The 72,089-nt window shown below is 45.3% G+C and overlaps 1 protein-coding gene and 1 long non-coding RNA gene across 2 annotated transcripts; both read left to right on the top strand.

The window, feature by feature from the left end:
• Nucleotides 1–16,620: 16,620 nt before the first annotated feature.
• On the top strand, nt 16,621–25,819 carry LOC138770335 (uncharacterized). The gene is made up of 3 exons (XR_011359462.1): nt 16,621–16,842; nt 25,683–25,704; nt 25,800–25,819. It is a non-coding gene; the product is annotated as an uncharacterized lncRNA (long non-coding RNA).
• A 14,339-nt stretch (nt 25,820–40,158) lies between these two features.
• On the top strand, nt 40,159–45,930 carry LOC138771250 (protein rpi-1-like). Its single transcript, XM_069950831.1, has 12 exons — nt 40,159–40,209; nt 40,377–40,424; nt 40,690–40,728; nt 41,733–41,774; nt 43,288–43,326; nt 43,955–44,005; nt 44,390–44,437; nt 44,625–44,672; nt 44,852–44,899; nt 45,267–45,317; nt 45,575–45,607; nt 45,885–45,930. Exons 5-12 carry the CDS (start codon nt 43,295–43,297, stop codon nt 45,928–45,930), a joined length of 357 nt encoding a protein of 118 aa, XP_069806932.1. The 5' UTR covers nt 40,159–40,209; nt 40,377–40,424; nt 40,690–40,728; nt 41,733–41,774; nt 43,288–43,294.
• Nucleotides 45,931–72,089: the final 26,159 nt, after the last annotated feature.

The raw sequence follows: 72,089 nt of genomic DNA on the forward strand, positions 1-72,089 counted from the left end.
GCTCTTTTATAACATGGATCTATGTACCTGGTACTTCTGCTCTTTTATAACGTGGATCTATGTACCTGGTACTTCTGCTCTTTTATAACATGGATCTCTGTACCTGGTACTTCTGCTCTTTTATAACATGGATCTATGTACCTGGTACTTCTGCTCTTTTATAACGTGGATCTCTGTACCCGGTACATTTAATCACTTGCAAATAGCTTATTCAGTGTGAGAATGTGGGATAATGGACGGCATAGTGGGTCTATGTACTTGGTCCATTACTCACTTAGATTTAGCTGTCACACTAAGTCATCTATTTGCAACTGGGATAATGGACCTCATAGTGAGTAGATCCGAGTACAATAGCCCACTTGGAGTGAGAGTAATGGCCCTATTACACAGCCAACATTATTGCACGTTCACACAATGGAATCCGGGGCGGATAAGCTCCGGTGGATTCCATGTGCGCCCCCACTTGAACATCTGGGCGTCCCATAGATTTTATCCTATGCTACATTCCGCCATCTGCAATTCTTTTTGGGGCAGACATCGGAATCTGCCTACGCACAAAATCCGCAGGAGCTCATCCGTGCGGATTCCGTAGTGTGAACTAGCCCTTAAAGTGCAAGCGAGTGTTCCTTGCTCGCTGTCTGTGCTATTACACACAGACAGCGAGCAGGAAAGGGAAGGATGGTGCAGGGAGCGGATGTCTAGATGATCAGATTGTCCTGGCAGCCCATAGAAGATAGCAGCGGTCTGCTGCCACCACCCCTATTACATGGACCAACAGCCAGCAGACCATTGCTATCATTTCAATTTAGCCCGTTGAAAGACAATGATCAGCCGACATTATGTCAGCTGATCGGACAGTGGTGAGCAGGTAATGTATTAGCCGGGCATCTGGGGGTTACGTGGGCAGGTAATGTATTAGCCGGGCAGCTGGGGGTTACGTGGGCAGGTAATGTATTAGCCGGGCAGGGGTGGGTTACGTGGGCAGGTAATGTATTAGCCGGGCAGCGGTGGGGTACGTGGGCAGGTAATGTATTATCCGGGCAGCGGTGGGGTACGTGGGCAGGTAATGTATTAGACGGGCAGCGGTGGGGTACGTGGGCAGGTAATGTATTAGCCGGGCAGGGGTGGGTTACGTGGGCAGGTAATGTATTAGCCGGGCAGGGGTGGGTTACGTGGGCAGGTAATGTATTAGCCGGGCAGTGGGGAGTACGTGGGCAGGTAATGTATTAGCCGGGCAGCGGTGGGTTACCTGGGCAGGTAATGTATTAGCCGGGCAGCTGGGGGTTACGTGGGCAGGTAATGTATTAGCCGGGCAGCTGGGGGTTATGTGGGCAGGTAATGTATTAGCCGGGCAGTGGTGGGTTATGTGGCATGCATTCTCATTTAATCTCCTGGGGGCCACATTGTTCAGTCTGGCACACAAAGGGTTAAGTGTGAATGCTATGCATCCTAACTTAACCCCTTGTGTGGAATACTGTAAGCAGCATCTGCCAAAATGCTGCATACTGTAATGTGCGGAACACCTGTCACAATGATGGGTGTTCTGCTCCTGGCCTTTTTTTGTGTGTGTTTTATTTTTCAGTTATCAGTATACAGAGGACTGCCTTGGATTAGGTGGACTTTGGCTATGACCAGTATTGTTTTTTTGAAAAAGAAAATGGTCAACAATGGGGATGGGGGTGTTCTTTTTTGAATAATGGATGTTTCTCTATTGTATTGTTCTATTTTTTTTAATTTTATTTCAGGCTTAGTAGTGGAAGCTGTCTGATAGACGGCATCCATTTCTAAGTCAGTGCCTAGTGTCATTCGGTATAAAATGGCTAACACTACTCCCACCCAATATTACCCCTATACCCACTGGACACAGCCGGGTACCACTAATCCCACAGTGTCAAAATTGGCCTGCTACCACCCAGTCCAGGAGCGCCAAATTTGACGCTCTGGGACTACTGGTACCCGGCTCTTCCCAGTACCCCAATGCGTTGGGTATTTGGGTAATAATGGGGGGGAGGGAGGGTTTAGTGTTAGCCATTTTATACCGGCTAAAACTAGGCCCCGACTTAGCAATGGATGCCATCTATCAGAAAGCTTCCACTACTAAGCATAAAATAAAACACAATGCAATAGAGAAAAGTCTTTGATTAAACCCCCCCCCCCCCCCCAGACCCTTCTTTCACCATTTTATTAAAAACAAACAAACAAACAAAAAAAACGCTGGTCATCAATGTACCAAATCCAACATAATCATCTGGATATCAATATATGAAAAACAAAAGGGAAAAACACACAAAAAAAAAGGCGCCCAAGAGCAGAACACTCATAACGCAGCCTGTCCTAGATGACATATTATAAGACAGCTCATATTCCCCCATATTATTACATATACATGGCCCCAGCTGTGCTGCTCTTTTCCTGGGTAGGGGGGCTTCATAAACAACCAGCTGATGGGCCCTAACATCACAGAATAGGTTCCTGGCTACATCTATATACACTAACCGGTAACAATGTTGTCAGTGCTTTTCCCACGTACGTCATCCACTTTAACGCTAGGAGGATCTTTTGGCAGTGGGGTCAGCAAAGTCCCTTCTCGTGGGCCCTGAACTTCATCAGTTCATACATAGCATATGCAACGATGCAATCTGAAATACAAAATCACAGCAGTCTATAGATGCTCTATATACCTCACATAGTACTGACTATATACATGGCTGAAGATACCAATAGTAACAGCACATGCGGCAGATGTAGCAGCCTAAAACCTATACAGCATATACATTTCAGGAGTATGAAGAGAGTTGGCTTAATGTTGTTGCTGACATGACGGCCATGTTGGATGTTACTCAGGTAGGATAGAGCTATTAACCCCTTACGGACAGAGCCAATTTCGATTTTTGCATTTTAGTTTTTTCCTCCTTGTGCTGAAAAGGCCATAGCACTTGCAATTTTTCACCTAGAAACCCACATGAACCCTTATTTTTTGCGCCACTAATTGAACTTTGCAATGATAGGCTGACTTTTTTCAAAAAGTACACTGCAAAACCAGAAAAAAAATAAATGTGTGGTGAAATTGAAAAAAAAACAACGCATTTTGTTTATTCGGGGGGTATTTGTTTTTACGCCATTCACCCTGACTTGTTATATATATTTCTCAAGTCTTTACAATTACAATGATATGTAACATGTATAACTTTTATATTATGCGATGGCTTGTAAAAAATTCAAACCATTGTTAACAAATATATGTTCCTTAAAATCGCTCCATTCCCAGGCTTATAGCGCTTTTATCCTTTGGTCTATGGGGCTGTGTCAGGTGTCATTTTTTGTGCCATCTTATGTTCTTTCTATCGATACCTTGATTGCGCATATGCGACTTTTTGATTTCTTTTTGTTACAATTTTTCTGGTTTGGTTGCGGATAAGGAATATGATAAATTAATAGTTCGGCCGATTACGCACGCGGCGATAACAAACAAGTTTATTTATTTATTTTTATCTATAACATGGGAAAAGGGGGGTGATTCAAACTTTTATTAGGGGAGGGGGCTTTTTATTAACAACAACATTTTTTTTTTTTTTTTTTACACTTATACTAGAAGCCCCCCTGGGGTTAGGGTTACTTCTAGTATAAGTACACTGATCTCTCATTGAGATCTACACTGTATAGTTATACAGCATAGATCAATAAGATAGGCACTGGACTGCTTTCGGCTGCTGCAGCCGGAAGCAATCGAGTGCCGAGCCGGGATCAGCGTCATTACGTCTCAAACACCCGGCAGGTACAGACGTGTGGATTAACCCCACTAGACAACAGGGATCGGCTGCAACTAGTAATCAGATGCAGCTGTCAACTTTGCAGCGGGCATAGCGATCGGAGCGTGCCCGCTAATAGCCGTGGTCCTGAGCTACAGGCGGCACCCGGGACCGCGGCGGTTCAGAGCGAGGTCGCCGTGCGGCCCCACTGTGAACTCCCTTAACGACCACAAGGCTTAAATATATGCCCTGTGTCGTTAAGGGGTTAATACACAGAACGATAATTGTTAGTTACAATCGTTAATATGATCGTTATTGCGATCGTAACTATGATCGTTTATTCTGTCTGATCCCAGAAAAACTATGAACAATGTGCAATTACACTGAACGATTAGTGAAAAAATGAGGAACTTGAGCGAACGAATGTGGAATTACAGCGAACGATTAGCGAACAATTAACGATAATTTTAGGTTCAGATCTAAATCAATGATCAACGACATACGAACGATTTTTCGATTGTTGCCTGCAATTTCACAGAACGATTATTGTTTAAATTCGAACAATTTAACGATTTTTCGCACGATAATCGTCCCGTGTAATAGGGCTAAGGGCCCTTTTACACAGAAAGATTATCTGACAGATTATCTGCCAAAGATTTGAAGCCAAAACCAGGAACAGACTATTACCAGAGATCAGGTCATACAGGAAAGCCTGAGATTTCTCCTCTTTTCAAATCCAGTCTTGGCTTTAGCTTCAAATCTTTGACAGATAATCTGTCAGATAATCTTTCTGTGTAAAAGGGCCCTTTGAGGCTGAAAGCGGCCACAGCTGCTGACCCACATTCACCCATAACAGAGACTTGTATGCTCCAAGCAGAAGAGAGAACTTACATGTCATCTGTAGTGTCAAATGGGGCTAAACTGCAATACTAGGCTCAGCCTATGAACAAAGGTGTATTATGTTCCAGAGCTGCACTCACTATTCTGCTGGTGGGGTCACTGTGTACAGTACATACGTTACATTACTGATCCTGAGTAACATCCTGTATTAGGCTATGTTCACACAACGTATGTTTCTGTAAAAGTACGGCAGTTGATGAAATCGGCAACAACGGTTTGTACGGAAACATACGTTGCCTTTTCTTCTATGGGATCTCGACTGGAGCATATACACATAGTATACGATCCGGCTGAGATCCCTCGCGGCGCTGCAAAGAACTGACAGGTCAGTTTTCTGTGGCCACTATTCAGTGAGTAGCAGCCGTAGGAAACCATATCAGTTCACACAATGAAGTGACGGCCCTGGCCGCAAGCTTCATTATGTGCTGTGGGGAGTTCTGATGCAGGCGCGCATGGATGTGCCCGCATCAGAATGCTGCAGCCCCAAAGATCTTTTCAGAGACCGGCCGGGTCACTGAACGGCCGGTCTGTTCCAGGGTATGAACATGGCTTTATAGTGCAGAGTTGCACTCACTATTTTGCTGGTGAGGTAACTGTGTACTTACATTACTTATCCTGTACTGATCCCGAGTTATATCCTGTATTATACCCCAGAGCTGCACTCACTATTCTGCTGATGGGGTCACTGTGTATATAACACACAAAAACACAGAAAAATGCAACAGCTCACCGCAATACCAAGATATAGACCCACTACAGACATGGAAATAGTTAAAAGCAGCCCCCCCAAACTGCCAAAAAAAACTTCCACAAAAATAATCAGGCTCTTGGTTACCACTTGAAAGTGGTGTAAACTACCCCACCACGTTACGGTGGCCTCATACCGGGGCAGTCCTACATTGTGTACATACATTACATAACTGATCCTATACTCATCTTGAGTTGCATCCTGTATCATACCCCAGAGCTGCACTCCCTATTCTGCTGGTGGGGTCACTGTGTACATAAATTACATTACTTATCCTGAGTTACATCCTGTATTATAAAAATTATTCCTGCTGGCTATGGTGGAAAGGAGTCAGATCACACATGAGATGTATGGGGCCCTGCAGACCAGTCATACCCCAGTAGTCCCTGTCCACCCCAGTAGTGCCTGTAATAGAGAACTAAACATGGAGCAATAGAAGAAGGTGACTGGTCTGATGGGTCAGGTTCTACATTATGTGGACAGCCGGGTGTGTGCTCATCCCTTTCCTGGGGTATAGATGGCACCAGGATTCACTATGGGGAGAGGATAAAGCCTTTTAGGACCAGGGAGCGACCGGATATTTCCAGGTAGAAGGTATGCTGAGCCTTGTAGTACCTCCCGATAAGCCTGTAGTTATAAATCTCTGCTACTCTGCTTCTCTATAGGGATTCAGCACTTGGAGCTGTGCGGAGAGCTGGTGCTGAAATCAGGTCTTACTCACCTCTCAGGACTCTGCCGGATCACTGTCCTCCAGCCACCAAAACTATCGCTCTCTGTTCACATTTGTGCATTTTATTACATTAAAATTTAAAAATATTACCAAAAATGCAACATTTGATCACAGTTACATCCTGTATTATACTCCAGAGCTGCACTCACTATTGTCTCATATGACTGTATCTATGTGAATCGACCCCAACAGTAAGATTGTAGGTTTGTGAGCTCAGTGTATACAAATGTATGATCACTATTAATATCAGTCATGATGTGTCTTCAGTTAGTGCCCCCTAGTGGTGGGCGCAGATGATAAGAATTTTATTGTTGAAAAAAATTTAGAGCTGTAAGCCAAATAAAGGAAGATATGAGAAGTTATATGAATAGTAGGAGACTGCTCTGGATGTCTCATCTGTATTAACATTAAGAAATAAGTCAGAGGGGGATGATCCTGTCCCAGTGTAGAGGGCTGCAATCACATCAACCTGTCCTAGTAGGGACCACATTGTGTTCCCTTAGACACCCCCTTTAATATCAGAAGACTCGTCCTTGAATGTTGTTGCTAAGACAAGGTCACAGCATTGCTTTCTATGTGATGTAATGCGGGGTCCCTCTCTGTGTATTATCAGTGTGATGAGGGGGCCCCTCTCTATGTAGTATTAGTGTAATGCGGGGTCCCTCTCTGTGTATTATCAGTGTGATGCGGGGTCCCTCTCTGTGTATTATCAGTGATATGCGGGGTCCCTCTCTATATATTATCAGTGTGATACGGGGTCCCTCTATGTGTAGTATCAGTGTGATGCGGGGTCCCTCTCTGTATTATCGGTATGATGCGGGGTCCCTCTCTGTATTATCGGTATGATGCGGGGTCCCTCTCTGTGTAGTATTAGTGTGGTGCGGGGTCCCTCTCTGTGTATTATCAGTGTGATGCGGGGTCCCTCTCTGTGTATTATCAGTGTGATGTGGGGTCCCTCTCTGTGTAGTATTAGTGTGAAGCGGGGTCCCTCTCTGTGTATTATCAGTGTGATGCGGGGTCCCTCTCTGTGTATTATAAGTGTGATGTGATGTCCCTCTCTGTGTATTATCAGTGTGATACTGGGTCCCTCTATGTGTAGTATCAGTGTGATGCGGGGTCCCTCTCTGTGTATTATCAGTGTGATGCGGGGTCCCTCTCTGTGTATTATCAGTGTGATGTGGGGTCCCTCTCTGTGTATTATAAGTGTGATGCGATGTCCCTCTCTGTGTATTATCAGTGTGATACGGGGTCCCTCTATGTGTAGTATCAGTGTGATGCGGGGTCCCTCTCTGTGTATTATCAGTGTGATGCGGGGGCTCTCTCTGTGTAGTATCAGTGTGAGGCGGGGTCCCTCTCTGTGTAGTATCAGTGTGAGGCGGGGTCCCTCTCTGTGTATTATCAGTGTGATGCGGGGTCCCTCTCTGTGTATTAACAGTGTGATGCGGGGTCCGTCTCTGTGTATTATCAGTGTGATACGGGGTCCCTCTATGTGTAATATCAGTGTGATGTGGGGTCCCTCTCTGTGTAGTATTAGTGTGATGCGGGGTCCCTCTCTGTGTATTATCAGTGTGATGCGGGGTCCCTCTCTGTGTATTATCAGTGTGATGCGGGGTCCCTCTCTGTGTATTATCAGTGTGATGTGGGGTCCCTCTCTGTGTAGTATTAGTGTGATGCGGGGTCCCTCTCTGTGTATTATCAGTGTGATGCGGGGTCCCTCTCTGTGTATTATCAGTGATATGCGGGGTCCCTCTTTATGTATTATCAGTGTGATACGTGGTCCCTCTATGTGTAGTATCAGTGTGATGCGGGGTCCCTCTCTGTGTATTATCAGTGTGATGCGGGGGCCCTCTCTATTTATTATCAATGTGATGCGGGGTCCCTCTCTGTGTATTATCAGTGTGATGCGGGGTCCCTCTCTGTGTATTATCAGTGTGATGCGGGGGCCCTCTCTATTTATTATCATTGTGATGTGTGGTCCCTCTCTGTGTAGTATTAGTGTGATGCGGGGTCCCTCTCTGTGTATTATCATTGTGATGTGGGGTCCCTCTCTATTTATTATCAATGTGATGCGGGGTCCCTCTCTGTGTATTATCAGTGTGATGCGGGGTCCCTCTCTGTGTATTATCAGTGTGATGCAGGGTCCCTCTCTGTGTATTATCAGTGTGATGCGGGGTCCCTCTCTGTGTAGTATCAGTGATATGCGGGGTCCCTCTATGTGTAGTATCAGTGTGATGTGGGGTCCCTCTCTGTGTATTATCAGTGTGATGCGGGGTCCCTCTCTGTGTATTATCAGTGTGATGTGAGGTCCCTCTCTGTGTAGTATTAGTGTGATGCGGGGTCCCTCTCTGTGTATTATCAGTGTGATGCGGGGTCCCTCTCTGTGTATTATCAGTGTGATGCGGGGGCCCTCTCTGTGTATTATCAGTGTGATGCAGGGTCCCTCTCTCTGTATTATCAGTGTGATGCGGGGTCCCTCTCTGTGTATTATTAGTGTGATGCGGGGTCCCTCTCTGTGTATTATCAGTGTTATGCGGGGTCCCTCTCTGTGTATTATCAGTGATATGCGGGGTCCCTCTCTGTGTATTATCAGTGTGATACAGGGTCCCTCTCTGTGTATTATCAGTGTGATGCGGGGTCCCTCTCTATGTATTATCAGCATGATACGGGGTCCCTCTATGTGTAGTAACAGTGTGATGCAGGGTCCTTCTCTGTGTATTATCAGTGTGATGCGGGGTCCCTCTCTGTGTAGTATCAGTGTGATGCGGGGTCCCTCTCTGTGTATTATCAGTGTGATGCGGGGTCCCTCTCTGTGTAGTATCAGTGTGAGGCGGGGTCCCTCTATGTGTAGTATCAGTGTGATGCGGGGTCCCTCTCTGTGTATTATTAGTGTGATGCGGGGTTCCTCTCTGTGTAGTATCAGTGTGATGCGGGGTCCCTCTCTGTGTAGTATCAGTGTGATGCGGGGTCCCTCTCTGTGTAGTATCAATGTGATGCGGGGTCCCTCTCTGTGTAGTACCAGTGTGATGCGGGGTCCCTCTCTGTGTATTATCAGTGTGATGCGGGGGCTCTCTCTGTGTATTATCAGTGTGAGGCGGGGTCCCTCTCTGTTTATTATCAGTGTGAGGCGGGGTCCCTCTCTGTGTAGTATCAGAGTGAGGCGGGGTCCCTCTCTGTGTATTATCAGTGTGATGCGGGGTCCCTCTCTGTGTATTATCAGTGTGATGCGATGTCCCTCTCTGTGTATTATCAGTGTGATGCGGGGTCCCTCTCTGTGTATTATAAGTGTGATGCGATGTCCCTCTCTGTGTATTATCAGTGTGATACGGGGTCCCTCTCTCTGTAGTATCAGTTTGATGCGGGGTCCCTCTCTGTGTATTATCTGTGTGATGCGGGGTCCCTCTCTGTGTATAGTATCAGTGTGATGTGTGGTCCCTCTCTGTGTAGTATTAGTGTGATGCGGGGTCCCTCTCTGTGTATTATCAGTGTGATGCGGGGTCCCTCTCTGTGTATTATCAGTGATATGCGGGGTCCTTCTCTATGTATTATCAGTGTGATACGTGGTCCCTCTATGTGTATTATCAGTGTGATGCGGGGTCCCTCTCTGTGTATTATCAGTGTGATGCGGGGTCCCTCTCTGTGTATTATCAGTGTGATGCGGGGTCCCTCTCTCTGTATTATCAGTGTGATGCGGGGTCCCTCTCTGTGTATTATCAGTGTGATGCGGGGTCCCTCTCTGTGTATTATCAGTGTGATGCGGGGTCCCTCTCTGTGTATTATCAGTGTGATGCGGGGTCCCTCTCTCTGTATTATCAGTGATATGCGGGGTCCTTCTCTATGTATTGTCAGTGTGATACGTGGTCCCTCTATGTGTATTATCAGTGTGATGCGGGGTCCCTCTCTGTGTATTATCAGTGTGATGCGGGGTCCCTCTCTGTGTATTATCAGTGTGATGCGGGGTCCCTCTCTCTGTATTATCAGTGTGATGCGGGGTCCCTCTCTGTGTATTATCAGTGTGATGCGGGGTCCCTCTCTGTGTATTATCAGTGTGATGCGGGGTCTCTCTCTGTGTATTATCAGTGTGATGCGGGGTCTCTCTCTGTGTATTATCAGTGTGATGCGGGGTCCCTCTCTGTGTAGTATCAGTGATATGCGGGGTCCCTCTCTGTGTATTATCAGTGTGATGCGGGGTCCCTCTCTGTGTATTATCAGTGTGATGCGGGGTCCCTCTCTCTGTATTATCAGTGATATGCGGGGTCCCTCTCTGTGTATTATCAGTGTGATGCAGGGTCCCTCTCTGTGTACTATCAGTGTGATGCGGGGTCCCTCTCTATGTATTATCAGCATGATACGGGGTCCCTCTATGTGTAGTAACAGTGTGATGCAGGGTCCTTCTCTGTGTATTATCAGTGTGATGCGGGGTCCCTCTCTGTGTATTATCAGTGTGATGCGGGGTCCCTCTCTGTGTAGTATCAGTGTGATGCGGGGTCCCTCTCTGTGTAGTATCAGTGTGATGCGGGGTCCCTCTCTGTGTATTATCAATGTGATGCGGGGTCCCTCTCTGTGTAGTATCAGTGTGATGCGGGGTCCCTCTCTGTGTATTATCAGTGTGATGCGGGGTCCCTCTCTGTGTAGTATCAGTGTGAGGCGGGGTCCCTCTCTGTGTATTATCAGTGTGATGCGGGGTCCCTCTCTTTGTAGTATCAGTGTGATGCGGGGTCCCTCTCTGTGTAGTATCAGTGTGATGCGGGGTCCCTCTCTGTGTAGTACCAGTGTGATGCGGGGTCCCTCTCTGTGTATTATCAGTGTGATGCGGGGTCCCTCTCTGTGTAGTAACAGTGTGAGGCGGGGTCCCTCTCTGTGTATTATCAGTGTGAGGCAGGATCCTCTCTTTGTATTATCAGTGTGATGCGGGGTCCCTCTCTGTGTAGTATCAGTGTGATGCGGGGTTCCTCTCTGTGTATTATCACCGCTCTGTGTATTATCAGTGTTATATAGGGCATACTTCTCTGTGCATTATTGTGGTCTCCCACCAAGATGGTTCTTTTTTCTTTTTTTTCTACACCTGTCCAAAACGTTCTGTCGTCAGCTTAACCCCTTAAGTACTGGGCCTGATATGGCCTTAAGCGATGTCACGGAACGGCTGGTCTAATACGTTGTGTGAACATAGCCTAAGACGTTTCGAGCAATTAGTGATAAAGATCAAAATTGGGGTCACAGATTAAAATATTTTCAATTGAAATATGCCGACAAAACTGAAGATAAAAGACTATTTGAGGTTGCACAGAGTGACGGTATTATTAAAGTCCAAACAATACAAGGGGGAGACGGATTATATATGTTACATCTCTTCTGGGCATGTGCCCAACTGAGAAAATATTGGGAAGAAATTGTGTCTATTCTGGTGGGAGAAAATGTATTGCAGGGAGCTCTCACCTTTAAGAGGGCAATATTGGGGAAAGAAATGGTCCAGGGGGGGAGTAGTACACTGGGTGGGCCTGGGTGAACATTGTAAGAGTGGTTTATAATTATCTGAAGGGGTCTATGTAATTGTTGGAGCTGTGCTATGTAGCCCTCTAGTTCGGCCTAGGTGATTGTTGGAGCTGTGCTCTGTGATCATCTGGTTGGGCCTGGGGTCAGCCAATACAACCATCTAGGTGGGCCTAGGTGAGCATTACAAGTATATAGGTGGGCCCTCATGGCAGGCAGAATTGTGTGGCACAATCTCTAAAGGTTTAAGAGAATACTGGAACATCAGTAAAGAACCATGTAAGCAGATCCCGCTGAATACTTGTATTGAATGCTTAAGACGTTGGAGAAAAACTGAAATACAGCTACAGACTGTATAGTTTGAGATGACGCTAACACTTAAGGAGAATCCTTAAAGGGGTTATCCAGTTCTACAAAAACATGGCCACTTTTCCCCCTCTCTTGTCTCCAGTTCAGGTGTGGTTTGCAATTAAAAATTGGAATAGACAAAAGTAAAAAGGAATTTAGGCAGAAGGAAAGAGATGCAGAGGGTCAGGTATTAAAGAAGGAAGAAGAGTACCCCCAAGTGATAAGATTTACTCAATGAGACCCCCAAGGACTAATATCCCACTGCAGCCATAGGCTCTGTCAGCAGTTCCTTTCCACATCAGATCCCTCAATAACAATGTGACTGATCTGTATGTCCCAGTTATTATGCTTCCTTCTCAAATATTAGTGTCCCCTGTAGCCATTAGTAATGCCCCTTCCCCAGTAATATAGAGCCCTGTAGCCATTAGTAATGCCCCTTCCTCAGTAATAGTGCCCCTGTAGCCATTAGTAATGCCCCTTCCCCAGTAATATAGAGCCCTGTAGCCATTAGTAATGGCCCTTCCCCAGTAATAGTGCCCCTTTAGCCATTAGTAATGCCGCTTCCCCAGTAATATGGAGCCCTTTAGCCATTAGTAATGCCCCTTCCCCAATAATAGTGCCCCCTGTAGCCATTAGTAATGGCCCTTCCCCAGTAATAGTGTCCCCTGTAGCCATTAGTAATGACCCTTCCCCAGTAATAGTGCCCCCTGTAGCCATTAGTAATGCCCCTTCCCCAGTAATATGGAGCCCTGTAGCCATTAGTAATGCCCCTTCCCCAGTAATAGTGTCCCCTGTAGCCATTAGTAATGCCCCTTCCCCAGTAATATGGAGCCCTGTAGCCATTAGTAATGCCCCTTCCCCAGTAATAGTGCCCCCTGTAGCCATTAGTAATGACCCTTCCCCAGTAATAGTGCCCCCTGTAGCCATTAGTAATGCCCCTTCCCTAGTAATAGTGCCCCCTGTAGCCATTAGTAATGCCCCTTCCCCAGTAATATGGAGCCCTGTAGCCATTAGTAATGCCCCTTCCCCAGTAATAGTGCCCCCTGTAGCCATTAGTAATGGCCCTTCCCCAGTAATAGTGTCCCCTGTAGCCATTAGTAATGCCCCTCCCCCAGTAATATGGAGCCCTGTAGCCAGATATAATGTCCCTATTCCCAGTAATAGTGTCACCAGTAGTCAGCAATAATGGCCCTGTAACAAGTAATAAAACTCTCTTGCAGCCAGTAACAATGCTCCATAACCCATAATGATGACCACATTCCCCTATAATAACATCCCCTTTTGCCAATAATAAAATAATAAGGCCCCTTTAGCTAGATATGCCGCCTGCAGCCAGATTCAGTGGTCCCTGTAGACAGATAGGTCCCCTATAGCCAGTGGTAATGCCTCAAGAGCTAGATACAATGCTCCCTACAGCCAGATACAACACCCCCATATAACTAGATATGCCTCCTATGACCAGATGCAATGTCCCCTGTAGTCAGATACAGTATGCCCTTTAAAACCAGATACAATGCCCCCTGTAGCCAGCTATGCCCCATATAACCCAAAACAATGCCATGCACAAAGAAAGAAAGTTACACTTACTTTCCACCAACCCAACACTGTGCCTCCTGCAGCCAGATACAATACCTCTATAACCAGATACAATACCCCTATAACCAGATACAATGCCCCTATAACCCGATACAATACTTCTATAACCAGATACAATGCCCCTATAACCAGATACAATGCCCCTATAACCAGACACAATACCCCTATAACCAGATACAATGCCCCTATAACCAGATACAATACCCCTATAACCAGATACAATGCCCCTATAACCAGAGACAATGCCCCTATAACCAGATACAATACCCCTATGACCAGATACAATGCCCTTATAACCCGTTACAATGCCCCTATAACCCGATACAATGCCCCTATAACCAGATACAATACCCCTATAACCAGATACAATGCTCCTATAACCAGATACAATACCCCTATAACCAGATACAATGCCCCTATAACCCGATACAATATCCCTATAACCAGATACAATACGCCTTGTTACTAGATATACTACCTGGATCAAATTCCATGTCTGCTATAGCCAGATACAGTGTGCCCCTATAACCAATTAGAATGACCCTTACAGCTAGATATGCCCCCGTAACAAAACACAATTACAATACCCCTATAACCAGATACAATATCCCTATAACCAGATACAATGCCCCTATAACAAGATACAATACCCCTATAACCAGATACAATGCCCCTATAACCAGATACAATACCCCTATAACCAGATACAATGCCCCTATAACCCGATACAATATCCCTATAACCAGATACAATACGCCTTGTTACTAGATATACTACCTGGATCAAATTCCATGTCTGCTATAGCCAGATACAGTGTGCCCCTATAACCAATTAGAATGACCCTTACAGCTAGATATGCCCCCGTAACAAAACACAATTACAATACCCCTATAACCAGATACAATATCCCTATAACCAGATACAATGCCCCTATAACAAGATACAATACCCCTATAACCAGATACAATGCCCCTATAACCAGATACAATACCCCTATAACCAGATACAATGCTTCTATAACCAGATACAATACCCCTATAACCAGATACAATGCCCCTATAACCAGATACAATATCCCTATAACCAGATACAATACCCCTATAACCAGATACAATACCCCTATAACCAGATACAATGCCCCTATAACCAGATACAATATCCCTATAACCAGATATAATACGCCTTGTTACTAGATATACTACCTGGATCAAATTCCATGTCTGCTATAGCCAGATACAGTGTGCCCCTATAACCAGTTAGAATGACCCTTACAGCTAGATATGCCCCCGTAACAAAACACAATTAGGGAGATTTATCAAAAATTTAAGCCATTTTTTTGAAGTGCAAAAGTCACAAAATTTTGCACAACCGCATAGTTGCGACTTCTCCTCGACATACACCAATCATGCCTACTTCGGCTTACGCTGAAAGTAGACATGATGTACAACTAACTAAAATAGTCACACATGGGTCGCAGACTGACTCCATACTAGAGGTGGTGTATTTCACCACCTATAATGTGGAGCCGGCATGCTCCGTGGGTTAGGTGCAGCCAAAATAAATGGCCCTTCCCACACTGGTATTACTAGGCTGCTGCTGCTTGTTTTTTAACCCAGCTGGTTATGGAAAGGGAGGGGATCCAATGCATTTTTAATTATTTATATATTTTAAAAAAACACATAGGATCCCCCCCACTTTCCATAACTAGCCACGTTAAAAACCAAGCAGCAGCAGCCTAGTAGCACCAGGGTGGGAAGGGCCATTTATTTTGGCCCTCCCCAGCCTAATATTACCAGCCTGCTGCCGCCCAGTTCAAGAGCGCCAATTTTGACGCTCCGGGACCACTGGCACCCAGCTCTTCCCAGTACCCCTGGTGGCATTGGGTACTGGGGTAATAATGGCAGGGTTAGTGTTAGCCATTTTATACCGGCTAGCACTAGGCCCAGACTTAATAATGGATTCCGTCTATCAGACAGCTTCCACTACTAAGTCTGTAAAGTAATGAAAGAAAACACAACACACTTAGAAAAATATTTTAATCAAATAAAAACACCCCCACACCCCTCGTAGACCATTTTATTGAACAGTAAAGTCCGCTGGTCATCAAAGTAGTCCAAACGAATCCGACGTAATCCTCTGCATGCCGGTATCTGAACTAGAAAGGGAGAAGATAATGCTCATTACCTAGGAGGCAAACCAGGGCCAATGAGACTATTTAGAGACAATTCTGAGACCATTTAGAGACAATTCTTAACCAAACAAATCTGCACCACAGAAAATAGACCATGCTTATCCCTGATAGTAAATTGCACTTTAAATAGAACAGTCTATTCTTGCCAAAGCAGAAATAGACCACATCTAGAAAAATCCCCTGTTGATAAATTTCCCCCAATGTCTACTTTAACCATATACATTATGGCCCCTATACCCAGATACAGTGGCCCCTGAAGCCAGAAACAATGCCCTATGTAGCTAGAGAGGCTCTCTGTAGCCATATACAATAACATTAGTAGTTAGATAGGCCCCCTGTAACCAGATGCAATGCCCCATATTGTCACAGGCTGAAGTGTATTGAGTGTAGGAGACTGGACTTCTCTATACACATATGTGTTATAATGGCCGCCTATGGCAAACTGTGCACAATAGTCAAGATGAACATAAACACTAAACCCCAAAAGAGACCTGAACCCTACACAGGCAGAGCAGGCGGGAAAGTAGTGGCAGATATGTAATAATAATCACTTATTACCCTTATATAAAACTATTAATAAAATAGTAATTATATGGGAAAAACTATTCTTATAGGAAGGGACTGGAACCTATTTATCAAATAAATGTTTTTGTTTTTTTGAGCAACATTAATCAAATATCAGTATAAATCATAATAAAATACTACAGCCGAGCGCATAGACCAAGATTTTATTCACACTAATTCCTGCCAATGGCCGACTGTTCATTGTTTGGTTAGTACAAGTGTTTGTTTCAAGATGTTTAAATAAAGATTATTGAAAATCATGATGTAATTTGTTTACAAACCGGACCCTTCAGAGCTTTATTAGGAGTTGGACTGTAAGTACACACATCCATTGGCTCCTGGTATTTTTTTGTTATTTTCTATTTTTAATCAGTTTTCTCCATGTAATCTTTAATTCTCTCACACACATTTGTGTAAGATTGGTGACAAAAGGAGTTTTGGAGACATGGAGGAAGAGCTGACCATCATCTACAGCGAGGAGGACCAGTTCGTGGAGGATACGGACTTTCCCGTTGTCTACGAGGAACATGTGAGTGAGAATTCCCCATCCAGTATAGCAGGGTATAGCAGATAGGGTTGTATAGAGATGGGGTTGTGTACATAGTGGGATGTCCTGTCCAGGAGTATCTGTACCTGTAGATACTCCTCCCTGATCACATGACCACATAGGTGCCCCCCCCCCCCATAGGAGACAGTGGTGATGGGAGGAGATGTGTAGAATGGGGAGCTATAAATACCTTACACCCTGTTACTTATTCCCCATGTTCAGCCATTTCCAACTGCCATTTTGCCATGTTCCATGCAGGGGGCGGGGCTTAGTTGGCCATGATAACTGCTGGGTGGTGGCTGTGGTCTATGGCCGGGCTCATGCACTGTGTGTGTTATGTGATCTCCAGCACCTCTGCGGACATAGGAAGGAATATACTCCTATAAGGTAGAGAGGGAAATCACATAGCACACATACATGGGCCTGGCCTAAGACTTTATCCAGATGTGCAGTTATATGTGACAATGCTATCACTGGATCAGGATCTACTGTGTGATCTGTCAGGTTGAATAAAAATAATTATAATATATATGGTACAGTATGGGATTTGTAGTTCTGCAACCTGAAGCTCTCCTGGTTGCATAACTACAAGCCCCATCCTCATGTTGTGGTGATGGGAGTTGTAGTTATTCAACCAGGAAAGCTCCAGGTTGCAGAACTACAACTCCCATGATCATGGTGTGGTGACAACACTTTATGGGAGAAAAACAAACAAAAAGAAAAAGTCTGAAGGGAAAATGCTCAGCACATCCGAAGATCATATACAAGATATTCTTTATTAAACATAGGTTAAAGCTGCTCCTGTGTTATTTTGTTGTGCAACTTGCTATGTGTACTGGCGCACTGGAGTGTTGTTGTGTTTCCCTGCTGCTTCTCTAAATAAAGAATTTAATAGCTGGAGAGTCACAGAGGGGGTGGCAGGGAAGCCTGCAGTGATATCCCCCTCCCCCATTACACAGCCACTGAGATGCTGACATACAAGAGGGGTGCCGCTGGACATTGTCCCTCTACGGGCTCTACAGGAAGACAGGGAAGCCTGGAGTGTAATCCCTCATCATACAGCACCACTGACAGCGTTGCTCGGTTTTGTCAAGGGGGAGGTGCCTTAAGGATGAACGGGGCCACCGCTGCTCTTGCACAATGTCCTGGGGATGGCCTATGGGGGGGGCACAACGACTGCTGTACATTGTCCTGGCTATACGGGCAGATGGGGAAGCCTGTAGTGGAATCCTCCTACCACCCCTCGCACAGCAGCACCTCCTCCGCATTGTAATGGGGGGGAGGATTCCACAACAGGCTTCCCTGTCTGCTTGTAGAGCCGGGACGTTGTCGAGCACAGCTATGGACCCCCGCAGTGCACAGCAGCCCGGCCATCCTCCATAGCGGCCGACAGACACAAGGCTGTGAGCGGTGAGGAACTGTGCCAGGTCACTCTCCGTTTGTGAGACAGCATGGAGCTCCGGATTTGCCGCAAATGGAGGAGAGCACTGGAGAAGAGCGCGCTGTAACAAATCCGGCATGGTACAACTATTTATTGATATGTAATTACAAAATCACCATGTCAGCAGGGTTCTGTGTATTGTCTGCTGGATACCTTCTAAGAAAACATTTACATTTTTGCATGATGACTGGTGTACTCCTTTAAATAAAAATAAATAAATTACTATATATATATATATATATATATATATATATATATATATATATATATATATATATATATTAGAATGCACTCTGATTTATTATTAGGTGTAACATACATTTACTGGCAAATAGCTGCTATACTGTAGACCCCAAACTGTAAGAGCAACGCCTGCCTCAATGTCAAGCGGCGTTGACATGTCAATTCTTGGAGCGGAGGAGAGAGGAAGCGTGTGAGCCCTCTCATAGAGTCTCTGTTTAACACTGAGGCTTCTGTCACAGATCTTTGCTGCCCCGGTCTTGCAGGCCAGATGTGGCTCTTTTGATGGCCGCATCTGGCTCGCAGCTCGCTGCGACTGCCACTCCGCCTTACCTACTGCCTGCCCGGACGTGCTCCTCCAATCCAATTAGCACAGAGGGGGCATGGGGCTGCTGCGGCAGGCCGTGGCGCATGTGTTGATTGGATGCGTGCACCACGGCCCGCCACAGCTGCCCCACGCTCCCGCTCTGAGCTGATTGGATTGGAGGAGCACGTCCGGGCGACACGTCAAGCTGCCGCTACTACCCATCTCGCAAGTGGAGGTTAGGAGGCGCAGGGGAGAAGCATGGGGGAGGCACATATGGCTGAGATGCGAGTGGACCACCCGCCACCATGCTCTCAAAAGGAGGCTGCCCGCTGCCAGACACTTTTGGATTGGGCAGCGCTGCGGCTGCAGCTCCTCTCCCAGCAGCCCGCCGTCTCCTGTGATCTTCCAGCAACGGCAGCATGGTAAAGAGACGCTGCATGCTCCGGAGACCGCGCGCTGCCGGGAGAGAAGCTGCTGGGAACGGGTGACAGGTGAGGTTTTGTTTTTGTTTTTTTTTTTCTGGTGGGGAAGTGCGGGTGCCAGGCTGGTGTCAATAGAAGGGCACTGTACAGAGGGGAGGGTCTGGATTGGACTGGAGTGACTATATGAGGCACTATTGGGGCATATTGGCTACTATATGGGGGTATTAGATACTATATGGGGCACAATTGGGGGGTATTGGCTACTAAATGGGGCACTATTGGTGGGTACTGGATACTATATGGGCATTATGGAGGTATTGGCTACTATATGGGAGTATTGTCTACTATATGGGGCACTATTGGGGGGTATTGGATACTATATGGGGCACTATTGGGGGTATTGGATACTATATGGGGAACTAGATACTATACCGGGCGCTATGGGTGGATTAGATACTATACCAGGCACTATGGGGTATTGGCTACTATATGGGGCACTGTGGGGGATTGGCTACTATATGGGGCACTGTGGGGGGATTGGCTACTATATGGGGCACTAATGGGGTATTGGATACTATATGGGCACTATGGGGGTATTGGATACTATATGGGCCACTATTGGGGGGGATTAGATACTTTACCAGGCACTATGGGGGGATTGGCTACTATATGGGACACTGTGGGGGGATTGGCTACCATATGGGGCACTGTGGGGTGATTGGCTACTATATGGGGCACTGTGGGGTGATTGGCTACCATATGGGGCACTGTGGGGGGATTGGCTACTATATGGGGCACTGTGGGGGGATTGGCTACTAAATGGGGCACTGTGGAGGGATTGGCTACTATATGGGGCACTGTGGGGGGATTGGCTACAATATGGGGCATTGTGGGGGGATTGGCTACTATATGGGGTACTGTGGGGGCATTAGCTACCATAAGGGGCACTATGTGTGTGTGTGGGGGTCAAATGGCATAGTGTGTATGTGTGGGAGGGGGTCAGGTGTGGTAGTGTGTTAGTGGAGGGGGTCAGGTGGGGTAGTGTGTGTGGGGATGGTGGTCGGGTTAATTGCGGGTTAACAGCAGAGGGGGCATTATTACTATATGGAGGGTACAGCAGGGGGCATTATTACTATATGGGGACACAGCAGGGGGCATTATTACTATATGGGGACACAGCAGGGGGCATTATTACTATATGGGGACACAGCAGGGGGCATTATTACTATCTGCTTATGACGGCACTCAGAGGGCCCATGCCCGTATGTTTTAGGACCCTAGCAATGCCCCTGTACTAAAGTATATGACAATCTTACCATATGTATACTGCTTGTAGATCAATGGTAGTCTGCTCATCCCGAAGGTGCAGGGTAGGAGGATAGAGATAGTAGGGAGCACCTATGTCCCTAATAGGCCCTATGTCAGGTGCACCAAACTACCCCTGCTTGCTAAGGGACTTGTCGGGGTGTAAGCACCCTAATAAAAGCGACCCCTGCCCCGTCCAATTCCTCTCCAATGCCCTATGCTCACCCTATCATTTACTCCCAACTGGTTCCATCCACCAGGAATAGTCGGGGGAGATTGTTACGGCAGCTTGTAGCCGGCGCCAAAACAAAGTCAGTTGTAAAAAAAATACACACAAAAAATGGCCCAAAAAGGCCAGTCACATGCCCTGGGTGTAGCATGTGGCTCCACCCACATTAGGGCATTTTTGCCCTGACAGGTCCCTGAGCGAGCAGGAGTAGTTTGGTGCACCTGACATGGGGCCTATTAGGTACAAAGCTGCTCCCTACTATCTCCATCCTCCTACCCTGCACATTCAGGATGAGCAGACCACCATTCATCTACAAGCAGTATACATATGGGGACTGGTCTATACCATGCAGCAATACTGGAGTTTTTGTTTTTTGGATACTTTGGGGAAATCCAGCCTAAATGTAGCACATCCTGCTTTGTCTTTAAGGGAACATTCACATGTACTGTGTTTGCTGCAGATTTTATACTGTGAATTTTATGTTGCAGATTTCTGCTGTGTACAGCCGCACAAACAATTGACTTGTCCATTATTTACGGCCGCTGGTGCAGGAACAACGGCCGTTGTTCGGGCTGTGCACACATTGTAATGTATGGCCATTCTGACGGCTGTACATTGAACAGATGTCTATGGTTAATTGGATTACAGGCACACCCAAATCTGCCCGCAATCCAAATAGAAATAAAACAGTGGCCGTTGTTTGACACTGCCAACAACGACCGATGTTTTAATAATAATAATAATAATTTTTGTTTAATAATAATTTTTGTTTATATAGCGCCAACAGATTCCGCAGCACTTTACAATTCTGGGGTACATACATAGACAAAAAATAGACATTACAGAGAGATACATATAATTATCCATACATGAGGAGTGAGGTCCCTGCTCGCATGCATGAGCTTACACACTATCAGGAGGGGGTGCGAGACAGAATGGCAGAGGGGCAAAGTGCATCATTGTTCTTATGGTCCGGCCATCATTATAAATAAGGCAGTGCAGGTAAGGATGGGTGAACCTGTCACCAGCCAATGCATGCATGCACAGGTCTAAGTGCTTAAATGCTTGGTGTGTGTGTGTATGTATGTATGTATGTATGTGTGCGTGGTGGTAGGTGTGTGTGTGTGGGGGGGGGGGGGGGGGAGGTTGAGGGTAGCAGTCAAAATTAGGGAACCTGGTAAGCCTGCTTGAACAGATGAGTTTTGAGGGCACGTTTGAAGCTTTGGGTATTGGAGGTGAGTCTGACAGTCTTGGGTAATGCATTCCATAGAACTGGTGCAGCTCGGGTGAAGTCCTGGAGACGGAAGTGAGAGGTGCGGATTAAGGTGGATGTTAGTCTTAAGTCATTAGAGGAGCGTAAGGCACGGGTAGGGCAGTAGACAGAGATGAGGGAGGAGATATAGGGAGGTGCAGCACTGTGGAGAGCCTTGTGGGTGAGCAGGAGGACTTTGTATTGTATCCTGTGTTTAACAGGGAGCCAATGTAGTGACAGGGGGGAGGCATTGGTATAGCGGCTGGACATGGGGATAAGCCTGGCCGCTCTATTGAGAATGGACTGGAGAGAGGAGAGTTTAGAGGAAGGGAGGCCGATTAGTAAGGAATTGCAGTAGTCAAGGCGGGAATGGATCAGAGCGACAATAAGAGTTTTAGCAGATTCGACAGTAAGGAAGGGACGGATTTTAGAGAAGTTTTTTAGATGCAGATTACAGGAACGTGAAAGAGATTTAATATGAGGAGTGAAGGACAGATCTGAGTCAAACATAACCCCAAGGCAGCGGGCTTGCTGTGTAGGGGTTATGGTTGCACCACAGACAGAGATGGAGATGTCAGGTGGAGGGTGTTTAGCAGAGGGAGGGAGGACAAGAAGCTCAGTCTTAGAAAGGTTTAGTTTTAGGAATAGGGAGGACATAGCGTTAGAGATGGCAGACAGACAGTTACTGGTGTTCTGTAGAAGTGCGGGGGTGATATCACGGGAGGAGGTATATAGCTGGGTATCATCAGCATAGAGATGGTACTGAAAACCAAACTTACTGATGATTTGTCCGATGGGTAAAGTGTAAAGTGAGAAAAGGAGAGGGCCCAGGACTGATCCTGAGGAACCCCGACTGTAAGGGGAAGAGAAGATGAGGTGGAGCCAGAAAGCGATACGCTAAAGGAGCGGTCAGAGAGATAGGAGGAAAACCAGGAAAGAGCAGAGTCCTTTAGGCCAATAGAGCGGAGCGTGGAGAGGAGGAGCTGGTGGTCTACAGTGTCAAAAGCTGCAGATAGGTCCAGGAGAATGAGCAGGGAATGGTCACCTTTAGATTTGGCGGTGAGGAGATCATTAGAGACTTTAGTAAAAGCAGTTTCTGTAGAGTGGTGAGGACGGAAACCAGACTGAAGGGGATCAAGGAGAGAGTTGTCAGAGAGGTAACGGGTTAGGCGGGAATAGACCAGACGTTCCAAGAGTTTAGAGATAAAAGGGAGATTAGAGACAGGTCGATAGTTGGCTGCACAGGAGGGGTCTAGGGAGGGTTTTTTCAGTAATGGAGTGATGGTGGAGTGTTTGAAAGTCGAGGGGAAGATGCCAGAGGAGAGGGAGAGGTTGAAGACTTTAGTAAGGTAGGTAGTGACAACAGGAGAGAGAGACTGGACAAGGTGTGAGGGAATAGGGTCACTAGGGCAGGTGGTGGGGGGGCGAGAGGAGGCTAGGAGTCTGGAGACTTCCTCCTCTGTCACTGGCTCAAAGGCTGAGAGGGATGAGGAGAAACAGTGAGAAGGAATAGGATTAATATTACCTGGGGAATGGGAGATGATCTCCTGGCGGATTGTGTTTATTTTACCCTTGAAGTAGTTGGCTAAGCCTTCAGCACTGAGGTTAGTGATGGGTGTCTGAACTTTGGGTTTAAGGAGAGAGTTGAGGGTATCAAAGAGGCGTTTTGGGTTATGGGAAAGAGAAGAGATCAGAGTGGTAAAGTAGGATTGCTTAGCAGAGTGAAGAGCTGGGTAGTAGCTTCTAAGCATAGACTTATAATGTAGAAGGTTGGATGTTGTCTTGGATTTCCTCCACAGATGTTCAGCACACCTAGAACACCGTCTAAGAAAACGAGTTCTGCATGTGTTCCAGGGTTGTGGCCGTCTGTGTCGGGCTGTTTGGGGTATAGGGGGTGCACGTTTGTCCAGAGTGGTTTTGAGGGTGTCGTGGTATTGTTTGGCAGCAAGATTAGGACAGGAGAGGGCAGAGGTGGGGGGCAATGATGACTGTACGGTATCTAGCAGTTGTTGGGTGTCTATAGCACGTAAGTTCCTATATGTGAGTGAGTGAGTGTTTTGACTATGTGAGAACGTTGCCTTACACAGTTTGATAAATCTGGGCCATAGCTGCTCCCATCCATAAACAGCGCCACTACTGTCCCCGGTTTTTCCGTGGTATTGCAGCACATTTTCTAGTGAAGTAAATAAAACTGAGTTGTAATACCACATGACACCTGAGGATAAGCATGGCGCCGTTCTTGAAATAAATCAGAAATAAATAAATAAATACATTTATAATTCAGGATAACTCACATAACCCCCTAGATCTAAGATAAAAGCTTACACTGATTTGTTAGTTTATTGTCCACATTTTTCAAACATAAGTGACAATTATAATTGTAAATTATACCACAAATAGGGTGTGCAGTATATAGGAGAGTTTTTTATGCAACAGAGTTACACAATATGACAGTATATTACCCCAATGTGTACTGGATGGGATTCTAATAAAATTATCCACAGACACTGATTACTCATCTACCTTCATTATATTCATCTGCGGCGCTGGTTTGGGGAATTTGTACTTTTTATTGATATTCCGTCACCATTTTGATGGCCGCCATATTGGATCAAGGGCAAATTTTCCAATGGGAAAGTGGTCATGTAGCATATAAAAAAAAAAAAGAATTTTCTCAGAAATGGATTGCCTCAATCAGGTTTGCAATATCTTTCTTGTTCAGACATCTCATTTTCCCGTTTGTAATTGTATTTTTCAATAAAGGAAATAAAAAACCATTGGCCAAGAGAAAGATGGCAAAGGTATAAGTAGAAGTATGAGTGTAAAAAACTAGAAATACCTTGCGTTGAAAAGATACTTCACACCTGTTCACAAACATAAGTGTGCCGGTTCACAAACAGACACCCAGCTAGAAAAGAGTGGGGTCCTACTAGCCAGAGCTCCGATTCTGCAGATTATTGCTCCTTGTAATAAAGACAACGATCGACTGATTGGTTATTTTTGGTCCTGACCTACAAACATTGGCCGCCGACTGCGCATCACTACGTGTAATAACGATGCACGGCCCATGGCTGATGACTGTATAAAGAAAATAATAAAGTATATACATACCTCTGCCCGCTCCCCGATGCTTCTGCCCGCTCCCCGATATTTTCCTGGCTTCTGCCCGCTGTCCGCAGCTGCCGGTGCAACTTCATAGACCGTCTCTAGATTTCCACCGGCGGCTAAGGACAGCGGGCAGAAACAATGAAGATACTGGGGAGCAGTATGCAGTATGGATCCCGCTGTCTGCCCTCTCTGTGGAAAAGGTAGAGACAGCCCCAGGACCACATGGAAAAACATAGATATCATCCACATGGTCCTCGGGCTGCCCCCCACCTTCTCCACAGAGCGGACTGACAGCGGGATTACAAATCTGACCATTCTGCTTCATAGCCCACTAAATCAGCCCCCCGTGTGTTTTTGGAAGAAATGACTGTGTGTGTAATCCTGGATGAGCACTGTAATAGTGCCCCCACCTACACCCTATCCCATCCAAGCACATAGGTCAGATGGACACAGAAGGAGGTCTCATGCTCAGCAATATACCAATGTCCTCTGCTTACTCTCTCTATTTCCTATTTCAGGCTGGACTGGATGACGGCGAGGGTGAGTTTTGTCTATAATATCTCTATGTATCTATGTATCTCTACAATGTATAAAGCAGTTCTCTAAACTAATGGTTTTCTATTTTTTTTCTTTAGATGAAGAATCGGATTTCGGGTGAGTAAATCTAAACTGAAGATGTAAAACTTGTGTGACCCTATAATTCCTCCCCTATAGACCCCGATCATCACTGATGTCTCTAATGTGTTACTGGTTTTCACTATCTTCTCTATTCTATCACTAACAGGAGCGACATCGAGGACATTGAGGAGGATTCGGACGATTGGGAGTAAGTATCTCATAGTCTCGTCTTAAACAACAAGCCTATAAAAATTACAGGTGTTAGGAGCTTTTTGTGTTGTTTTTTAAGGGGTAATTCAGCAAAAACCAAATTCTTTTAAATCAACTGGTGACAGAAAGTGCCAGAGATATGTAATTTACTTCTATAAAAAGAAAATCTCCAACACTTATCAGCTGCTGTATGTCCTGCATGAAGTGGTGTATTCTTTCCAGTCTGACACAGTTGCTCTATGCTGCCATCTAAGTCTGGGACAGGAACTGCACTGTAGCAAATCCCCATAGAAAACCTTTCCTGCTTTCCAGACTGGAAAGAATACCACTTCCTGCAGGATATTCAGCAGCTGATAGGTAATGGAGGACTTGGGATTAATGGAAGTAAATTACAAATCTCTAAATCTCTGGCACTTTTCTGGCACCAGCTGGTTTGAAAGAAAAAACGTTTGGCTGAACTATCCTTTCTACTCCCTTCTTATTGGTGAAGTTCTGCCAGAAAACTGTTGTCTCTAATGTGTGTTTGGTTCTCACCATCTTCTCTATTCTATCACTAACAGCAGCGACGACATCGATGAGCGTCTGGAGCATTTGGAGTAAGTATCTCACAGTAAAATACTATAGTAATAAAATCAGTCACAGACATGTTTGCAGGGGGATCACATATTTAAAACAAACCTATGAAAAACAGCATTTGGAGCTTTCTTTTTTTAAAGGGGTAATTCAGCAAAAAAACTCAACTCTTCCAGTACTTATCAGCTGCTGCATGTCCTACAGGAAGTGGTGTATTCTTTCCAGTCTGTGCTCTCTGATGTCACCTCTGTCCACGTCATGAACTGCCCAGATTAGCAGCAAATCCCAATAGTAAACCACATCAAGAATACACCACATCATGCAGAACATACAGCAGCTGATAAGTAATGGAAGACTTAAGATTTTTTCATAGATTACAAATCTCTGACATTTTCTGGCACCATTTGATTTAAAAGAATTTTTCTTTTTTGTTTTAATGTTACATTACTTGCATTGTTTTCTAGCAAACCTTGCAGCATTTTATTGAATAAAGTGTTTTTCTTGGTCTGATTTTTGTGGTGTTTTTCCCCATAGCAGAGCATGTGATTCATTGGTTTCCCTTTGAGGCTGTGTTTACACATGGCAGTTTTTTTTGGAAAGCTGCTATTGCAGTTTTTAAGCCAAAACCAGAAGTGGATTCAAAGTAATGGGTACAATAAAGGAAGCGCTTATATGTCTCCTACCTGCCGGATCCACTCCTGGCTTTGGCTCAAAAATTCCAGTGGCAGATTTCCTAAAAAAACTGTCTTGTGTGAAACCAACCTCAATCTCATGAACTGTAAAGTAAAAAACAACCCCTTTTTTTTTCTTTACAACGAATATCATTGCATATCAACAATCAAAAATAAATATACAGGAGTATAGGAGTTGAGCATCCATGGGAAGTAGAGGAGGGAAGGGTGATCATAGTTGAACCAGGGATATGCAATATACCTACTTAACTGGGCCAATCTCTCTCTATCACTTTATTAGTCATTTAGCAGGGCTGTCCTCCGCTCGTCGCTCTATTTTTCTTCCCTGCTTATGGTCAGAACTATTTTTTTCTTTTCAAGTTTTTTTTTTTTTTATACTTTCTGGGCACCCGAGAACCCACGGGAGAAATCCGGGGGTGGGGAGGGGCACAATTTGGTTTTGGGTAGATGAACACTAAAATAGTGGTGTGGAATATAAGGGGGTTAAACGACAAGGTTAAAAGACATGCGGTCTATGGGGTAGTTAGAAACTATTTACCTAGTATTATATGTTTGACAGAAACACATCTCACTAAATCCACAATTTCTTTTTTAAATGGGCCCTGGTGGTCTTCGCAATATCACTCTACTTATTCAGAATCTTGGGAGACATGAATTGTGTCATGGACGAGAGGGTTGACAGATTAAGGTAAAAAAAGGTAAAAAATATCCCGAGTGTTACTCCTCTGAACAGAATATGCACGGAATTAGGGTTCAGAGACATATGGAGAGAGCGGAACCCTGGGGTGTCGGCCTTCTCGTGCTTTAACAAAACATGTCAGACTAGTTCCCGTATAGATATGGCATTAGTGAATGATCTTTTTGTGCGTTATGTTGGGGATATAAAATATAAGACGAGAGCAGTGTCGGACCATTCTCCACTGTGTGTGGAGATACATACGGCAGAGGAGAGGAGAGGCGGGAGTTGGAAGATCAACGCTCATTGGTTCAGTCTGCTAAACAGGGATAGGGAGATTAGAGATAAACTAGAAGAGATGCTGGGGGAGAACTGGGGGTTTGCACCAGATAGTATAGTTTGGGACACATTGAAAGCGGAAGAGGAATTTTAAAAAAGAGTATTGAAGTGAAGAAGAGGGAATTTAGGAAGGAAAAGAAGAAGCTGGAGGATAGATTAGTGGTAGCAGAGAAACACTACTATGAAAACCTTTGTGAGGATAGTAAGAGGGTGTGGATGCAGGCCCAGGAGGATTATAACAACATGTTAGAGGTTAAGGCTAAAAATAAAATTTTCTTTCAGGGGAAGGAAAGGTATCTAAATAGTGGGAAACCTAATAAATGTATAATGTCCATAAAAGCTAATCAAGCTCCAAAGAAACAGATATCTGTTATATGGGATAGTGAAGGGAGACTAATAAGCTCTCAAAAGGGAATTAGAGAGGTTTTTGAGAATTACTACAAAAGGCTGTACAAATCAGAGAAGAGGGCAGGAGACGAGGAAACTATTTGGAGAACTATTTCAATCTAGTTAAATTCCCAGTCCTGTTAGAAGATCAAAGAATGGAGTTAGGGGCCCCACTGACAGTAGCTGAATTTGAAATAGCATTAAAAGAAGTGAAGGGTAATACCACCCCGGGGGTGGATGGCCTCCCATTTGAAGCCTACAGGAGATATGGAGCGGTGATGATACCGGCCTTGTGCAGGGTAATGGAGGGGGCTTTGGAGGTAGGCCATCTACCAAACTCCATGAAGGAAGCAGGGATCATTTTGATCCCTAAGGAGGGGAAAGATCTGCAATCTGCGGGGTCTTATAGACCCATCGCATTATTGAACGTCGACATTAAATTATACGCAAAGGTTCTAGCTAATCGCTTGAAAAAAGTGATCTCGATGCTCATGCATGAGGATCAGGGGGGGGTTTATCCCGGGAAGGTCAATTATGAAAAATATTGGTAGAGTTTTTCACAATGTTCAGTGGGCTGGGGAGGGGGGGTGCCCACTCCATCCTGTCATTGGACGCTGAGAAGGCCTTTGACAGGGTGGAGTGGGGATTCCTTTGGAAGGTAATGGAAAGATTTGGGTTGGGGATGGAATTTGTGAAGAAAGTGCAGCTTTTGTATAGTGAAGTGAGATCTCATGTTGTAGTGAATGGAGTTGGTTCCGAGAGCTTCAGTCTGGAAAGAGGTACACGACAGGGATGTCCCCTGTCCCCCCTGCTATATGTTTTGGCTCTCGAACCATTGGCAATACTGGTTAGAGAGGACAAGAAGATTCAGGGCTTCGGGGTGAAGGGGGGAAATGATAAAATCAGCCTTTTTGCCGATGATACACTTTTATTTATTGGTAACCCCGAGTATACAGTGAAATATGTAATGGATCTAATAGAAAGATATCAAGCTTTCTCTGGATTAAAAATCAATTGGGACAAGTCCATATTGCTTCCGCTCTCGGATAGTGTAGTTAGCGGCCTGGATCATGGAGGATGTGAGCAAATGAGAGTGTTAAAATCAGGAGAGAGCTTCAAATATTTGGGAGTAGAAGTTACGAGGGACATTAATGATTTCCACGAAAAAAATACTTTTAAAGTCCTGAGAGAGATAGATAAGAAGGTGGATATATGGGTAAACCTGATCAAGTTCAAAGCGGACAGAATAATGCTGGTCAGTACAATAATCTTGCCAAAATTATTATATATCTTTTGTGCTACACCCATTTGGGTAGATAATAGTACCTTTAAAAGGGTGGAGTCAGTCTTGAATAAGTTAATATGGGGAAGAAAACGAGTGAGGCTGAGGCAATCGGTTCTATGTTTACCAAAAGGCAAGGGTGGAGTTGGTCTCCCGGACATGAGATCAGTCTCTCGGACATGAGATCATACTTCCTGGCGTCTCAGCTGTACCACCTGTGGAATAGAGATAACGTTGAGCTATACAAATCCCTGGAAAATAAATTGAGAGATTCCCACGGTGGTATGGTTGAGATCCTGGAGATGCCCTAAAGGGGGAGGATTGGGAAGTCTTCCCATCAGTTGGTATGTTGATTAAGATATGGGAGAGGTGCAAGAAATGGTGCAATGTACGTAACTTTATTGAATGGACTTCCCTTTGGAAGAATTCCAGAATGGAGGAAATCTATAAATTAGGGACCTTGGTAAATCTCAAAGGGGCGGGCATAGTGAGGGTATGTGACGCCTTTAGAGATGGGAACCTAAGGTCCTGGCAGTCCTTGAAGGAGGAAGATGGGCTGGAAGGGAAAGAGTGGTATGAGTATGTACAGCTGAGGCACGCCTTCATTTGCTCTGAAGATAAAAGTCTTTTCCTAGTCAACCCTGCACCTGATATACTAACAAAAATACATAAGGGGCAGCCACCAAAAAAGGGTTGTCTAGAATGTACAGAAAGTTGAGGGAAGAAGTATATGAGGTGAATGAATTAGGGTGTAGGGGAAGGTGGGAAAAGGAAATTGGGATTCTCTCGGATAGAGCATGGGAGAGGATCCTAAGTAATACCAAGGGTGTCTCGGTAAATCAAAACCATCAATTGGTACAGTTACATATTTTGCACCGTTTTTACTATACCCCACACTTCCTGAAGAAAATAGGTAGAAGAAGAGAAGCGGACTGCCCAAGGTGTGGGGAAATAGTGAAGGATTGATTACATATCTTTTGGTTATGTCCAGCCTTAAATGAATTTTGGAAAGCGGTATTAGAGGAGGTAGAAAAAGAGCTCGAGTTGGAAATAGTGCCTTATCCTTCCCTGATTATTTTGTGTGATGATACCCACTTGGTAGGTGTTGGTAGTACGAAGAAAAGGACCTTAACCCCTAGACGACCCAGGACGTAGAGTTACGTCAAGGAAGTCTGTCCCCAGACGACCCTGGACGTAACTCTACGTCCTGGGTGTTTCTCCCGCTATGAAGCGCGCTCCGGAGCGGAGCGCGCTTCATAGGAGGTGGGGGCCGGCTGCAGTGAGCAGCCGGGACCTCACCGGTAATGACACGCTGCAGCGATCACGCTGCCGCGTGTCATTAACCCCTTAAACGACCGTGGCGTTTAAGTGTAAGTGACAGGGGAAGTCCCCTGTCACTTACCGATCGGGACCCCCGCAGTGTGACTGCGGGGGTCCCGATCATTGAAACGGACCGCCGGAGGTCTCTCACCTGCCTCCGTGCGGTCCTGATCGGGCGATCTGCTACACTAAGCCTGCACAGGCAGGCTCAATGAGCAGATCGCCGATAACACTGATCAATGCTATGCCTATGGCATAGCAATGATCAGTGTAGAAATCAAACTAGTGTATGTAAAAGTCCCCCAAAGGGACTTCAAATGTGTAAAAAAAAAAAAGTTCAAAACACTATTTCACTAAGAGAAGAATGGTATAGAAGCAAATTAATTTATTAATTACTGCCCGGGAGGGGGGGGGGATACTGTTTTTATGGGATGATGATATATGGATTTTCCTTTTTTTGTATTTTGAAGATTTCAATAAAATAATGTAAATAATAAATAAATAAATATACAAAAATATAAATACCATCCATCCATTTGAAGACCCCCCATCCCCCCCCCCCACACGTTTCCATATTTGTCCCCTCAAAAAGTCTATAAGTGTGTGTGACTCAATTGTAAAAATAGAAGTATCCTTTGTGCTTTCGAAGGCGCTTTTTATCTGAAAATCCCAGAATGTGTGTCCATCGTGCACTCCATATCTCGCCTGCATTGCTGAAAAGCCAATCAAAGTGCCTCGATGAGTTATGTGACTTAAGTGCCTAACTCCTTTGTTAATCCAAAATTGTCAATCTCTTCTCTTTGTAAATTCGTGACATTTTGTATTCCCCCAGATTGGCGTAAACTCTAAACTGTTTTTAATCTTACATAGGCGTTTGACCACTTTCCATGGTCTAGTGTACAATTTAACATAAGAAAAGAAACCTAAATTATCCCCCTTCAACTGCTCTCCTTCTAAACTTTCCAAGATATTTCCATTTGGGACAGCTTCTTGGAGGATATATCTGACTGTAGGGGAGAGGACGCCCCGCATCAAGTCCTGTAACTTCATTGCTAGAAAATATAGCCGAAAGTCTGGCATGCTCAGCCAACCTTCCCCCTCTCTCTGTACCAATAGCTGATATTTAATCCCCACTTTTCTCCTCCCCCATATCAGACTATTAATAAGAGCAAGTAGCCTTCTAAACCACCGATCCTGGATCCAGATTGGAGCCTCAACCTCAATCACATGAACTGTAAAGTAAAAAACTAAAACCTTAACAAAACACACAACACATATGTAAAGAATAGACGCCATACCTAGAGCACACACCAAGGTCCCAAAGTGACAAAAAACACCAAGTAGACAAAATCATTGATTGTGGTGACTTTCACATCTCATCCCAAATACCCAGTACAGCGCATTTATAGTCAGATCATCTGGTCTAATAAATCTGGGCCAGTGGATTTCCAATGTACTATGTTTCTATAAAACCTCCCCCAACATGCAGCACTTGGAGGACAGACTAATATCCCCTTTATAATATGCAATTATTTCTTTATTATTATGTAATAGGTGGAAGATGGCCGTGATGGACGCCCCGTGGATTTTCAGGTAATTACACTTCATTAAAACAGCAGAAAAAAATCAAATAAATCATTTTTACAATAGTTTTCTCCCCAGCTTGTTTACATCTCTGCCCGTGCCATAGACTCCATTCTATGGTCGGGTGGATTCCGCAGTCCACACGAACAATTGACTTGTCAATTCTTCGAGCGGATGGCGGAATCTGACCGACCATAGAACGGAGTCTATGGCACGGGTGGAGATGTGTTCCAGCGGCTGTGGCGTAATCCGAAGCGGGTTACTAGTAAGTAATTGAAGATGAAAGTTTTCTGCTTAAAATTCATCTATTCACCTCTGGCAGAATAGGAACAGAATTCAAGCAGAATTCAAACCCCATTGAATTCTATAGGATTCCCCTGGAGGAATCAGCCCAAAAAATTGACATGTCAATTCTTTGTCGGATCCGTGGCAGAGAATTCTGATTGAAAATTCTGCTGTGTGAATAACAGAGCGGAAATCCCATTGAACACAATAGAACATTGCTCTATTCATATTTTATGGAAAGAATTTCAAGCGGAAATTTAGGGTGTGTTCACATTATGGAATCTGCACGGATAACCTGCCATGGATTCCACTGCTCGCATCTCCTCCTGTTCCATTGAATCCATACTATGGTCTGGGGATTCCGCCATCCGCATTAAGAATTGACATGTCAATTCTTTGGGCAGATGTCGGAATCCGCCCGATTATAGATGGAGTCTATGGGACAGGTGGAGAGGCACATGGGCGCATCCTGCTTCAAATTCCTGGCCTATTCCTCAATGTGCAGATCCCCTTAAGGGGAAAACTGGCAGTGATGACAAGGGGTTAGTAAATATCCTGATGGATTTCATGTTCTTATTGAGAGGTCACAATAAATAACATTTTCTGAAAGTTTCAAATGGGACCAAGTAACAATCATCCTAACCAACCCGATGTTCTCTGTTACAGAGACGACAAGTACCCGCTCTACAGTTGGGTCCCGAGCCTGGAGACCATCGTGTAAGTATGAAGAAGCAGCGGAGGTATAATCATCCATCTACATGATATCACAATATGATTCCATTTATATCTGTGTTCCCCACCAAATACTCACATATGTATATTCACATATCCCCAAAACTATGGGGCAGATTTAACACACGATTTGGTTTCTGATCTATATACAGGGAGACTGACGAAGAAGAGGACGAGGCAGTGGACATCCCCTGGTGAGGGCTCAAAGAATCATATTTTCTATTTATTTTAACTGCATCTTCCCCTATAGACTCCGATCATCGTGAAGATGTCTGTAAATATCATTATTGTCTTTTATTAAAGGGGTACTCCGGCGCGGGGGTATTTTTCAGATTCAGGCCGGGGAGGGGGTGGTTATGGATGGCGGAGGTCACTTACCTCCCCGATTCCAGCGCCAGGTCCCGGATCGCGCCGCCCTGTACACTTATTCCGCAGCCACTCCATGGTGTGAGCTGCCACATGAGACGTGACGTCTCCAAGCAGCTTACCCATTCATCGTCTGTAGCGGAGTTCCGCCTCGGCCGCTGAATGGGTAAGCTGCTTGGAGACGTCACGTCTCATGTGGCAGCTCTCACCATGGAGCGGCCGCAGAACGAGTGTACAGGGCGGCGCGATCCGGGACCTGGCGCTGGAATCGGGGAGGTAAGTGACCTCCGCCGTCCATAACCACCCCCTCCCCAGCCGTATCTGAAAAATACCCCCGGGCCGGAGTACCCCTTTAATGACGTTCTGCTAGAAAACTGTTGTCTCTAATGTATGTCTGGTTTTCACTATCTTCTCTATTCTATCACTAACAGGAGGGAGGACGACACCGAGGAGGACACAGAGGATTGGGAGTAAGTATCTCATAGTCTCGTCTTAAACAACAAGCCTATGAAAATTACAGTGTTAGGAGTTTTTTTTTAAGGGGTAATTCAGCAAAAAATTCTTTCAAATCAGCTGGAGCCAGAAAGTGCCAAAGATTTGTAATTCACTTCTGTTAAAAACATTTCCAGTACTTCTCAGCAGCTGTAGGTTCTGCAGGAAATGGTGTATTCTTTCCAGCCTGTTGCTTTCTGACATCTAAGTCTGGGAAAGGAACTGCCCAGAGCAGTAGCAAATCCCCATAGAAAACCTCTCCTGCTTTCCAGAATAGAAAGAATACAACTTCCTGCAGGACATACAGCAGCTGAGAAGTAATGGAGGGCTTGAGATTCTTTAATGGAAGTAAATTACAAATCTCTGGCACTTTCTGGCACCAGCTGGTTTGAAAGAAAAACTTTTTTGCTGAACTACCCCTTTAATTTTACATTAGTTGTATTTTTTCTCGCAAAATTTGTTGCATTTTATTTAAATGTAAAACTAAAAATGTAAAACTTGTGTGACCCTATAATTCCTCCCCTATAGACACCAATCATTGCCAGGATGTCTCTAATGTGTGTCTGGTTTTCACTATCTTCTCTATTCTATCACTAACAGGAGCATCATCGACGACATCGCGGAGGATTCGGACGATTGGGAGTAAGTATCTAAGTCTCGTCTTAAAAATTAGTGTAAGGAGATTTTTTATTTTTATTTTTTTAAAGGGGTAATTCAGCAAAAAAATTCTTTCAAATCAACTGTTGCCAGAAAGTGGCAGAGATTTGTAATTTACTTCTATTAAAAAAAAATCTCAAATACTTATCAGCTGCTGTATGTCCTGCCGGAAGTGGTGTATTCTTTACAGTCTGACACAGTTGCTCCCTGCTCCCACCTCTGTCTGCGACAGGAACTGCCCAGAGCAATAGCAAATCCCCAAATAAAACCTCTCCTGCTGTCCAGACTGGAAAGAATACCACATCCTGCAGGACATTCAGCAGCTGAGAAGTAATGGAGGACTTGGGATTTTTTAATGGAAGTAAATTACAAATCTCTGGCACTTTTCTGGCACCAGCTGGTTTGAAAGAAAAAAAAAATGTTTACTGAACTATTCTTTTCTTATTGGTGAAATTCTGCCAGAAAACTGATGTCTCTGATGTGTGTTTGGTTCTAACCATCTTCTCTATTCTATCACCAACAGCAGCGACGACATCGATGAGCGTCTGGAGGATTTGGAGTAAGTATCTCACAGTAACATACAGTATATTATAGTAATATAATCAGTCACAGACATGTCCGCAGGGGATCACGTGTTAAAAAACAAACCTATGATAATCAGCATTTTAATCTTTCAAATCAACAGGTGCTACAGAGTGCCAGAGATTTGTAATTTACTTAAAAATCTCAACTCTTCCAGTATTTATCAGCTGCTGCATGTCCTGCAGGAAGTGGTGTATTCTTTCCAGTCTGACACAGTGCCCTCTGCTGCCACCTCTGTCCATGTCAGGAATTGCCCAGAGCAGCAGCAAATCCCCATAGAAAACCCTCTCCTGCTCTCCAGACTGGAAAGAATACACCACATCATGCAGGACATACAGCAGCTGATAAGTAATGGCAGACTTGAGATTTTTTCATAGATTACAAATCTCTGGCATTTTCTGGCACCAGTTGATTTGATTTTTTTTTCCCTTTTTTTAATGTTACTTGCATTGTTTTCTAGCAAACCTTGTGTAACCGGTTGCTTTTGATAATAGTCGCAGAAGGCTATAACCACACAGATTTATAGAAAAAAGAAGAGATTTATTACAGAAAACAATACTTAGCTGCAGTTACAGATGGTACAGATGCATGGTTGTTCCTTCCACAATGAAACGGGGAGCCCCATTGTATATTATGGACTAATATACACCAATTTAGCGCGATGACAGGGTGCTGGGCACCTTCCATCCATGGTCCCAGCTGAGGCTGACTAGAAGCTACATACCCCCGATCTTTATAGTAATTTGGGTGGGGGGTGATGTGCTTCCAGAAATGTCTATGTAGACCACTGATGACCATGAATGGAAGTTTCCCAGGCCCTGTACATGTTTACCAAGCAAAATGTGGTTGTACAATTACAGCTACATGCATTTTGGCAATAACAACAACTGTGTCCTCCAATGTTGACATCTACCTATTCCCATGCACTTAGCTAAATACAAACCAATCCCACTTACACAGCCAGCTAAGATAGATAGATGGATGGATAGATAGAAGATAGATAGATACAAATAAGACATGAAAACACTACATTCCTTCCTATCACATGAATAAGACACTTTAATATTCTGAAATAAACCCATACGGTTACACCTTGCAGAATTTTGTTTGAATAAAGTGTTTTTCTATGTGTCTGATTTTTGTGGTGTTTTTCCCCATAGCAGAGCATGTGATTCATTGGTTTCTCTTTGAGGCTGGGTTTACACATGGCAGTTTTCTTTGGAAAGCTGCCATTGCAGTTTTTGATCCAACACCAGAAGTGGATTTAAAGTAATGGGTACAATAAAGGAAGCGCTTATATGTCTCCGACCTGCCGGATCCACTCCTGGCTTTGGCTCAAAAATTACAGTGGTAGATTTCCCAAAAAACTGTCTTGTGTGAAACCAACCTCAATCACATGAACTGTAAAGTAAAAAAACTAAAAAATTAACAAAACACACAACACATATGTAAAGAAAAGACGCCATACCTAGAGCACACACCAAGGTCCCAAAGTGACAAAAAACACCATCCGGTGATGCTCTTATTACACTGAGCGGAATCTGCCGAATCAGGACCATTCAGTGGATTATTGCTCCGTGTAATAAAGAGCGATCGTGTCTTTTGGTCCTGATCTAAAATCATCAGTCGCCGACTGCACATCTCTACATGTAATAGTGATGTGCGGCTGACGGCTGATGACTATATATAATAAAGTATATACATACCTGCCACACTCCCAGGTGCTTCTGCCTGCTCCTCGGTATCATCCTGTTAGCAGCAGCCAGTAATGATGCGTTTACACAGGCAGATTTATCTGACAGATTTTGGAAGCCAAAGCCAGAAACAGACCATAAACAGAGAACGGGTCATAAAGGAAAGACAGATTTCTCCTCTTTTCAAATCCATTCCTGGCTTTGGCTTCCAAAATCTGTCAGATAAATCTGCCTGTGTAAACGCACCATAAGATACCGGGACTGGGTAGAAGCATTGGAGAACGTGGCAGGTATGTATATACTTTACATATTATTTTACACTAAAGGCAAGGGCTGCACGGACATCGATAACAATATATATATATATATATATATATATATATATATATATATATACACAGCCCTTGCTGCACGATTATCGAGCTGTGTAATAGGCTCAGTAAATCTAGCAGATTGGTGCTCATTTACATTGTCAATCAGGCCGTATAACATGGTGCTTTGCCTGAACTAAGGGCCCTATTCCAAGGGCCGAGCAGGGCACGATCAACGATGTAAATGAGCGCGTTTACTGGGCCTATTCCACAGCCCGATGATCGTTGAGCGAGGGCTGCAGGGACATGGTTACCGATGTCCTTGCAGCCCTTGCACCATACATTACCTGGTAGGACTTCTCCGCTCCGTCTTCCTCCCCGGGTCCTGCGCGCTCTAGCTTCAGAATGGTCTATCAGCTGACAGGCCACTCGGCGGTCCCGGCCTGTGATTGGCTGAGCGCTCTCACAGCTGACAGGCCATTCTGAAGCTGGAGCGCGCAGGACTCGGGGAGGAAGACGGAGCGGAGAAGTCCTGCCAGGTAATGTATGCTGTGCTTCTCAAATCATCGGTCGCCCGCGGCGCAGTGCTATTCCGCCGTAGCGATACGCGGTGGGAGACCGTTGATTTTAGGTCTGGCCCTAAATAATTGATCAGCCGATGACACGATCATCGGCTAATCGTTTTCTCTATTCCACCGAGCGATAATCGGCGGAATCGGGCCCTAAGTCTCCTCTATCATCATGACTGACGGCCAAGCCAAAACAATCAGTCAAGTTGATAGGGGAAAGGCTGGGGGGGGGGGGGGCTAGGATTGGAGCGAGGGGAGCAGTGGCACCTTACAGGTTAAGCCACACAGGAGGGATCTGATGCCTAGCAACATCCCCTTGGGTATTTAAAAAAATGTCCATTGGTTTAATATAAAAAAGTAAGAAGACTTTTTTTTAAGGTGAACTCACATATTGTACTTTATACATAGTTTGACCAAGATTTTGTGCCTTTTTTGGTCTAATAAATCTGGGCCAGTGGATTTCCAATGTACATGTTTCTATAAAACCTCCCCCAACATGCAGCACTTGGAGGACAGACTAATATCCCCTTTATAATATGCAATTAGTTTTTTTATTATTATGTAATAGGTGGAAGATGGCCGTGATGGACGCCCCGTGGATTTTCAGGTAATAACACTACATTAAAACAGCAAAAAAATCAAATAAATCATTTTTACAATAGTTTTCGCCCCGCTCGCACACATCTCTGCCCGTGCCATAGACTCCATTCTATGGTCGGGCGAATTCCGCCGTCCACCCAAAGAATTGACTTGTCAATTCTTCGGGTGGATGGCGGAATCTGACCGACCACAGAACAGAGTCTATGGCACGGGTGGAGATGCGTTCCAACGCGGGTGGCCTAATCCGAGGCGGGTTACTAGCGAGGAATTGAAGAGGAAAATTGTCTGCTTGAAATTCATCTATTCAGCTCTGGCAGAATAGGAGCAGAATTTGAGCAGAATTCAAGTGGAATTCCAGAAGAATTCAAACCCCATTGACTTCTATAGGATTCTCCTGGTGGAATCGGCTTAAAAAATTGCTATGTCAATTCTTTGCCTGAAGGTGGATCCGCGGCAGAAAATTCTGCTTGAAAATTCTGCTGTGTGAACAACAGAGCGGAAATCCCGATGAACACAATAGAACATTGCTCTATTCATATTTTATAGGAAGAATTTCAAGCGGAAATTTAGGGTGTGTTCACATTATGGAATCCGCACAGATAACCTGCCACGGATTCCACTGCTCGCATCTCCTCCTGTTCCATTGACTCCATTCTATGGTCGGGGGGATTCTGACATCCGCCCAAAGAATTGACATGTCAATTCTTTGGGCAGATGGCGGAATTTGCCCGACCATAGAATGGAGTCTATGGGACAGGTGGAGAGGCGGAATCAACTGGAGATTATCCGCACGGATTCTGTAGTGTGAACGCACCTTAAGAGCGGATACCGCTTCAAATTCTTGGCCTATTTCTCAATGTGCACATCCCCTTAAGGGGAAAACTGGCAGTGACAACAAGGAGTTAATACATATCAGTGATGGAATTCATGTTATATCGGGAGGCCGCAATAAATAACATTTTCTGAAAGTTTCAAATGGGACCAAGTAACAATCATCCTAACCAACCCGATGTTCTCTGTTACAGAGACGACAAGTACCCGCTCTACAGTTGGGTCCCGAGCCTGGAGACCATCGTGTAAGTATGAAGAAGCAGCAGAGATATAATCATCCATCTACATGATATCACAATATGAGTCCATTTATATCTGTGTTCCCCGCCCAAAACTCACATCTGTATATTCACATATCCCCAAAACTATGGGGCAGATTTAACACACGAGCTGGTTTCTGATCTATATACAGTGAGACTGACGAAGACGAGGAAGATAACGCGGCTGCGGACATCCCCTGGTGAGGGCTCAAACCTTATAGTATTGTGAATACATGCTTATTTTTTAACCATCTTGTATAGAGAGAGGAGTGTGGGGAGGACAGGATAGGGGGCGCTCTAGTTAGACATAGAATCATATTTTTTTATTTATTTTAACTGCATCTTCCCCTATAGACTCTGATCATCGTGAAGATGTCTCTAAATATCATTATTGTCGTTCTGCCAGAAAACTGATGTCTCTAATGTGTCTGGTTTTCACTATCTTCTCTATTCTATCACTAACAGGAGCGAGGACGACACAGAGGAGGATTCGGAGGATTGGGAGTAAGTATCTCATAGTCTCGTCTTAAAAAACAAGCCTATGAAAATTACAGTGTTAGGAGTTTTTTTAAAGGGCTAATTCAGCAAAAAAATTCTTTCAAATCAGCTGAAGCCAGAAAGTGCCAAAGATTTGTAATTCACTTCTATTAAAAAAATTTCCTTCTCAGCAGCTGTAGGTTCTGCAGGAAATGGTGTATTCTTTCCAGTCTGTTGCTCTCTGACATCTGGACAGGAACTGCCCAGAGCGGTAGCAAATCCCCATAGAAAACCTCTCCTGCTTTCCACAATAGAAAGACTACCACTTCCTGCAGGACATAAGAGAAACAGATCGCTGAACTCAGGGAGACCAGCCAAATGACAACACTGCCGGCTGCTAGTGAAAGCGCTCATTGCAGTGAAGTCCTAGGTGCATTGCCCCCTGGGAAACATGAATATGAAAAAGAAGAGCCTGTGGAGCCTCAATGAAGAGTCTCAAAACACAGGACTAGCCAGATATCCCTCCGGGAAGGACCCAGCCAAGGGGCAGCTCCTGTTAGGAAACCACCAAAACCACCATATTAAGTGGGCCTATAAGTCAATGTAATGACAAGGGATAAACCAAGGCTAGGTAACCATCCACAGATAACTGTTTGGGGTGTTGCCCCTCATCAATGTGGAGCAGGATTGCTGTACGTCCTACAGGACATACAGCAACTGAGAAGTAATGGAGGACTTGAGATTCTTTAATGGAAGTAAATTATAAATCTCTGGCACTTTCTGGCACCAGCTGGTTAGAAAGAAAAAAACTTTTTTGCTGAACTATCCCTTTAATTTTACATTAGTTGTATTTTTTCTAGCAAACTTTGTAGCCTTTTGTTTAAATGTAAAACTAAAAATGTAAAACTTGTGTGACCCTATAATTCCTCCCCTATAGACACCGATCACAGCGCGGATGCAGTTCTGCCAGAAAAATGATGCCTGTAATGTGTGTCTGGTTTTCACTATCTTCTTTATTTTATCACTAACAGCAGCGAGGAAGACACCGATGATGAAGATGAGGACGATTGGGAGTAAGTATCTCATAGTAAACAAGTGTTTGAATCTTTCTTGGGTAGTTCAGGAAAAAAACAAACTTTCAAATCAACTGGTGCCAAGGAGTGCGAGAGATTTGTAATTTACTTCTAATAAAAAAAAATCTCAACTCTTCCAGTACTTATCAGCTGCTGTATGTCCTGCAGGAAATGGTGTATTCTTTCCAGTCTGGCATAGTGCTCTCTGATGCCATCTCTGTCCATGTCAGGAACTGTCCAGAGCAGTAGCCAATCCCCATAGAAAACCCCCTCCTGCTCTCCAGGCTCGAAAGAAAACACCACTTCATGCAGGACATACAGCAGCTGATCAGTAATGGATTTTTTCATAAAATATAAATGTCTGGCATTTTCTGGCACCAGTTGATTTGAAAGAATTTTTTTTTGCTAAACTACCCCTTAAATTTTACATTACTTGTATTGTTTTCTAGTAAACCTTACAGCATTTCGGTTAAATGATGTGTATTTCTTGTGTCTGATTTTGTGGTGTTTCCCCATAGCAGAGCATGTGATTCACTGGTTTCTTTTTAACGCTGGAATTACACATGCCAGTTTTTTTTGGAAAGCTGCCATTGCAGTTTTTAAGCCAAAACCATAAATGGATTCAAAGTAATGGGTACAATAAAAGAAGCGCTTATATATCTCCTACCTGCCGGATTCACTCCTGGCTTTGGCTCAAAAATTACAGTGGAAGATTTCCAAAAAAAATGTCTTGTGTGAAACCAACCTCAATCACATGAACTGTAAAGTAAAAACCAAAAACTTTCACAAAACACACAACACATATGTAAAGAAAAGACGCCATACCTAGAGCACACACCAAGGTCCCAAAGTGACGAAAAACACCAAGTAGACAAAAGCATTGATGGCGGTGACTTTCCCATCACATCTCATCTCATCAGCATTTTTCTGCAAATAAGAAAAGGGACGTTTTTGAGCCGGATACCAGAAGTAACAGCCTTGTAGACATACACACGGTGATATTCCCAGGCACTCATTTACAATTTGTCTCAACTAAATCTCCTCTATCATCATGACTGACAGCCAAGCCAAAACAATCAGTCACGTTCATAGGGGAAAGGCTGTGGGGGGGGCTAGGAGAGAGGGAAGCAGTGGCACCTTACAGGTTAAGCCACACCTTTAAGACACTTACAGGTACACAGGAGGGATCTGAGGCCTAGTAATATCCCCTTGGGTATTTTAAATAATGTCCATTGGTTTAATATAAAAAAGTAAGAAGACTTTTTTTTTAAGGTGAACTCACATAATGTACATTAAACATAGTTTGACCAAGATTTTGTGCAAAATTTTCACAAAAATATTCCAACCCAAATGCCCAGTGCTAACAGCACATTTATAGTCAGATCATCTGGTCTAATAAATCTGGGCCAGTGGATTTCCAATGTACATGTTTCTATAAAACCTCCCCCAACATGCAGCACTTGGAGGACTGACATCCCCTTTATAATATGCAATTTTTTTTATCATGTAATAGGTGGAAGATGGACGTGATGGAGGCGCCGTGGATATTCAGGTAATTACACTACATGAAAACAGTAATAAAGTCAAATAAATCATTTTTACAGTATTTTTTTTTTTTTTTTTTACTTGTTATTTTACTTGCTTCACCCCATAAAAGCATAGAATAAACAGTGATCATATGTGGCCCAAAATGACATGTCAATTCTTCCGGCGGATGGTGGAATCCACCCGACCATAGAATGGAGTCTATGGCACAAACGGTGATGGGAGACAAGCTGCGGAATATGTGGTGGGATATGCGCATGGGTTCCGTAGTGTGAACGCACCTTAAGGCCATGGGCCGCAGATGAACTTTCGGGCCGCAGTGTTCTGATGCGGGCACATCAGCGCGTGCCCACATCAGAACTTCTCACAGCACACAATGAAGCAAGCGGGCGAAGGGGAGGGATCGGTGCGAGGGGGGCGATCGGGCATGCGGGCCGCCGGCCAGCGGGGGGTTAAAGGGCCGGGTCCGGTACATGTTAAGCTATCCTTAAGGGGACAACTGGCAGTGATCCCAAATAAATATCATTGATGGAATTAATGTTATATAGAGAGGCGGCAATAAATAGCATTTTCTGAAAGTTTCAAATGGGACCAAGTAACAATCATCCTAACCAACCCGATGTTCTCTATTACAGAGACGACAAGTACCCACTGCACGGTTGGATCCCGAGCCTGGAGACCATCGTGTAAGTATGAAGAACCAGCAGAGATATAATCATCCATCTACATGATATCACAATATGATTCCATTTATATCTCTGTTCCCCGCTCAAAACTCACGTATGTATATTCCCATATCCCCAAAACTATGGGGCAGATTTATATATGTGCACCCCTGAGTACATTGAGAAAGAGGCACAAAAAGCTGTGGCCTCCATCTGCTACTAATTTATCATGGTTTATGCCGAAAAACAGGGAAAAACCAGGGCAGAAACCTACACCTGCTGCGGAGCACTTGTAGATTTCTGCAGCTGCCTTGTGGTAGGTAAAGGTCCTGCAGGATTTACACTGGTCCTAATAAATGTCTATATATATTTATACACACAAGCTGGTTTATGTTCTATATACAGTGAGACTGACGAAGAGGAGGAGGCGGACGAGGCAGAGGACAATTCCAGGTGAGGACTCAAAGCTCATTGCATTGTGAATACATATTTATTTTTTTTACCATCCTGTATAGAGTGAGGAGCGGCAGGAAGACAGGATGTGTGTGTATGTATATATATATATATATATATATATATATATATATATATATATATATATATATATAAATACACAAGCTGGTGAATGTTCTCTACACAGTGAAATCGACGACGACGAGGAAGATGGCGCGGCTGCGGACATCCCCAGGTGAGGGCTCAAAGCTTATAGTATTGTGCATACACGTTTTTTGTTTTTTTTTACTATACTGTATAGAGAGAGGAGCAGCAGAAAGACAGGATGTATATATATATATATATATATATATATATATATATATATATATATATATATACATATATACAAGCTGGTTTATGTTCTCTATACAGTGAAATCGACGTCGACGAGGAAGAGGACGAGGCTGCAGACCCCCCCAGGTGAGGGCTCAAAGCTTATAGTATTGTGAATACACGTTTATTTTTTTCCCATCCTGTATAGAGAGAGGAGCAGTGAAAGGGCCGGATAGGGGGCGCTCTAGTTAGACATAGAATCATATTTTTCTATTTATTTTAACAGCATTTATTCACATTACAAACTGCTGACACTGGGACTTAGTTGTTAAGGTCCCCATACACTTTATACTTTCGCTGGCTGTACCTGCAATATACAGTACTATATGGTTATTGTATAGAGCAGTGTACAGCTCACTACATTACTATTGCAATCACTTTTTTTACAATAAACTCTATAATCTGTAATATAACAATACATTTATATATGAGATGGTTTACATTCTATACACAGAGAAGAAGAGGAGGACGACGAGGACCAAGGGACGACCATGGAGATCCCCAGGTAATGAAACAAAACTTATAACATTGTGAATGCAAGGAATTGTTATTTACAATCCTGTATATAGAGAGAGGACAGGGGGCGCTCTATTTAGAGGTGGGATCTAATTTCTATTGTGGGTAATAGTGAATAGTATATTACTGCAGGTGTGAGTAGAGCTGGTAAAAGAGCATTGTTTTTATATAATGTGCTCAGAAGTTCTGGTTTCCTTACACTAACCATTGATTTCCCTCCATTTCTTGGTCATTTCTCCTCGGCAGAAGCAGCAGCAGGAGGAGATTCATCTTATCCAGGTAAATATAAGGGATGATACACTTACATGATAACACACCTCTATTGCTGCACTGTATATCCTCATGTCATCACTATATATTATATTATCAGTCACATATAATAACCACGAAAGGCCTCATGTACATAATACAGACATACAAGTGACATGGTGCCGCCTGTATCTCACCTACTAGGATAGCACTGAGTCCCCTCTCTCCAGTATAATGTCTATTCCCCATCACTGCTGACGGGTCTGATCTCAGGAAAGTCATGCTGGTTTTTCTCCTTCCCTTATAGACTGCGGGCGCTGTTCTGCTGCTGCTGCGCCACCAAGGAGGAGTAAAGGTGAGTAACCAAAATCCCTTCACACCTCAGATCACTTTTATTCTGACTGTATATTCATATGGAGCCTATATATGTAACCTGTCATTATTAACACATGGCTTGTTATATATCCTATCTAGATAACACCGCGCCGCCAGAGTGAGGAGAAGACACCCGACCATCTGGAGCTGTCTGGAGGAGGAGGCGTCCGGAACATCAAGTGGTAAATGGGACGCCCATAACATCCGGAGGACACATTTACCACACATGGGGGAGGAGGAGCCCCCCTTTTACCATCAGAGATAGGAGGAATAGACACTCACAACACCTAGAGGGGTCTGGAGGAGGTGCCCTTAAAGGGGTTATCTTGGTAACTAAAAAGGCGTTTCCTTCCTCGCCGGCGTCTCACTTCTAGTTTGGTCTCCTCTCACACCATCATCTTCTTATCTGGCAAAACGGAGGCGGCCTGAGACAGTGGGCCAGGTACTTTGTTGTGACTGTCGCATGCGGGTGGAACCAGTGGCGGTCAATGTACAAACAATGTTGCCGATGTCATCACAACATTGCGCGTACATTGACCACTGCTGGCGGCGAGTTTCACCCACATGTGGTGATCACACCATAGTACCTGATCTACTGTCTCAGACCTTTGCCAGCTCAGAAGATGTTGGAATGAGATGAGTCCGAACTAGAAATGAGATGCTGGTAATGGTGGAAATATCTTTTCAGCTCCCCAGATAACCCCTTTTAACATCAAGTGGTAAATGGGGCGCCCATACCATCCGGAGGATATATTTACCACATATGGGGGAGGAGGAGCCCCCTTTTACCATCAGATACAGGAGGAGTAGACACTCACAACACCTAGAGGGGTCTGGAGGAGGTGCCCTTAAAGGGGTTATCTTGGTAACTAAAAAGGCGTTTCCTTCCTCGCCGGCGTCTCACTTTTCGTTTGGTCTCCTCTCGCACCATCATCATCTTATCTGGCAAAACGGAGGCGGCCTGAGACAGTGGGCCAGGTACTTTGTTGTGATTGTTGCATGTGGGTGAAACTAGTGGCGGACAATATACAAACAATGTTGCCAATGTCATCACAACATTGCGCGTACATTGACCACTGCTGGCGGCGAGTTTCACCCACATGTGGTGATCACACCATAGTACCTGATCTACTGTCTCAGACCTTTGCCAGGTCAGAAGATGTTGGAATGAGATGAGTCCGAACTGGAAGTGAGATGCTGGTAATGGTGGAAATATCTTTTCAGCTCCCCAGATAACCCCTTTTAACATCTAGAGGCAAATTAGGGGCCCGTAACATCAGGAGGATTTATTTGCCTCTTATGGGGGAAGGAGGAGCCCCCCTTTTACCATCAAACATAGGAGGACTAGACTCTAAGAACACCTAGAGGGGTCTGGAGGAGGCGCCCTTAGATAAGTTAACTAGGGAGCTAGAAGGCATTATCTTTCCTTTTGTCTCTCATCTGGTTTTGGTATCTTCTCATTCTACACTATCTGACTTGGCATAAATGCAGCGGGCTGAGACAGTGGGGCAGGTACTGGGCTGTGATTGTCACATGCGGGTGAAACCAGTGGTAGCCAATGTACACACGATATTCCATCATTCTGCATATATTGGCCACTACCGGCGGGACTGGTTTCACCCACATGTGGTGATCACACCATAGTACCTGATCTCCCACCTCAGCCGCCACCTCTATGCCAGGTCAGAAGTTGTCAGGATGAGATGTCACCAAACTGGAAGTGAGATGCCGGTGAGAGAGGAAAGGAAATGCCTGTTCAGCTCCCCAGATAACCACTGTAACACCTAGAGGCAAATGAGGCGCCATTAACCTCATTGGGGTTCATTTGCCTCAAATGGGGAGGAGGAGGCCCCCTATAACATCAGAAAAAGGGGGAGAAGACTCCTTTAACCCCCTCCCGCCCGTAAATTTACGTCTGCTGGCATCAGAAACCACCACCACCTCCTGATGACCCTCTACACCCCAGGAGCAGCCGGTGAGTATTTCCCATCTGCCACCCTGAGAGCTCAGGAATAATAGCTGCTTGTTGTAGCCCTGGGGCCATTGACACCAGTGATCTTACCACAGCGCTATTATCCCTGAACTCTCCGCTACAGGCCTGGTAAGTATCGCACCTCACAGACACATGACGACTACACACACATATATATATATACACATAAACATGCACTACACATAGATAGCGGCTGTGATCCTGGGACTTGCTCTGATCGCCACATTTGGGGTCGGGAAGGAATTTTTCCCCTTGAGGACAATTGACTCTTCCCTCTTAGGGGTTTTTGCCTTCCTCAGGATCATCTCAGCCTCACAGCCCCCACAGTCATACATGTAAAATTACTCTCCCTATAACTTGAAATAAAATATATTTTTTTTGCCCCGTTACATCTTTGTGTCTGTGTCTTTACTTCCAGGTAGTGTCCGGATCATTCCGCACATGGCGATACCAAGTCTCGCTATTTTTAGTTACATTTTTATTTGAAAAATGGGAAAAAGGGGGTGAGTTAAATTTTCATCAAGTGGGCAGTTTTCTTATATTTTTATTTAACATTTTTAAAGGTTTCCTATTATTTGGACAAACTTCTGATATGTCATAATGACACGCTAGAAGATTGTGTGGGTGGGGAAAAGGTGCTGAGACCCTTACTGATTGCTAGAATGAAGGGGCAGAAGTGCATTAGGTTAATCCCCCCTCATAAGTAGATGCCCCCGGTAGTTAGGCAATTTCCCCATTAGGTGTGTGTGTGTGGGGGGGGGGGGGGTTACCCCCTATTGCAGTACACAACGCATGTCACTGTACTCTTGCTTTACTTGATGACAGTCTTTGATACTTGCTTAAACATGTGGTCTACACTATGGTCATAAGAAGGAAAAAACACAGTGGACCATGGAAGCACCAAGTCACATGATCAGGCACAGGTGACAAGTATCCATTACCGCTACACAAAGAACAATACAGCCAATAATACCGCCATTCAGTGGTCAGAATCATTTGTACACAAGTCATCACACTGCCGACTATATGAGAGAGTAAAGCACTGATCAGAGGATCTGGAGGATCGGTCAGCTCTCCTGACATGTCTGGTTTAGGAAAAACTCATATTACGGAAAGCAATTGTGGAGCGTCTCTTGGGAGCACTCTGCATTGTGTCACTCCTTTTATTCCTGCTGGAAATGTATGAATAAATGGTCGACTATTTGCTACCAAAATACATACATTTTTTTTTATAAAGTTATCTTAGAAAGTAATGTAACTTTATTAAAGCAATGTATTAGTAATTTAAGGGGGGTATTTTTGAGTCTCCAGAACAATCCTTTATTTGTTTGGCAAAACCACACTAAAAACCTTAAAGAGGTTATCCATGATTAGTAAAACATGACCGTATTCCTATAGAAACAGCACCACTCCTGTCCTCAGTTTGTTTATGGAATTGAAGCTCAGATCCGCTGAAGTGAATGGAACTGAGTTGTAATACCACACACAACCTGAGGACACGTATGTCGCTATTTTTGGAAGAATGTTTTTCTAATCCTAGATAATTTCTTTAAAGCGAATCTGTCATCCATTGAACACCTACAGAACTAATGACAGTGTTATACACTTTGTACTGCAATGTTAAGGGAAACTATTACTACTGGTGATATCTCTCACACAGGGCGCTGAGGATGAAGTTAAGTTTCTTCCCTTCATCCTTAGCACAATTTCTGTGATATTATGAGTTAAATCCCTATGTTATAAGTTGTTTTGGTGCACTGGGGGCGGGGCTACAGCTCCAACATGAACTGATCTGCCCCCTGGCCGCTCCACCCCCCTAATGAATATCAGCAGAGCGGGCTGGACAGTGCACCAAAACAATTTATTAGAATACAGATTAATCTCCTAATATAACAGAAACGGTGCCGAGGATGACAGCAAGAATCCTACTCATCCTCAGCGCTCCGTGCACTATAGGAACATATAGTTTTTCATAAGGTTTAATAAATCTCCCCCAATATCTTTATTTTCCATCTTCGTATCTTTTGTTTCCTAAAAATATTTTGCAGCACTCCAGTCAAGGAGGGATTAAGTGCAGCAGAAATCTTGTGGGATTATTTGTCAAAGGGAAAATCTGTGCCATTTCCGCACCAATAACCACAGTGGAAATCTAATGTGGGTCTATGTAAAAGGTGATACCTGCGGCTCAGCCTTCTCTGTCCCCATCTGATCCTCAGGGGCGTCACGCCCGCTCCTCATCTGCCGGACGTTCTCCAGTTGTTGAGCTTTTTGTCAGTCTCCTCCATAGCTTCATATTCTACCTGTATCCTTCTCCTGCTGCTCCAGGGGATGAGGCCTTCACAGCCTGGCCTGAAAACCAGTCACCAAAGAGGGGAATTTAGCAGAAGAATGACCAAGAAGTTCCCCTATTTAGTAGTGTCACGTGTGCGTCCAGCTACCCTCTTCTCAGCAGGATCCAACATCCATTTTTATAGCCACGTTCAGACAATCTGTCCAACACTTGGAGTTTTTCTTGTAGCCACATCCCCTCACCAGAGCAATTACGTTTTGCTCTTGTGAGTTCCCCTAGTGGTTCAGCTTTAATTGTGTGCGGTGGATGGCATGATTGGGCGAACAGGATAGTGTTGCCAGCTATGGGCTTGTGATACGTGTTGGTACTCACTGTCTGTTCGTGTATATTGCCAACTAAAGTTAAGTCTAAAAAGGAAATGCTTTAGGTATTCCACTCCAATGTGAACCTCAAGTGTAAGGGGTTGACATTAAGATAATCACCAAAGGCAGGTATGGCGATGTAGCGGCCAGTTTTTCTTGTACAGGCAATGAACATGTTGCCCAACCTCCACGCGGCGGAGACAGACGTAATATGACCCTAAACCGCAAAGCTTTTTGGATTTTTACTTTGGGCACCCGACATCCAAATTGTCTCAACCACTTCTTTGCTAACATTATATATATATTTTTTATATGTGCACACATGTGCAGATGTCTGAGAGGTCCACCACCCAGAGGGGCGTGACCAGGATAATAGGTTTCACGGGAACGGGTAAATAGAATTTCTTTATTATGAACCAACCACCCCAGTTTCGCCCTGGATTTTTCACTGTTGCCCAGAGTACCCCTTTAATTTCAATAGCCAACATACAGCCTGCTGCAGCCATAGCACACACACATACACACATAGCCTGCTGCAGCCATAGAACACATGCACAGCCTGCTGCAGCCATAGCACACACACACACACACACACACACACACAGCCTGCTGCAGCCATAGAACACACACTTACACACATAGCCTGCTGCAGCCATAGAACACATGCACAGCCTGCTGCAGCCATATCACACACACACACACACAGCCTGCTGCAGCCATAGCACATACACACACACACAGCCTGCTGCAGCCATAGCACACACACACACACACACACACACACACAGCCTGCTGTAGCCATAGCACACACACACACATAACCTGCTGCAGTCATAGCGCACAAACACACAGTGTACACGATTTATGGTTTCTCCTCCTCCTTCTTATTACACTGCTGCTCATATACATTCATCCAGCATCCAGGAAGAGAACAGCACAGATCTCCCCCCAAACAATGGACTCTTCAAGCTCAGAAACAAACTGACAAATAGTGACCGACAACTTTTTCCCGATCACCCTTATCTAATAGGGGCAGTGTCCTATTTGAATGTTGCTCATAAAATATATTGATGATCAAAACTTATAAAATTTATATCAAAACAATTCTCAAAATTTTTAAGATTATTTAAAAGCTGGAGTCGAAGTGGGTAAATTTTTTATGACTCCGACTCCACCCAAAACTAGCTCCGAGTTTACAGCCCTGGTATAAAGTAGGTCAGACAAACAGTGCAGACAAGGTTCCTGTAACTGCACACTCACCTTAGTTGGTTGTGCACTAAGCACAGCTCTATGCAGAGCTATTATATCCAGGGGAATCAGTACAGCTGGCCGGGATGCACTCTAGTCAGCGACTAGGTGTAACAAGGATGAATAGACCCTGGCTTGGATTACGCCAGATAGCACAATACTTCCTTCGAAATGGCCCTGCAGATGACCGGACTGGCAAGGTCCTGGGATTGCTGTGATAGTCCTAACAGAGGGCACTCTGAACAGGAGTTAGATACAAACGGAGAGTCTTTTACTAAACAAGTGTTTCAGCTCTCGCATCTAATAGAGCCTTTCTCAAGCTTACAAACACTCATATCCAAAGTCATATTTAAAGGGAAAGCCCCAAAGTCATACATAGAGGGCATGGGGCTTGCCCTTTAAATTACTTTGGATTTGAGGCTTTGTAAACTCTATTAGATGTAAGAGCCAAAACACGTCCCAAAAAAGAGCCAAAAATTCCATTTGTATCTACCTGTTGTTTAGAGTGCTCTTTATTAGTCCTATCACTGCAATCCCAGGACCTTGCCAATCTGGTCATCTGCGCGATCATTTCGTAGGGAGTATTGTGCTATCTGGTGTAATCCAAGTCAGGGTCCATTTGTCCATTCATGAGGCAGGAGCAGTTGGTGATGGAGGAGGAGTCTGACAGTGATGGGGAAGGGTCTGTGAGTGAGGGAGGAGGGACCTGTCATTGATTAGGAAGAGGCAATCAGTGATGGATGAGAGGCCTGTGAGTGAGGGACGTTCAGTCAGTGATAGAGGAGAGGACTGTTATTGATGAGGGAGGAGTATTCAGTAATGGAGGAGGGGCCTGTTTGTAAGGGAGGAGCAATCAGTGATGGAAGAGGGGCCTGTAAGTGAGAGAGGAGCAGTCAGTGATGGAGGAGAGGCCTGTGAGGGAGGAGCAGTAAGTGATGAGGGAGGAGCAGTCAGTCATGGAAGAGGGGCCTGTATGTGACAGAGGAGCAGTCAATGATGGAGGAGGGGCCTGTGAGTGAGGCAAGAGCAGTCAGTGATGAGGGAGGAGCAGTCAGTGATGGAGGAGTGGCCTGTGAGGGAGGAGCAGTCAGTGATGAGGGAGGAGCAGTCAGTGATGGAGGAGAGGCCTGTGATGAGGGAGGAGCAGTCAGTGATGGAGGAGGGGCCTGTGATGAGGGAGGAGCAGTCAGTGATGAGGGAGGAGCAGTCAGTGATGGAGGAGGGGCCTGTGAGGGAGGGAGGAGCAGTCAGTGATGAGGGAGGAGCAGTTAGCGGTGGATGCACCCTAAGCTTATGCTTGAATACACCATATTAATCACCCATGAAATGTTGCTAAATATCCCCAATATTCACTTGTTTCTGAGCAATCGTAGTGATAAATGATCAGTTATAACAAAGGAGAATATTAACAATAAAACCATTATTAATCATAAACTGTGATGCTGTAAAATTATTGTTATGTGATCAGGACTGATGAGTGTAAATGCTGCACATAGTGACACTGATATACTGCATTGCTGCCAGCTACAGAGCCGGCTCATCTGTAAGAGAAAGCAAAGATGGAGAACAAACACTATATATATTGATTTATGTTTTTCCCGCTCCCCCCACACTGGGTGCTGCAAGTGGCTTTACTAAGTGCCAGTTCACACGGAGCAAAAGTGGCGGAATATCTGCCTGCCTCAGTGTCACACAGTGTGTCTATGGGATGGCTTGTGGACATGTCAATTCTTTGAGCGGAGAGCAGTGGAAGTGGAGGCACACGAGCCATCCCATTGACACGCTGAGGCAGGCGGGATTCGGCAACTTTTCCTCCGTGTGAGCTGGCCCTAATTGTGAGCGCTCCTGATGAAGAAATTCAGCACTGACAGTGGCAGCATACTAGACATCACTGGTATCCAGGCAACAACAGCTACTATACATCACTGGTATCCAGGCAACAACAAGTACTAGGAATCACTGGTATCCAGGCAACAACAGGTACTATACATCACTGGTATCCAGGCAACAACAGGTACTAGGAATCACTGGTATCCAGGAAACAACAGCTACTATACATCACTGGTATCCAGGCAACAACAAGTACTAGGAATCACTGGTATCCAGGCAACAACAGGTACTAGGCACCAGTGGTATCCAGGCAACAACAGGTACTAATCACTACTGGTATCCAGGCAACCACAGGTCTAAGGAATTACTGGTATCCAGGCAACCACAGGTACTAATCATCACTGGTATCCAGGCAACCACAGCTCTAAAGCATCACTGGTATCCAGGCAACCACAGGTCTAAGGTATTACTGGTATCCAGGCAACCACAGACAGGTACTAATCATCACTGGTATCCAGGCAACAACAAGTACTAGGAATCACTGGTATCCAGGCAACAACAGGTACTAGGCACCAGTGGTATCCAGGCAACAACAGGTACTAATCACTACTGGTATCCAGGCAACCCCAGGTCTAAGGAATTACTGGTATCCAGGCAACCACAGGTACTAATCATCACTGGTATCCAGGCAACCACAGCTCTAAAGCATCACTGGTATCCAGGCAACCACAGGTCTAAGGTATTACTGGTATCCAGGCAACCACAGACAGGTACTAATCATCACTGGTATCCAGGCAACCACAGCTCTACGGCATCACTGGTATCCAGACAACCATAGGCAGTTTTAAGCCCTACTCTCCTCCTCCCAGTAATATCAGCAGTGACTCCTCTCACCTCCCCTTCTAGTGGTATCTCTCCTCCCCCCCCCCACCACCACTTTCTCTATTCTCAGCCCCAGGACAGGACAGGGTTGTCTCCCTGGTCACCCATTACCCTGAAAGAGGGAGTCTCTTCTCTTCTCCAGCAGCTCTCCTGTGCTCCATATTCAGTTACACCGCCCCCTAGGTAAAGGACCTGGGAGAGTATGGTCATGTGACCAATGACCATGACATCATCACAGGTCCTTAACATACTTTTAGGGTTGCGTCTAAATCCAAATAAATCTATGTACCCTGTCCATTCCCTCACTTGGAAATAGCTTACTCAGTGTGAGGATGCTAAATCCAAGTGGATCTATGTACCCGGTACTTCTGCTCTATTATAACGTGGATCTACTGTATGTACCTGGTACTTCTGCTCTTTTATAACATGGATCTATGTACCTGGTACTTCTTCTCTTTTATAACATGGATCTATGTACCTGGTACTTCTTCTCTTTTATAACATGGATCTATGTACCCGGTACTTCTGCTCTTTTATAACGTGGATCTATGTACCCGGTACTTCTGCTATTTTATAACGTGGATCTATGTACCCGGTACTTCTTCTCTTTTATAACATGTATCTATGTACCTGGTATATCTGCTCTTTTATAACATGGATCTACTGTATGTACCTGGTACTTCTGCTCTTTTATAACATGGATCTATGTACCCGGTACTTCTGCTCTTTTATAACATGGATCTATGTACCTGGTATATCTGCTCTTTTATAACGTGGATCTATGTACCTGGTACTTCTTCTCTTTTATAACATGGATCTATGTACCTGGTACTTCTGCTCTTTTATAACGTGGATCTATGTACCTGGTACTTCTGCTCTTTTATAACGTGGATCTATGTACCTGGTACTTCTGCTCTTTTATAACATGGATCTATGTACCTGGTACATTTAATCACTTGCAAATAGCTTATTCAGTGTGAGAATGTGGGATAATGGACGGCATAGTGGGTCTATGTACCTGGTACATTACTCACTTAGATTTAGCTGTCACACTAAGTCATCTATTTGCAACTGGGATAATGGACCTCATAGTGAGTAGAACCGAGTACAATAGCCCACTTGGAGTGAGAGTAATGGCCCTATTACACAGCCAACATTATTGCGCGTTCACACAATGGAATCCGGGCGGATAAGCTCCGGGGATTCCATGTGCGCCCCCACTTGAACATCTGGGCGTCCCATAGATTTTATTCTATGCTACATTCTGCCATCTGCAATTCTTTTTGGGGCAGACATCGGAATCTGCCTACGCACAAAATCCGCAGGAGCTCATCCGTGCGGATTCCGTAGTGTGAACTAGCCCTTAAAGTGCAAGCGAGTGTTCCTTGCTCGCTGTCTGTGCTATTACACACAGACAGCGAGCAGGAAAGGGAAGGATGGTGCAGGGAGCGGATGTCTAGATGATCAGATTGTCCTGGCAGCCCATAGAAGATAGCAGCGGTCTGCTGCCACCACCCCTATTACACGGACCAACGGCCAGCAGACCATTGCTATCATTTCAATTTAGCCCATTGAAAGACAATGATCAGCCGACATTATGGCAGCTGATCGGACAGTGGTGAGCAGGTAATGTATTAGCCGGGCATCTAGGGGGTTCGTGGGCAGGTAATGTATTAGCCGGGCAGGGGTGGGATACCTGGGCAGGTAATGTATTAGCCGGGCATCTGGGGGTTACGTGGGCAGGTAATGTATTAGACGGGCAGCGGTGGGGTACGTGGGCAGGTAATGTATTAGCCGGGCAGGGGTGGGTTACGTGGGCAGGTAATGTATTAGCCGGGCAGCGGGGGGGGTACGTTGGCAGGTAATGTATTAGCCGGGCAGCGGTGGGTTACGTGGGCAGGTAATGTATTAGCCGGGCAGCGGTGGGTTACGTGGGCAGGTAATGTATTAGCCGGGCAGCGGTGGGTTACGTGGGCAGGTAATGTATTAGCCGGGCAGCTGGGGGTTACGTGGGCAGGTAATGTATTATCCGGGCAGCGGTGGGTTACGTGGGCAGGTAATGTATTAGCCGGACAGCGGTGGGTTACGTGGGCAGGTAATGTATTAGCCGGGCAGCTGGGGGTTATGTGGGCAGGTAATGTATTAGCCGGGCAGTGGTGGGTTATGTGGCATGCATCCTCATTTAATCTCCTGGGGGCCACATTGTTCAGTCTGGCACACAAAGGGTTAAGTGTGAATGCTATGCATCCTAACTTAACCCCTTGTGTGGAATACTGTAAGCAGCATCTGCCAAAATGCTGCATACTGTAATGTGCGGAACACCTGTCACAATGATGGGTGTTCTGCTCCTGGCCTTTTTTTGTGTGTGTTTTATTTTTCAGTTATCAGTATACAGAGGACTGCCTTGGATTAGGTGGACTTTGGCTATGACCAGTATTGTTTTTTTGAAAAAGAAAATGGTCAACAATGGGGATGGGGGTGTTCTTTTTTGAATAATGGATGTTTCTCTATTGTATTGTTCTATTTTTTTTTATTTTATTTCAGGCTTAGTAGTGGAAGCTGTCTGATAGACGGCATCCATTTCTAAGTCAGTGCCTAGTGTCATTCGGTATAAAATGGCTAACACTACTCCCACCCAATATTACCCCTATACCCACTGGGGACAGCCGGGTACCACTAATCCCACAGTGTCAAAATTGGCCTGCTACCACCCAGTCCAGGAGCGCCAAATTTGACGCTCTGGGACTACTGGTACCCGGCTCTTCCCAGTACCCCAATGCGTTGGGTATTTGGGTAATAATGGGGGGGGGAGGGTTTAGTGTTAGCCATTTTATACCGGCTAAAACTAGGCCCCGACTTAGCAATGGATGCCATCTATCAGAAAGCTTCCACTACTAAGCATAAAATAAAACACAATGCAATAGAGAAAAGTCTTTGATTAAAAAACACCCCCAGACCCTTCTTTCACCAATATTACCCCTATACCCACTGGGGACAGCCGGGTACCACTAATCCCACAGTGTCAAAATTGGCCTGCTACCACCCAGTCCAGGAGCGCCAAATTTGACGCTCTGGGACTACTGGTACCCGGCTCTTCCCAGTACCCCAATGCGTTGGGTATTTGGGTAATAATGGGGGGGGGAGGGTTTAGTGTTAGCCATTTTATACCGGCTAAAACTAGGCCCCGACTTAGCAATGAATGCCATCTATCAGAAAGCTTCCACTACTAAGCATAAAATAAAACACAATGCAATAGAGAAAAGTCTTTGATTAAAAAACACCCCCAGACCCTTCTTTCACCATTTTATTAAAAACAAACAAACAAACAAAAAAAACGCTGGTCATCTATGTAGTCCACCAAATCCAACATAACCATCTGGATATCAATATATGAAAAACAAAAGGGAAAAACACACACAAAAAAAAGCGCCCAAGAGCAGAACACTCATAACGCAGCCTGTCCTAGATGACATATTATAAGACAGCTCATATTCCCCCATATTATTACATATACATGGCCCCAGCTGTGCTGCTCTTTTCCTGGGTATGGGGGCTTCATAAACAACCAGCTGATGGGCCCTAACATCACAGAATAGGTTCCTGGCTACATCTATATACACTAACCGGTAACAATGTTGTCAGTAGTTTTCCCACGTACGTCATCCACAAGTCCCTTCTCGTGGGCCCTGAACTTCATCAGTTCATACATAGCATATGCAACAATGCAATCTGAAATACAAAATTACAGCAGTCTATAGATGCTCTATATACCTCACATAGTACTGACTATATACACGACTGAAGATACCAATAGTAAAAGCACATGCGGCAGATGTAGCAGCCTAAAACCTATACAGCATATACATTTCTGGAGTATGAAGAGAGTTGGCTTAATGTTGTTGCTGACATGACGGCCATGTTGGATGTTACTCAGGTAGGATAGAGCTATTAACCCCTTACGGACAGAGCCAATTTCGATTTTTGCATTTTAGTTTTTTCCTCCTTGTGCTGAAAAGGCCATAGCACTTGCAATTTTTCACCTAGAAACCCAGATGAACCCTTATTTTTTGCGCCACTAATTGAACTTTGCAATGATAGGCTGACTTTTTTCAAAAAGTACACTGCAAAACCAGAAAAAAAATAAATGTGTGATGAAATTGAAAAAAAACCAACGCATTTTGTTTATTCGGGGGGTATTTGTTTTTACGCCATTCACCCTGGGGTAAAACTGACTTGTTATATATATTTCTCAAGTCTTTACGATTACAATGATATGTAACATGTATAACTTTTATATTATGCGATGGCTTGTAAAAAATTCAAACCATTGTTAACAAATATATGTTCCTTAAAATCGCTCTATTCCCAGGCTTATAGCGCTTTTATCCTTTGGTCTATGGGGCTGTGTGAGGTGTCATTTTTTGTGCCATCTTATGTTCTTTCTATCGATACCTTGATTGCGCATATGCGACTTTTTGATTTCTTTTTGTTACAATTTTTCTGGTTTGGTTGCGGATCAGGAATATGATAAATAATAGTTCGGCCGATTACGCACGCGGCGATAACAAACAAGTTTATTTATTTATTTTTATCTATAACATGGGAAAAGGGGGGTGATTCAAACTTTTATTAGGGGAGGGGGCTTTTTATTAACAACAACATTTTTATTTTATTTTTTACACTTATACTAGAAGCCCCCCTGGGGTTAGGGTTACTTCTAGTATAAGTACACTGATCTCTCATTGAGATCTACACTGTATAGTTATACAGCATAGATCAATAAGATAGGCACTGGACTGCTTTCGGCTGCTGCAGCCGGAAGCAATCGAGTGCCGAGCCGGGATCAGCGTCATTACGTCTCAAACACCCGGCAGGTACAGACGTGTGGATCCACCCCACTAGACAACAGGGATCGGCTGCAACTAGTAATCAGATGCAGCTGTCAACTTTGCAGCGGGCATAGCGATCGGAGCGTGCCCGCCAATACCCGTGGTCCTGAGCTACAGGCGGCACCCGGGACCGCGGCGGTTCAGAGCGAGGTCGCCGTGCGGCCCCGCTGTGAACTCCCTTAACGACCACAAGGCTTAAATATATGCCCTGTGTCGTTAAGGGGTTAATACACAGAACGATAATTGTTAGTTACAATCGTTAATATGATCGTTATTGCGATCGTAACTATGATCGTTTATTCTGTCTGATCCCAGAAAAACTATGAACAATGTGCAATTACACTGAACGATTAGTGAAAAAATGCGGAACTTGAGCGAACGAATGTGAAATTACAGCGAACGATTAGCGAACAATTAACGATAATTTTAGGTTCAGATCTAAATCAATGATTAACGACATACGAACGATTTTTCGATTGTTGCCTGCAATTACACAGAACGATTATTGTTTAAATTCGAACGATTTAACGATTTTTCGCACGATAATCGTCCCGTGTAATAGGGCTAAGGGCCCTTTTACACAGAAAGATTATCTGACAGATTATCTGCCAAAGATTTGAAGCCAAAACCAGGAACAGACTATTACCAGAGATCAGGTCATACAGGAAAGCCTGAGATTTCTCCTCTTTTCAAATCCAGTCTTGGCTTTAGCTTCAAATCTTTGACAGATAATCTGTCAGATAATCTTTCTGTGTAAAAGGGCCCTTTGAGGCTGAAAGCGGCCACAGCTGCTGACCCACATTCACCCATAACAGAGACTTGTATGCTCCAAGCAGGAGAGAACTTACATGTCATCTGTAGTGTCAAATGGGGCTAAACTGCAATACTAGGCTCAGCCTACGAACAAAGGTGTATTATATTCCAGAGCTGCACTCACTATTCTGCTGGTGGGGTCACTGTGTACAGTACATACGTTACATTACTGATCCTGAGTAACATCCTGTATTAGGCTATGTTCACACAACGTATGTTTCTGTAAAAGTACGGCAGTTGATGAAATCGGCAACAACGGACATACTTTGTACGGAAACATACGTTGCCTTTTCTTCTATGGGATCTCGGCTGGAGCATATACACATAGTATACGATCCGGCTGAGATCCCTCGCGGCGCTGCAAAGAACTGACAGGTCAGTTTTCTGTGGCCACTATTCAGTGAGTAGCAGCCGTAGGAAACCATATCAGTTCACACAATGAAGCAAGTGGCCCCGGCCGCAAGCTTCATTATGTGCTGTGGGGAGTTCTGATGCGGGCGCGCATGGATGTGCCCGCATCAGAATGCTGCAGCCCCAAAGATCTTTTCAGAGACCGGCCGGGTCACTGAACGGCCGGTCTGTTCCAGGGTATGAACATGGCTTTATACTGCAGAGTTGCACTCACTATTTTGCTGGTGAGGTAACTGTGTACTTACATTACTTATCCTGTACTGATCCCGAGTTATATCCTGTATTATACCCCAGAGCTGCACTCACTATTCTGCTGATGGGGTCACTGTGTATATAACACACAAAAACACAGAAAAATGCAACAGCTCACCGCAATACCAAGATACAGACCCACTACAGACAATGAAATAGTTAAAAGCAGCCCCCCCAAACTGCCAAAAAAAACTTCCACAAAAATAATCAGGCTCTTGGTTACCACTTGAAAGTGGTGTAAACTACCCCACCACGTTACGGTGGCCTCATACCGGGGCAGTCCTACATTGTGTACATACATTACATAACTGATCCTATACTCATCTTGAGTTGCATCCTGTATCATACCCCAGAGCTGCACTCCCTATTCTGCTGGTGGGGTCACTGTGTACATAAATTACATTACTGATCCTGAGTTACATCCTGTATTATAAAAATTATTCCTGCTGGCTATGGTGGAAAGGAGTCAGATCACACATGAGATGTATGGGGCCCTGCAGACCAGTCATACCCTAGTAGTCCCTGTCCACCCCAGTAGTGCCTGTAATGGAGAACTGAACATGGAGCAATAGAAGAAGGTGACTGGTCTGATGGGTCAGGTTCTACATTATGTGGACAGCCGGGTGTGTGCTCATCCCTTTCCTGGGGTATAGATGGCACCAGGATTCACTATGGGAAGAGGATAAAGCCTTTTAGGACCAGGGAGCGGCCGGATATTTCCAGGTAGAAGGTATGCTGAGCCTTGTAGTACCTCCCGATAAGCCTGTAGTTATAAATCTCTGCTACTCTGCTTCTCTATAGGGATTCAGCACTTGGAGCTGTCCGGAGAGCTGGTGCTGAAATCAGGTCTTACTCACCTCTCAGGACTCTGCCGGATCACTGTCCTCCAGCCACCAAAACTATCGCTCTCTGTTCACATTTGTGCATTTTATTACATTAAAATTTTAAAATATTACCAAAAATGCAACATTTGATCACAGTTACATCCTGTATTATACTCCAGAGCTGCACTCACTATTGTCTCATATGACTGTATCTATGTGAATCGACCCCAACAGTAAGATTGTAGGTTTGTGAGCTCAGTGTATACAAATTTATGATCACTATTAATATTAGTCATGATGTGTCTTCAGTTAGTGCCCCCTAGTGGTGGGCGCAGATGATAAGAATTTTATTGTTGAAAAAAATTTAGAGCTGTAAGCCAAATAAAGGAAGATATGAGAAGTTATATGAATAGTAGGAGACTGCTCTGGATGTCTCATCTGTATTAACATTAAGAAATAAGTCAGAGGGGGATGATCCTGCCCCAGTGTAGAGGGCTGCAATCACATCAACCTGTCCTAGTAGGGACCACATTGTGTTCCCTTAGACACCCCCTTTAATATCAGAAGACTCGTCCTTGAATGTTATTGCTAAGACAAGGTCACAGCATTGCTTTCTATGTGATGTAATGTGGGGTCCCTCTCTGTGTATTATCAGTGTGATGAGGGTGCCCCTCTCTATGTAGTATTAGTGTGATGCGGGGTCCCTCTCTGTGTATTATCAGTGATATGCGGGGTCCCTCTCTGTGTATTATCAGTGATATGCGGGGTCCCTCTCTATGTATTATCAGTGTGATACGGGGTCCCTCTATGTGTAGTATCAGTGTGATGCGGGGTCCCTCTCTGTATTATCGGTATGATGCGGGGTCCCTCTCTGTATTATCGGTATGATGCGGGGTCCCTCTCTGTGTAGTATTAGTGTGGTGCGGGGTCCCTCTCTGTGTATTATCAGTGTGATGCGGGGTCCCTCTCTGTGTATTATCAGTGTGATGTGGGGTCCCTCTCTGTGTAGTATTAGTGTGATGCGGGGTCCCTCTTTGTGTATTATCAGTGTGATGCGGGGTCCCTCTCTGTGTAGTATAAGTGTGATGCGATGTCCCTCTCTGTGTATTATCAGTGTGATACGGGGTCCCTCTATGTGTAGTATCAGTGTGATGCGGGGTCCCTCTATGTGTAGTATCAGTGTGATGCGGGGTCCCTCTCTGTGTATTATCAGTGTGATGCGGGGTCCCTCTCTGTGTATAATCAGTGTGATGTGGGGTCCCTCTCTGTGTAGTATTAGTGTGATGCGGGGTCCCTCTCTGTGTATTATCAGTGTGATGCGGGGGCCCTCTCTGTGTAGTATAAGTGTGAGGCGGGGTCCCTCTCTGTGTAGTATCAGTGTGAGGCGGGGTCCCTTTCTGTGTATTATCAGTGTGATACGGGGTCCCTCTATGTGTAGTATCAGTGTGATGCGGGGTCCCTCTCTGTGTATTATCAGTGTGATGCGGGGTCCCTCTCTGTGTATTATCAGTGTGATGTGGGGTCCCTCTCTGTGTAGTATTAGTGTGATGCGGGGTCCCTCTCTGTGTATTATCAGTGTGATGCGGGGTCCCTCTCTGTGTATTATCAGTGATATGCGGGGTCCCTCTCTATGTATTATCAGTGTGATACGTGGTCCCTCTATGTGTATTATCAGTGTGATGCGGGGTCCCTCTCTGTGTATTATCAGTGTGATGTGGGGTCCCTCTCTGTGTAGTATTAGTGTGATGCGGGGTCCCTCTTTGTGTATTATCAGTGTGATGCGGGGTCCCTCTCTGTGTATTATAAGTGTGATGCGATGTCCCTCTCTGTGTATTATCAGTGTGATACGGGGTCCCTCTATGTGTAGTATCAGTGTGATGCGGGGTCCCTCTATGTGTAGTATCAGTGTGATGCGGGGTCCCTCTCTGTGTATTATCAGTGTGATGCGGGGTCCCTCTCTGTGTATAATCAGTGTGATGTGGGGTCCCTCTCTGTGTAGTATTAGTGTGATGCGGGGTCCCTCTCTGTGTATTATCAGTGTGATGCGGGGGCCCTCTCTGTGTAGTATAAGTGTGAGGCGGGGTCCCTCTCTGTGTAGTATCAGTGTGAGGCGGGGTCCCTTTCTGTGTATTATCAGTGTGATACGGGGTCCCTCTATGTGTAGTATCAGTGTGATGCGGGGTCCCTCTCTGTGTATTATCAGTGATATGCGGGGTCCCTCTCTATGTATTATCAGTGTGATACGTGGTCCCTCTATGTGTAGTATCAGTGTGATGCGGGGTCCCTCTCTGTGTATTATCAGTGTGATGCGGGGTCCCTCTCTGTGTATTATCAGTGTGATGCGGGGGCCCTCTCTGTGTATTATCAGTGTGATGCAGGGTCCCTCTCTCTGTATTATCAGTGTGATGCGGGGTCCCTCTCTGTGTATTATTAGTGTGATGCGGGGTCCCTCTCTGTGTATTATCAGTGTGATGTGGGGTCCCTCTCTGTGTATTATCAGTGATATGCGGGGTCCCTCTCTGTGTATTATCAGTGTGATGCGGGGTCCCTCTCTGTGTATTATCAGTGTGACACGTGGTCCCTCTATGTGTAGTATCAGTGTGATGCGGGGTCCCTCTCTGTGTATTATCAGTGTGATGCGGGGTCCCTCTCTGTGTATTATCAGTGTGATGCGGGGTCCCTCTCTGTGTATTATCAGTGTGATGCAGGGTCCCTCTCTCTGTATTATCAGTGTGATGCGGGGTCCCTCTCTGTGTATTATTAGTGTGATGCGGGGTCCCTCTCTGTGTATTATCAGTGTGATGTGGGGTCCCTCTCTGTGTATTATCAGTGATATGCGGGGTCCCTCTCTGTGTATTATCAGTGTGATGCAGGTTCCCTCTCTGTGTATTATCAGTGTGATGCGGGGTCCCTCTCTGTGTATTATCAGTGTGATGCGGGGTCCCTCTCTATGTATTATCAGCATGATACGGGGTCCCTCTATGTGTAGTAACAGTGTGATACAGGGTCCTTCTCTGTGTATTATCAGTGTGATGCGGGGTCCCTCTCTGTGTAGTATCAGTGTGAGGCGGGGTCCCTCTCTGTGTATTATCAGTGTGATGCGGGGTCCCTCTCTGTGTAGTATCAGTGTGATGCGGGGTCCCTCTCTGTGTAGTATCAATGTGATGCGGGGTCCCTCTCTGTGTAGTACCAGTGTGATGCGGGGTCCCTCTCTGTGTATTATCAGTGTGATGCGGGGTCCCTCTCTGTGTAGTATCAGTGTGAGGCGGGGTCCCTCTCTGTGTATTATCAGTGTGAGGCGGGGTCCCTCTCTGTGTATTATCAGTGTGATGCGGGGTCCCTCTCTGTGTAGTACCAGTGTGATGCGGGGTCCCTCTCTGTGTATTATCAGTGTGATACGGGGTCCCTCTCTTTGTATTATCAGTGTGATGCGGGGTCCCTCTCTGTGTATTATCAGTGTGAGGCAGGATCCTCTCTTTGTATTATCAGTGTGATGCGGGGTCCCTCTCTGTGTAGTATCAGTGTGATGCGGGGTCCCTCTCTGTGTAGTATCACCGCTCTGTGTATTATCAGTGTTATATAGGGCATACTTCTCTGTGCATTATTGTGGTCTCCCACCAAGATGGTTCTTTTTTCTTTTTTTCTACACCTGTCCAAAACGTTCTGTCGTCAGCTTAACCCCTTAAGTACTGGGCCTGATATGGCCTTAAGCGATGTCACGGAACGGCTGGTCTAATACGTTGTGTGAACATAGCCTAAGACGTTTCGAGCAATTAGTGATAAAGATCAAAATTGGGGTCACAGATTAAAATATTTTCAATTGAAATATGCTGACAAAACTGAAGATAAAAGACTATTTGAGGTTGCACAGAGTGACGGTATTATTTATTTATTTTTTTTATAAATTGTTTATTTTCAAGAGTTTTTTCGTTTTTAACAATACAAAAAAGTATGCAAGGTATGTCCAACAGTCAGTAGAAATAGGCAAATCAGCGGTCCACATGGCCGAACAAAGATAAGTAAAAAACAACATGTTGTGCCAGCCATCCAGTATGAATAAAGAACGGCCGGCCCACTTACACCAGTCAAACGATCTAGCCATAGAAACTCCTAAACTAAACTGCAAGATAGGGCTAACTATAACCCAGTAACTGGGGGAAGACAAGACAAGGACAAGACAGAGACATCACAGGGAACAAAGTGGGAGGATAGGGGAGGGGGAAACAGACTGATCATTAAAAAAAAAAAAAAACATTACATATGCATGAATTCACGTTTGGTGCGACAGATCATAGTAAGCATCCCATAGCGTCCATATTTGCTCGCACTTCTCCATACGGTGTTCCTGAGCTGCTGTCATAAATTCCAGTCTCCTCACTGGAACCACTGTATGCGGTTAACCAGTTCCATAGCCGATGGGATTAAAGTTTGTTTCCAGTATTTAGCAAGGAGACATTTAGCTGCGGTTAGAACGTGGAGGAGTAGCCTGGCCGAAGGCTTCGACAGGGTTTTAGGTGGGACATTCAGAATATATATCATTGGGTCTAAAGGCACCACTGTTCCCAGCACTACCGCTAACAACCCCTGTATTCCCCCCCAGTATGGTCTAAGCTTAGGACAATCCCAGAAAATGTGTGGGAGGGTCCCTACCCCTATCGAACACCGCCAACAGACCGATGGAGCTTCCGGGTAGAGGCGATGGAGAAGGTCAGGGGTGTGGTACCAAAATAGCAATATTTTGTATTGGTTTTCTTTGAAAGAGACACATGCTGATGACTTGGCCGCCTGCGACCAAATCTGCTGCCATACCGGTTGAGGGAGTTTCCTCCCCAGGTACGTTTCCCATTTCGCCATATAGGCATGGGATACCTCTTGACCTTCAGGGGGTGAGTTGAGTATAGAGTAGATGGTAGAGATTAGACCTCTGGTGGAGGGGCGAAATTTACAAAGCCTCTCAAAAGGCGTGGGTTTGGGGAAGGGGGCATAATCCGTCATTACTGCTGCTGTGTATGAGAGAGCTTCATGGTATACTGCTGAGGTTCGTGGGAGGTTTTTTCTCTCTCTCAACTGTGGGAAGGGGATGACCCGTCTAGAAAATGGGTCCACTATGTCAGCGAAGTGGAAAAGGCCTGCCTCTTGCCACGGAGCAATAGACTCATAGGTGCAACCATCAGACAGTAAACTAGTGTAAATGATAGGGGTAAGTGGGGAGGGTGTGGAGCGTAGAGGAAAGTGCGAACATGCCTTGGACCAAACCTCTAATGTGTGCTTCATAGGACCTAAGAGGGAAAGACGTCCCATGGAAACAGAGGGTGACCACAGTAATTCACATGGGTGGATGGGGGCCAGCCAAACCTTCTCTAGTTCCATCCATTTTGTATATGCCGGCCTGGCTGTCCAGCTTAGGATATTCCTTAAATGGGTAGCCAGGTAGTAGTTGTACATGTCTGGCATTGCCAGTCCTCCATTTGACCTCCCCGAGTGCAATACAGACTGGGAGATTCTATGCCGGCCCCCATTCCACACAAACCGGAGTAATGTTCTTTGGAACTTCCGGAGGGCTGAACGAGGAATGGTGACGGGGAGAGTCTCCACCAGATAGAGGAAACGGGGGAGAACATTCATCTTAATAGCATTAATTTTCCCCAGGAGGGAGAGGGGGAGTTTGGCCCATTTATTAAGATCAGTTCCCACCGCTTGAAATAAAGGGGGAAAGTTATAAGCATAGATTTCCCGATAATGAGGGGTAATATGTGTCCCAAGGTAGCGAATTGAGGTATCTATCCATTTATATGGGAATGTAGATTTAAGGGAAGTGACTACTGCATCAGGTAGATTCACTGGTAGGGCTTCTGTCTTGTGGGAGTTTATTTTGTATCCAGAGAGACCTCCGTAAGTCCCTAACAGGGAATGCAGGTTAGGCAAAGAGACTACCGGATTACGGAGCGTCAATAATATGTCATCCGCAAAGAGGGAGAGCTTAAATTCTCTCCCCCTAACCTGAACACCCTGCACATCAGGGGACAATCGAATTTGGGCCGCCAGTGGTTCAATACTAAGCACAAATAGTAGGGGGGAAAGGGGGCACCCCTGTCTTGTCCCGTTCTGAATCAGAACAGGTTCAGAGGAGGCATGTGGCAACTTCACCCGGGCAGCGGGGCCTACATAGAGTGCCTGTACTGCTCGAAGGAACGCCCCTGAGAGCCCAAAGGCCTGCATAGTGGCGGAAAGAAAGTCCCAGCTCAGCCTATCAAAGGCTTTTTCCGCATCAAGACTGAGAAGAAGCCCCTGTGAACCCGTCCCGTTCAGAACGTCTACCAGGTCTATGGTTCGTCTAGTATTGTCTCCTGCCTGACGGTTGAGTACAAACCCAACCTGATCTTTGTGAATCAGGTCCGGTAAGATACCACCCAGTCTCAGGGCCAATATTTTTGTAAATATTTTTAAGTCTGCATTCAGCAGCGATATGGGTCTGTAGCTGGCTGGATCTGTCGGATCCTTGTCCGCTTTGGGAATGACGGTAATAAAAGAGTTTAGCATTGTGGGAGGAATAGGTCGACCGTCCATGAAGGCGTTAAAAAGAGTCAGCAGGTGAGGGACTAAGATGGCGGAGAAGCACTTGTAATAAGCATATGGCAGGCCATCCGGGCCCGGGGACTTCCCATTTGGGAGACCCTTGAGGACCTCCACCAGTTCCTCTTCCGTGATCTGCCCATTAAGTAACGCCAGATCTTCTGCCGTCACTGTGGGTAGATGGCAGTTCTTTAAATATTCCCCCAAGAGCTGAGTCCGTGTATGTTCATCTGTAGGGAGTGTACTAGGGAGAGAGTAAAGGGTAGAGTAGTATTTGGAGAATACAGAGGCAATCCCCTCAGGATCGTAACGTAGGGTCCCGTCTCTATCCTTTAAGGCGTACGGTGTGGTTTTCAAGGTCTCATCCCTGAGCTGGGAAGCTAAAAGCGAATGAGTTTTGTTGGCCTTGTCGTAATACTTATGTCTAGTGAAGGACAGTAGTTTCTCTACATGAGCTAGGGCAAGGTCTTTTAATTTATTTCGCAATGCCACTATTTCTCTAAGTGTGGAGAGGGAGGGTTTGTGAGCTAGAAGTGATTCCTTGGTCTGCAGTTGTTGTTTATATAAACTGGCTAAATGTGAGGTCGATTTTTTAAGGTGTGAGGAGAGAGCAATACAATTGCCCCGGAAAACCGCTTTGTGGGCTTCCCACAAAGTGGAGAATTCCGAAACACTTCCCTCATTATCCTTGAAGTAGTCACGTAGAGCCTGTGCCAATTTGTCCTTATTAACCGTATTTTTTAACAATGACTCATTGAGTCGCCAGTGACACACCCTACTGGCCTATGCAGAAAGTTTCAAATCTATAGTAACAGGCGCGTGATCCGACCAGGTAATGGGGTGAATTTCGAAATATTTTAGTGCCCTCAAGCCCAGAATATTCCCCAAGAAAAGGTCTATCCGAGTGTGTGTAGAGTGTGGATGCGAGAAAAAGGTGTACGTTTTTTCCGTGGGATGACATACCCTTCAAAGATCAAACAACTGTTGGACTCGCATCATCCTACGGAAAGCTGCTGATAATTGGACGGTGTGTTTAGGTATACTGAGGTGCGTAACAGCAGATCTGTCCCATGTTTCTGAAGGAGGGGTATTAAAATCCCCACCCAGCAGCAGCAATGACGGTGGTAACCCAGCCAACTTGGCATAAATTCGTTCCAAGAAGCATGTTTGCCCTTCGTTAGGTGCATATACATTACACAGAGTGACTAGGTTGCCCTCTAGTTGTCCCCTAACTATAACGTACCTCCCCCGGGGGTCCAATTCTGTATCTGTTACTTGGAATGGGATAGTATTACGGATCATGATAGCTACCCCGGCTGTTTTCTTGTCATTAGTGGCTGAATATACAGTTGGAAATTGGTGATGTGCAAATTTAAATGTTGAGGATCTATCATGATGCGTCTCCTGAACAAAGGCAATATCTATTTGCAAGTCCTTCAGCTCTCTAAGGAGTAGCCGCCTTTTTACATTAGAGTTCAGACCCCTTACGTTTAGTGTCAGGAGACGCACCATGATGAGGGAGAGAATAGCTCCATCGAAACAGGAATGTACCTAGGGCCCCTAGAAGGAACCAGTTGAGTGTTTAGTGCGAGGTCCCTACCCCAAACGATGATCACAAGAGAACACTGTAGTCGTTTTACCCAGCCATCAGCCAGACCACTCCATCCCGTGGGAATACATGTCGCACTCAGTAATAGTACCTGAAATACAAAGGGAAAAACATGAGGGAGGGGGGGGAGTGACCACAGACAACACAAACGACACATAACAGATTGAACAGTTTTATGGCAGGTGGGCCACCAGTGCTCCACCCACGTCCACTGAGATAGATAAACAGTACAGAAGTAGAAAGAAAAATAGCTACACCACCCGCTGGTCATACCAACCAGGGTGAGTGGTAGGTTGTTCAGTGGGATATAGGGGAAAAGGACCAGAGAGGGGGAGATGGATCTGAGGCACAGAGGGAGGAATGTAAGAGAAAACAATGTAGACCTAGAACAGACTGTGTTAGAAGCCAGGGGGAAACTAGATAGAATTAAAGAATCAGCTAAGCTCCACAGCTACTAGAGAAAAACTATGAGAATGTATGATAGCGGTTAGTAGATAATCATAATGAACCTAAGACCGAGAAAAACATATAATATGGTGCCAGCCGTATCCGACTATATATTCATAGGCGTAGAGACAGCAACGCGACGAACATTCACGGTCTGCGAGTCTGTCGGGGAAGCATTCCCTCTTTGGGAGATGGGTCTGGGGCGGTTCGCTTCCGATGTGGAGTGACCGGAGTCCACACCGGCGGGGGAGGGGGAGGTGGAGGTAGTAACTCCCAGTTGTGGATGCGGGGAGGTGGAATGTCCAGCGTGGTGCAAAAGTTCTCCAGGTCTCCAGCCACCCGCAGTGTAGCCGCTCTGCCGTCTCGCCGTGCAGTAAGACTAAAGGGAAATCCCCAGCGGTAAGGGATCTCAGAGTCCCGCAGAACTTGGAGAAGAGGGCGTAGACGTCTCCGTTTCTGAAGAGTGACCCAGGAAAGGTCAGGGAGAAGCTGTAGGGTAACACCATCATACACAATATTTTGCAGATCCCTGGCCCGTGACATTATGGCTTCTTTCAGGGTATAGTCAGTTATACAACAAATGACATCTCTCGGTAGTGGTGATGCGTCTTTAGGCCTGAGGGCCCTATGCGCCCTGTCCATCCTCACTCTGTGGTCACGTGGCGCTTTCAGTATTTGGTTAAATAGGTCTTCCAGTGTAGGTCGAAGTTCAGAGTCACGAATCTGCTCCGGGAGACCCCTCACTCGGATATTATGTCTCCGCCCCCTATTGTCTATATCTTCTAAATGTCTCTGATATTCACATATCGCGATGTGCTGCTCAGAAACTGTGGATTGGAGGTCTTTAATGTAGGCCCTAGTGTCGTCATGGTCCCCCTCCAGGGTGTCTATGCGGTGTGTCATGCTTAGTAAATCTTGGCGGATCACAGTGATCTCTGCTTTAAAAGTTTCCTTCACTTCATTGATAAGACCTTTAAAGTCCTCTTTAGTAGGCATATTTCTTAAATAATGGGACCAATGGGCATCGGTTAGCAGAGGGTTGTCCTCCCTGTCAGAGGTGGTGGACTGTGAGGACCACCAGTCCGGTTTATCAGCATGGTGGCACGGGGATGTGCCGACAGCCGCATGTGACAGTCTCTGCTGAAGTATGCTGAGTCCCGGGGCCTGTATGAGGGTTTCCCCCGCCACGCTCGCGCGCGTGTTAACCCTTTGTGGCTTGGGCAGGGGGGTCGGGCCTTGTGAGGGTCCCACCAGAGGTACCTGAGTGTGGAGGTCCGGGAAAGAACGGGCCGCCGCGTCAGCGTTCAGCTGGGCCACAGACAGGGCAGAGTCAGGGTGTACCTCGGACCTGAAAGGAGCAGCCGTGGGGCTGAGCGGGGAACCCCGGAGGACGGCCGGAGTCTCTTTAGCCCACGCGGGCGTACGCCTGGCTCACGGGGAGTCACTGGTGGCCTCTGCGGGCTGAAGCAATGCCAGTGTGGCTGGGGAGCCCGGATCAGAGGCCCTGCGCGTCCGCTGCTCGTGTCCGGGCGCCATCTTGGATTCGAGTCCCTGTGGCGTACTTGCCAGGTAGGCGTCTAGGGTGCCCGGACGAGTCGCCCGAGATGTCGGCTGGTTGCTGCGGGTCTTCTGGGTCTTCTTCAGACCCATATCAGGCATGTGGCACGGCCAGGTGTGGGAGATAACCGCTTGTGGAGGTAGCGTGGAGCGGAGC

Source organism: Dendropsophus ebraccatus, chromosome 13 (genome assembly GCF_027789765.1).
Source record: "Dendropsophus ebraccatus isolate aDenEbr1 chromosome 13, aDenEbr1.pat, whole genome shotgun sequence".
Lineage (NCBI taxonomy): Eukaryota > Metazoa > Chordata > Amphibia > Anura > Hylidae > Dendropsophus > Dendropsophus ebraccatus.

Bases quoted from the DNA above. Each gene is read 5' to 3' on its own strand.
- LOC138771250 (XM_069950831.1), top strand. From the start codon at position 43,295: ATGGACGTGATGGAGGCGCCGTGGATATTCAG. The intron at 43,327-43,954 runs GTAATTACACTA...TCTCTATTACAG, and splicing joins GAGGCGCCGTGGATATTCAG to AGACGACAAGTACCCACTGC. The intron at 44,900-45,266 runs GTGAGGGCTCAA...TTCTATACACAG, and splicing joins GAGGCTGCAGACCCCCCCAG to AGAAGAAGAGGAGGACGACG.